This window comes from Gossypium hirsutum, chromosome D05 (assembly GCF_007990345.1).
Source record: "Gossypium hirsutum isolate 1008001.06 chromosome D05, Gossypium_hirsutum_v2.1, whole genome shotgun sequence".
NCBI lineage: Eukaryota > Viridiplantae > Streptophyta > Magnoliopsida > Malvales > Malvaceae > Gossypium > Gossypium hirsutum.
This window is the reverse complement of record NC_053441.1, coordinates 31,337,944-31,410,032: the sequence shown is the minus strand read 5'-3', so window position 1 is coordinate 31,410,032 and position 72,089 is coordinate 31,337,944. Positions and strand designations below refer to the sequence as shown.

General features: G+C 32.6%; 4 protein-coding genes, 1 long non-coding RNA gene and 1 other non-coding gene across 21 annotated transcripts; 2 read left to right on the top strand and 4 right to left on the bottom strand.

Annotated features, from left to right (window-relative positions):
* Nucleotides 1-10,311: 10,311 nt before the first annotated feature.
* LOC107904159 (SHUGOSHIN 2) lies at nucleotides 10,312-13,505 on the top strand. Of its 16 annotated transcripts, none has more exons than XM_041094702.1 (10): nucleotides 10,312-10,415; nucleotides 11,245-11,423; nucleotides 11,536-11,573; nucleotides 11,694-11,802; nucleotides 12,045-12,107; nucleotides 12,471-12,512; nucleotides 12,619-12,730; nucleotides 12,817-12,868; nucleotides 12,953-12,982; nucleotides 13,071-13,505. In XM_041094702.1, the coding sequence occupies exons 2-10, from the start codon at nucleotides 11,268-11,270 to the stop codon at nucleotides 13,114-13,116; spliced, it is 648 nt and encodes a 215-aa protein (XP_040950636.1). In that variant the 5' UTR covers nucleotides 10,312-10,415; nucleotides 11,245-11,267; the 3' UTR covers nucleotides 13,117-13,505. The 16 variants fall into 16 exon arrangements, with proteins under 16 accessions (XP_040950636.1, XP_016685919.1, XP_040950627.1 ...); XM_016830430.2 differs by adding an exon at nucleotides 11,914-11,937 and having other exon boundaries at nucleotides 12,953-13,505; XM_041094688.1 differs by lacking the exon at nucleotides 10,312-10,415 and adding exons at nucleotides 10,488-10,637; nucleotides 11,914-11,937 and having other exon boundaries at nucleotides 12,953-13,505.
* Nucleotides 13,506-14,528: 1,023 nt separating this feature from the next.
* LOC107904161 (uncharacterized) lies at nucleotides 14,529-17,673 on the top strand. The gene is made up of 3 exons (XR_005914216.1): nucleotides 14,529-15,492; nucleotides 15,754-15,943; nucleotides 16,177-17,673. It is a non-coding gene; the product is annotated as an uncharacterized lncRNA (long non-coding RNA).
* A 22,668-nt stretch (nucleotides 17,674-40,341) lies between these two features.
* On the bottom strand, nucleotides 40,342-42,851 carry LOC107902453 (uncharacterized). Its single transcript, XM_041094687.1, has one exon. The coding sequence runs from the start codon at nucleotides 42,698-42,700 to the stop codon at nucleotides 40,457-40,459; it is 2,244 nt and encodes a 747-aa protein (XP_040950621.1). The 5' UTR covers nucleotides 42,701-42,851; the 3' UTR covers nucleotides 40,342-40,456.
* A 4,986-nt stretch (nucleotides 42,852-47,837) lies between these two features.
* On the bottom strand, nucleotides 47,838-47,911 carry TRNAI-AAU (transfer RNA isoleucine (anticodon AAU)). The gene has a single exon. It is a non-coding gene; the product is annotated as a tRNA-Ile (tRNA).
* A 1,298-nt stretch (nucleotides 47,912-49,209) lies between these two features.
* Nucleotides 49,210-53,586, bottom strand: LOC107960604 (monocopper oxidase-like protein SKU5). Its single transcript, XM_041094686.1, has 10 exons — nucleotides 53,013-53,586; nucleotides 52,762-52,871; nucleotides 52,302-52,572; nucleotides 52,071-52,200; nucleotides 51,623-51,983; nucleotides 51,177-51,548; nucleotides 50,390-50,468; nucleotides 50,062-50,239; nucleotides 49,631-49,721; nucleotides 49,210-49,460 (listed from the first exon to the last, which is right to left on the bottom strand). Exons 1-10 carry the CDS (start codon nucleotides 53,157-53,159, stop codon nucleotides 49,409-49,411), a joined length of 1,791 nt encoding a protein of 596 aa, XP_040950620.1. The 5' UTR covers nucleotides 53,160-53,586; the 3' UTR covers nucleotides 49,210-49,408.
* A 1,636-nt stretch (nucleotides 53,587-55,222) lies between these two features.
* Nucleotides 55,223-59,387, bottom strand: LOC107902454 (monocopper oxidase-like protein SKU5). Its single transcript, XM_016828633.2, has 8 exons — nucleotides 59,040-59,387; nucleotides 58,822-58,931; nucleotides 57,660-57,930; nucleotides 57,414-57,543; nucleotides 56,491-56,842; nucleotides 56,022-56,390; nucleotides 55,693-55,949; nucleotides 55,223-55,539 (listed from the first exon to the last, which is right to left on the bottom strand). The coding sequence occupies exons 1-8, from the start codon at nucleotides 59,184-59,186 to the stop codon at nucleotides 55,484-55,486; spliced, it is 1,692 nt and encodes a 563-aa protein (XP_016684122.1). The 5' UTR covers nucleotides 59,187-59,387; the 3' UTR covers nucleotides 55,223-55,483.
* Nucleotides 59,388-72,089: the final 12,702 nt, after the last annotated feature.

Below are 72,089 nucleotides of genomic sequence, written 5' to 3'. Positions count from 1 at the left end.
ATAAATGTATTTTTTTTATTTCATACAGTTTTCTTAATATTTAAATAAATATTTTATTATACTCTTATTTATCAATCCGATCCTATTATCCTAATGATTAAAACAAAAACCCCATTGAGAACCATGCAAAAATATTCTAAAACCAAATAGCAAACCAAGGTTGTTTTGAAGAAAAAAAGAAAAGTAGGGGACCCACCATCTGATAAAGTGCATTCAAGTGGACAGAAAATAGTCAAAAGGCTAGATAATGAGAGGCGGTCCAATTACAAAAAATCTACGGATATGTTTGTTTTATTTTTGGGTTATTTGATTGGATAAATTCCATACATTTGATTAGGATAAGGCATAATTTGGATTCATGTGTTAATAATTAAAATTTATAGAATGAAAATGGAAACACAAAAACATGATGATAAGAGAATGGTGGGCGGTGCACCGCAACAAGGCAGTTGATTCTTGACTCACTCCATTTCTTTACATGTCACTTTCATCTTCTTCTTCTTCTTCTTCTTTTTTGTAAATTTTCCATTAAAGAAGCGACAATGGAAAGTTGGAAACACCTGTTACGGAAAGAGTTGTAATCCGTGATGCAGTCGAAAGGGAAACCAACGAAGCTGAAGGAGAGTACATTTTGCGACCATGTCAGCTTCCCTAATCACAAACAAGCTAAAAAAATTGTAACCTAATAGTCTTAAAACTAAAATGATTTGGGTAAAAATATCAACTCGAAAGATAAATTTGGGCAAAAAATAAAGTTCATTTTGAAAACGGGTTGGGAAAAAAATTCTGTTATTTTCCCATTGTTTTGCTATTCATTTCTCACTATTTTATTGTCATTTTACTATTATGTTACTATTATTTTATTATTATTGTTTGAATATTATATAATTCTTATTTTATTGTTAATTTTGCTATTATTTTTTGAGACATCTGCTTGTTAAGTTACACTTATCTTAATGCTATTTAAGTATAAAGATTTTTTAATTTATTTTTAATTTGTTAGGAAGCATTTATTTTAATGTTTTTAGTATTTTTGATGTATTATATTTTTTTAAAAAAATTAATATAAAAATTTAATATGGGTTGGTTGGGCTTAAGTTTTTTCATTTTTATTTAAGCCAGGTTGGACAAAATTTTAGGCCCATTTTTCGGACTGAACTAAGCTCGGGCCTATCAAACAAGTCTAAAATTTTGTCAAGGCCGGGCCACGGACAGGTCTACTACATCAATATCTATTATCATCTATACTATTAACAAAATCGTTGATTCCCTTAATTCAGTTGATGTCATAAGTTATTTGGGTATCAATTCGGTTAGGAAATGATTAATATACTCTTTTATTAAATGACTAATATTATTATTTTGAGGGTAAACTACAAAAATGGTCACAAAACTATCATTATTTAATTACTAAACTTTTCGAAATCAAATATTTTGATTATTCAAAAGCAAATTCGGGCTTTTTTATTGGTCTAATAACTCATTTATCCCTCCAACATTTACACATTATATCAATTTGATCCTAAATATAAAATATTCAACAAATTTAGCTATCAATGCTTTCAAAATTTGTCATTTTAGTTCAAATTCTAAAAAAAAATGCATTACTTTATCTATAACTAAACAATCCATTTCCCATAATTTTATCTTCTATTTTGAAGTTGGGGATGGCAAGTTGAGCTCACTTTTTTCTATTTCAATTATTGAAATTTGTTGTTTGGTCATGTTTCTTATTACAAGTTAGTTGGTTGGCTATTGCAGCCTCTGCCAAAGATTTGTAATCAACTTTGCTTCATCAATTATAATGCTTTAAATGTTGTTACTATATGGTGTTTTTTTCATTCCCTTTTTCCTTTTTCCTTTTTCCTTTTTCCACGTGGTGGGTTGGTAAACATGGTGTATAAAAATAGTTTATGCCTAGACGATGTTATAAATTTTATATTGAAGATAAAATTATAAAATTTTGAAACCTCAACTAAAATTTTTTTGGTTAAAAAGGTTAAATTATTAATTTTTGTAAAGGGTCAAAAATAATTTATTTATTGTTTTAGAATTAGAACTAAATTGAAAATTATTGTAAATTTTGAGGGCTAAATTTATTGAATTTTTTAGAATTCGAACTAAAATGACAAATTTTGTAAACATTGAAGGCTAATTTTGTTGAATATTTTATATTTAGGATCAAATTGATATAATGTGTAAACATTAGAAGGCTAAATTTGTTATTAGACCAATAAAAAAGCCCAAATCAACTTTGAGTGACCAAAATATTTGATTTTGAAAAGTTCAATGACTAAATCATAAAAATTAATAGTTCAATGACCATTTTTATAGTTTACCCTTATTTTGATGGCCTTTTTGTCTTTTCATACTTTCATATAGTTTTTAATAAAAGAACTAAAGTTCATAAGCTTAGGGATTGAACTAGTGTTTAATGGATTTACGAACAAATCCTTTACCACTACACCGATAATAATTCTTAAGTAAACTTAAAAAAATTAACTTTTAACATAAAATATTTTCTCTCACCAAATTGCGTATATATACTTACTATTAATAAAGTCCCAAACTGAGTTGGTGTCACAAGTCAACCGAACACCAGCTCGGTTAGAAAAATTACGAAATTATCTTTCAATAATTAAAATAAGTTATATTATTTGAGGGCGCACGTTAGTCTTTTCTTATTTTACAAAAACTAATAAAAATATGAATATAGTGCAATTTGAACCGCACCAATTGAATTGGTAAAATCTTAAATTTATCACTCAACCAAAACTTTATTTTAGTATGTTTTATACATTTTTTTAATGTGCACAACTTATTATTTCCATCAGTTATATATCTATACTATTAATAAAGTCCTTAACTGAGTTGGTATCACGAGTCAAGTAAACATCAATTTAGTTAGGGAAATTACGGAACTATTCTTCTGTAATTAAAACAATTTATATTATTTGAGGGTATTTTACTCTTTTTATTTTAACAAAAAAAGTTATTCTATATTGTATGTTATTTTTAAACCATACGTTTCATTTTTATTGTATGCTATTTTTAACACACATCTCTGGTCTAAATTTGTGGTGTCAAACCATACGTTCATTGTTTATTATATATTATTTTTAACCACACATTTGTATTCTAAATCCGTGATTTCCACACGCATACACGTGCGATAAGATTTCTATAATAAATAATGTCACTAATTGTGTTGGTGTCACTAGTCAACTCAATATGTAATTTTTTTTAAAAATAAATTTTTAATAGTAAATTTTCTTTTCACTAGTTTGATAAGTTTTTGACGTGTTATAGTAAAATGACGATATCATGATAAATAATTAGAGTCTTTCAGAAGAATAGGAACATTTACTGCTAACAGAGTGCACTTAATATTCTTAATATGATGTATTTACCTATTTCAATTTTCTTTTACTCACAAGTTAAACTATTTTTTATTTTAATTTTGTATATATTGCATTTGTGTTGTTATTATTAGTTTCAAACCTTATGTTTCATTATTTATTGTATGTTATTTTTAAACACGCACATGTGTTTTAAATATATGGTTCCACACGCATAAGCATGTGAAAGAATTTCTAGTTATTATTTAAATATTTGATTGAGTTTGCTGTCACCCATTAATTGAGTCTCAACCCAATTGTTAAATTGCAATATAAACATAAAAAATTACTAAAAACATATGTACAATGAACCTGAACAAATGGTTGTCCAAATACATATTTATATTTGGACAACAATTTGTCCAAGTACATTTTTGGTTTGAAAAAAAATATTTTTAATTAATTATATATTTTTAAATATTTTTAAACTTATATTTTCCATGTGACAACTTCTCCATTAGATTGGTTAGCACTGGCATATCAACAACACCAGTTAATTATGTCAGCGCAAAGTTACCAATGTATTTGGTAAAATACAAGTTTAAATATTGACTAGGTAAAAAAAAATTAAGCACTAATGAAGTACAAATAAATAGGTTTAAGTGGCAAAAGTTAATTAACCCATTAGTTAGTAAAATATACATTTGATTTAATAGTATGCTTTAATAGGCTAAAAATTCAAATTTATTACTTAAAAGAATTCAAAATTTTGCTGGTTTTCTACCAATTTCATAAATCCCAAATTTTTTTTTTAAAATATCTATCAAATAGATTAATGTTATTGAAAACAGGATGAGAAGAAAGCAGCATAAAAGTATTGGGCTCAAATAAGAGGAGTAAATGCCCTAGATTTTGATTATTGGGCTCAAATGGATAACTATTGGGCTTATGGAAAGTGAATATGGTTTTTATTGATATGGACTGATATTAAAAGTAAAAAACCCATAGATTATAGATTAATAAATAAAATCGGTTAAACCAAAAGTTGATGGTCTGACCAGTTCGGTCACCTAATTGTTAGATCCCGTCATCTCAGATCCCTCAACATTGGCCACTTTATTGCATCATCTTCATCTTTTAGGGTAAACAACTCGGTTACCCGAGTTTCTCTTAAGTTTTTCATTTTGAGTATTGTATAACAAAAAAATTTTATTTTAAACACTCCCGTTAAAAATCAATTCTGTTTTAGGCACTAACGTTAAAAATCATTTTTATTTTGGTCACCTGTTGTTAATCTAATGTTATTGTACATTTATTTTAGTCACTTAACTTTAATATATTTTCATTTTAGTCACTCATTTCTTTTTTTTTTAAATTACTTTTAAATTTTGCAAAAAAATCTATATTTTTACATACAATTGAGTTATTTAACTACAAAGATGAAACCTAAGTTTTTCTTTGTAACTCAGTTTTCAGTAAAAATCTGGATAATTCACTGAAAAACACAGGTTTTTCCCTCGTCATTAAAAAAAATTAATTAAAAGAGGAGATATCAAATTAAAAAGATAAAATGATTTTTCCATGTAAAAACTCATTTTCCCTATAAAACCCAAGCAATTCCCTATAAAAAATCAATTTTTTTCCTTTTATTCGAAAAAATAAAATTAATTATAAAAAAAAGGAATAAATTAAATGAAATGAAAAACGATAAAATTATTTTTTTCCCTATAAAAAGCTAAGTAATTCTCTATAAAACTCTAGGATTTTTTTCCTTTTACTAGGAAAAAATAAAATTAATTCTAAAAAAGGTAAAATTATTTTTTTTTCATGTAAAAACACAAGTTTTTCCATCTAAAATCCCAAGTTTTTTTCGATTTTACTAAAAAAAACTAAAATTAATTCTAAAAAACTAAAAAGATAAAATAAGTGACCAAAATGAAAGCTTACAAAAGTTGGATGACTAAAGTGAGTGTACAATACCAATGAATTAACGGTAACTGACCAAAATGAAAACAATTTTTAATTGTAGTGTCTAAAATGAATATGGTTTTTAAAGGTAGTGATGAAAATTTTTATGTTTTCCTGCCCAAGATGAAAATTTATAAAAGTTAGGTGAGTAATTGTGTAGTTTATCTTATTTTTAAGGTTCATATATATTACATCATTTTTAGGCTAAACTACACTAGTACTCACCGAACTATTAGTATATTTTTATTTTTGTCATCCAATTATGAAAAGTTACAAAGTAGTCATCCAACTATTTAATTTTGTCTTTTTTTGTCACTAGCTGGTTAATGGTGATAACTTTTAAAGTTGGCATAATAGTAACTTTAATTCTCAACATTTATACATTGTGTTAATTTAGTATTGATTCTAAAAAATCTAACCCTAAAAAAATACACTATATGCAATTTGATCTTTTTTGCAATTTTATTTTTCTCTGTAACCCTTTCACTAAAATTAGATAAAAATAAATAAATTTATTAGCTAAATTTAATTGAAAATATGCAAAAAAAAATGAAAAAAATCTAAAAATCCATGATAATAATTTTCATATTTTCTCGTTCTTTTAAAAATAACCCTCAATGTCACGACTAAAAGCAAAACTCTAAAAAAAAAGAAACCAACTTACACAATGTGTAAATGTCGAGGGCTAATTTTTTAAAAAAATTAAGACTAAACTGACATCATTTATAAATATTGAGGGGTTAAGTTATTATTATATCAATTTTAAAAGCTATCATCATTAGCCAGTTGGTGACCAAAAAAATAATTGAACAATTGAGTGACTATTTTGTAAGTTTTCATAATTGGGTGACAAAAAAATTACTAATAGTTGAATGACTACTAGTGTTGTTTACCTTAATTTTTAGGGTACAAATACACAGCTGAAAGTGGGTTTTTGAAGATTTCCAAAAGTTCCCTCATTGTGATGAAATGGCAAAGAAAGACTGCCAAGTTATATGTTTTGTAAGGTTCTACTGTTATTGGTGATATAGCCATCTCATCCTCTTCCTTGTCAGATGATGATATTACTAAACTTTGGCATATGCGCCTAGGGCATATGAGTGAGAATGACATGACAGAATTAAGCAAAAGATGACTTCTTGATGGGCAAGGAATCTGCAAACTGAAGTTCTGTGAGCATTGCGTTTTTGGGAAGCAAAAGAAAGTTTAATTCACCAGAGGAATCCATAACACGAAAGGAACGTTGGAGTATATTCATTCTGATCTGTGGGGGCTATCTAGAGTGCCTTCGAGAGGTGGTGCTAATCATATGCTAACTTTTATTGATGATTTTTCCAGAAAAGTGTGGGCGTTCTTCCTGAAGTAGAAAAACTATATGTTTTCCGCATTTAATTCTTGAAAAACCATGATTGAAAAACAGACGGGAAAGTAAATAAAATACCTCCGCACAAACAATGGCTTAGAGTTCTGTTCTGATGAATTTAATAAACTATGCACGTCAAAAAGGATCGTGAGACACTTGACAGTTCGTCATACTCCACAGCAAAACATCGTTGCAGAACAAATGAACAGAACGATCATGGAGAAGGTTCGATGTATGTTGTTAAATGCCAACTTACCAAAGTCATTTTGGGCCGAAGCAGCCTCTACTGCATGTTTTTTTATCAACCGATCTCTATCCATTGCCATTGAGAAAAAGACTCCACAAGAGTATGGTCTGGTAATCCTGCTGACTATCCTGATTTAAAGATTTTTGGTTGTCCTATGTATCCTCATGTTCATAATGGAAAATTGGAACCGAGATCCATTAAATTATTTTTCTTGGTTATAAAGCTGGTGTAAAAGGGTATAAGTTATGGTGTCTTGACAATAGAAAAGTTGTGATGAGCAGAGATGTTGTTTTTGATGAAACTACTATGCTACCTAACTTATCTCTTAAAGACTCTTCTAATAAAGAAAATCAAAAGCAGGTGGAGCATCAGATTAATACAAAATCTACAACAGAGTCAACTACTGAAGCTAGTACAAAAATTCAAAATAGAGTTGCTTCTTCACCACAATACTTTATCGCTAAAAACAAAACTAGAAGAGAAATTAAACCTCCAAAGAAGTATAGGCTGATCTAGTTGCTCATGCTTTAAATGTGGCTGAAGATATAGATGCAAAAAGAGCCATCTAATTATTCTGAGTCGGTTAGTTGTGAAGACTCAGAAAAGTGGATGTTTGCTATGCAAGAGGAGATCCACAAAAATAAAACATGGGATCTTGTGAAACTTCCTAAAGTTAAAAAGGTTGTTTGTTGTAAATGGGTGTTTAAGAAGAAAGAAGGGACTTCAAGAGTTGAAGAACCCAGATATAAAGCAAGGCTTGTTGCAAAGGGTTACAGTCAAATTCCAGAAGTGGACTTCACAAATGTGTTTACTCCAGTTGTGAAGCACAGTTTGATTCAAGCTTTGCTTGATACTGTGGCTATGTATGATTTGGAGCTTGAGCAGTTATATGTAAAAACTGTATTTTTGCATGGAAAACTTGAGGAGGATATTTACATGCAACAACAAAAGGGTTTTACAGTCTCAGAAAAAGAGGACTATGTTTGCTTGCTGAAAAAGTCCCTTTACGGTTACAGTGGTACAAGAGGTTTGATTCTTTTATGACTTCTCATGATTTTAAAAGAAGTAGCTTTGACAGTTGTGTTTACTTTAAGAAAAACAGTAATGGTTCTTTTGTGTATCTACTCATTTATGTTGATGACATGTTGATAGCAACAAAAGATAAAAGAGAGATAAGAAAGGTCAAAGCCCAACTAAGTGAAGAATTTGAGATGAAAGATTTGAGACCAGCAAAGAAGATACTTGGTATAGAGATTCTCAGAGATAGAAAAGTAAGTAAATTGTACCAAGTCAGAAGGGGTACATTGAGAAAGGTCTTTTGCAGATTCAATATACAGAATGCTAAGCCTTTTAGTACTCCTTTAGCAGCCCATTTTAGACTTTCATCGGCTTTGTCTCCATAATTAGATAATGAGATTGAGTACATGTCACATGTTCTATACTCTAGTGCAATGGGATCTCTTATGTATGCCATGGTTTGCTCACGTCTAGATTGATCATATGCAGTTAGTGCAGTTAGCAGATACATGACGAATCCTGGTAAAGAACATTGGAAGGCAGTTCAGTGGGTTTTAAGATACTTACGAGGTCCTACCGATGTTTGCTTACAGTTTGGAAGAACTAGAGATAGAGTCATTGGGTATGTTGATGCTGATTTTGCTAGAGACCTCAATAAAAGAAGATCTCTCACAGGTTATGTCTTTACAATCTGAGGTTGTGTAATCAGTTGGAAAGCCACTTTGCAAACTACTGTCGCTTTGTCTACCACTGAAGCTGAGTACATGGCGATTACTGAGGCTTGTAAAGAAGCTATTTGGTTGAAGGGACTCTTTAGTGAACTCAATAAAGACCTTCAAATCAATACAGTGTTTTGTAACAGTGAGAGTGCCATCTTCCTTACAAAAAATCAAATGTTTCATAAGAGAACAAAACACATTGATATTCGGTATCATTATGTTCGTGATATTATTGCTCGTAGTGATTTTGTTGTGAGCAAAATTAGTACTCATGAAAATCCTACAGATATGATGACTAAGTCACTTCCTATAACCAAGTTTGAACATTGCTTAGACTTGGTTGGTGTTCATTGTTGAAGATAAACCCTTAAGGGGTTTTATGGAAGAGGTGAAGAACTTGTTCGTTGAGAGTTCGCGATGAAGAACTTGTTCATTAAGAATTCGTGTCAAGGTAGAGATTGTTAGAATTAAGTGACCCGAATCTTTATTTAAATAAAATACTGTGGTAAAATACAATAAAAGTAAAATCCCTATAAAATTATACTTCTTTTATTTTATTTTAGAATAAGATTTTTTAAACCTTATTAAACTCCATCTATTTGATATTGATTAGAATAAGGTGTTTTACTCGTATTAGAATATGATTTTACAAGCCTATAAATAGACATAGTCTACTCCTCTTGTAATTAATTTGAATTCGACATAGTGAATTTTCTTCTCCTCTGCCTGTGGTTTTTCCCGAAAGGGTTTCCACGTAAAATCTGTGTGTTCTTTATTTTTATTTTATTTTCTTTACGATATATTGTCATTACCAAAGTTATATTTCTATAGAACTACATGCAACGACTCCTCGATCCTTTTGACCTTGCAGAGACGTGCGATGAGCAAATCGAACGTGTGCTTGCGCATGAGGCCTTTGTTTAAACAATATAAGGTTTGGATCAAAGGGTCGAAGATCAAGAGAAATGATTCTGTATTAGTGATGAAGCTGAAGGTTTTGATGGTGTTGAAGCACCCGTCTTTCACATGCTTATTGAGGAGGCAGCCTATTGTTGTCATATATCCGTTTTCGTTGACTCTGTGAACTTGTTTGTGGTAGTCAGTTAATGTGGGCTCGTCAGGTCGAATGAGTTAGGATAGAGAAGAAAAGCCTGAAGAAGAAGAAAATGATAGATCAGGGATTAGGGTATTGGTTGTTAAGTTTTTGGAGAACCGACATGTTATTACTTATGAAGGTTGGAGAAATAGAGATTTGGTATTGGGGTTTTTAACTTTACAAAAATTATAAAAATTAAAATTGATCATTTTGTAAATTTTTACGGCTAAATTTATTGAAATTTTTAGAATTTGAACTAAAATTTATATTTTGTAAACATTGAGGGCTAAATTAGTTGAATTTTTCTATTTAGGATTAAATTGATAGAATGTATAAATGTTAAAGGGCTAAATTTGTTATTAGACAAAAGGTCATATCAACACTTCCGTCAAATTTCAAACTTGATTAAAAATTTGATTTCGAATAGTTTAGTGACTAAATTGAAAAAAATTAGAAGTTCAGTGACCAAAATAAAACACGAGCAATACTTAAGTGACCATTTCTGTACTTTACCCAAAAACAGGTTTCTTTTTACAAATGTCCAATCTAAATTTTAATTTACAAGTTTATCCTTTATATTTGATTTCCAACTTTCCCTCCCATATTCGAAAGAGAAAGTACGGAATTTGTTTACGTTTTCTCGACGCAGAAACCAGCGTCGTTTCAGGTAATTCGATTTCTTGAATTTTCCCCTCAATTTTGTTGGATTATTTTTAAAAGTAAAAATAAATTTATTCAACATTTGTTTCAAGCATTATTGCTTTCTCCCCCGATTGCTGATTTCATCGATTCTTTCTTTCAAATTTTCTAATTTAAATCTTGGAAGATTTGGATTGGGAATCGTATGTTTTCGTGAATAAGATCGAGGAAAGAACCCTAATTCTAGAATGTAATTTATCTGCATATAATAAAACTGATTACTGATTAAAAAAAAATTACATTTTAGCTTTAGGTTTTGTAAGTTGGTAGTGAGATTAGGATCTCTTTAATCAGTTTATTTGGCTGCTTGAGAAATGATGGAAAAGTGAAATGCAATTTGCTATTAATGAAGCTGTTTACTTTGATTTCTTTGAGTTGGTTTAGAGGCTAAGAATTTTGTTTTCTGTGAATCTCATTTTAGCATTAGGTCTAGGAAAATTGGTTGTGAGATTTGAATCTCTTAATTAGTTTATTTAGATGCTTGAGAAATGCTGGAAAGGTGAAATTTAACTTGCTAGTAATGCACTTGTTTAGTTTGATATTCTCTGAGTTGGTTTAGATATTAGGATTTTTTTATTTTTCATTTGCAAATGAAGCATTTGGTCTTACTCACAGTCTGTGTGTGAATGTTGGATATGGGTATTTGTGACATGACAAAGTTCGATTTTTCAAAGTTTTTTGGAGGACACCTGGAAGGTTATCTACATCTATGTTTGAAATGGATACCTCAATAAAAATGAAAAGTTGGAGTAACACAAGACTGGGTTTTTTAATTGTCTATCATGTTTGAATTTTAGGTAATGAACTGAAAGGGAAGTCAATGGAAAACGGATCCTTTATCAGTAATGCACCAAGGAAGGGGCTCAGTGACATAACCAACTTGCAGCATCAGCCTAAAGTGTTGACCCAAGATGCAAAGCTGCTGCTGCAACCTGCTTCACTCGGGAGTAAAGATTACATCAACAAGCTCCAACAGGTATACTTTAAAACTGCAATTAACTCACTTTTCTTTCCATGGGTTTTCTCACTTGGATTCTTTATTTGTTCCTTTAGCTTACTGAGGGCTTTTATCTGAATATTTCTTCCAGGAAAATATGATGCTGATGAAAGTTCTTGCAGACCGAATGTATCCTCTTTGATCAATTTTATTTGGTTTCTTCCATTTCCTCTCTAACCATTGCTTGATGATATTTGTGTCTGGTATGACTATTTTTCCTTATTGGGTTTTCTATATTTTGGCCAACAGTAAAGTCATTGAATTGAGTGGAATCGAGTTACAGAAACTGAGAATCAATTTCGAGAAGTTTCAGCAGCAAAACTTGCAACTTGCGCAAGCAAACAACCAGCTGTTATTGGTATGTTATTATTTCTTCTAATTGTCTGTTCTCGGTTTAGTAAATCAAGGAGGCTTTTTTTTATATATTATGACTCTCTAATGAATTTGATGTCTTACTTTGGTTTTGTTGGAACTTAATTCAGGGAAAGATAGGGTATATTTGCTAGACCTCAAAGTTTCTTGAACTTGATCTTTCTCAGTCCTTTTTGTTATGTTGTATATTTTTAGGAGTTGACCAATGATTTTTTTTTCCTTTTTCAGTTAAAAGCCCTTAAACATGAGCTGGGATGTAAAAATGCTATGCTTAAAGCAATAAAATCAGAGGTATTTTTTTTAGTAGTCTACTTTGAGTGTAGGTTGTAAAATGGGACACATGTACTCTTAAACTACTCATGTTTGGCTAAAAAAAAGAAGTATCCTAATGCTTCAATTGAGTAGTTTTGCAAGTCCAATTGAATTATTTTATTTTTATAATAAGTAGGAAAAAAATCAGTTTGAAGTTAGCTTGAGCCTAGGTACAAATAATTGAGTCTAAAGTCGATTGAATTTTAGCCGAGTTTCAAGTTGAACTCTAGCTTGTTACTGTTTCAGCTTGGTTCGGCTGATTTATGGCCGTAATGAGTGTATTACAGTCAGGGTTATGATTAGATTTTGTTGATTATCCAAATTCCTTGTTTTTGTCATCAGAAGAAAGCTAACATTGTTGCTTGCCCTACATCTGGAAATGAGGTATTTACAAATCTGGATTGACATTTCATATCAACAAAATCATTTCCAGAATCTGGCTTGATTTTTCTTATCAACATCCCATGTTATTTACAAACTCTTTTTCCAGGGTTTGAAGGAAGGAACAAACAAGTATGGCGAGGCAGGTGAATCCCTTAACAAAGAAGATGGAGACTATAAACCTTGTAATACGAACAGGAGGAGGCAATCAAAGACTCTACGTAAGCTACTTGTCTGGAACATTATTTGAAAGTAGTTAATGTTGTTCATTGCACAATCTTTGCTTATTGTTTACATGCTGCTTCAGTCCCTTCTAATATTAAACCAGTCGAAGCCAAGGAGGGGGTTGACAACAAAAGGTTTCATTAAAATTTCTGTTGCTTTCTGCTTTTCATGACATTGTGATCTTTAGGTTTTTATGATCTCTTGTATGTTTTTCCCAGAAGGGTTTGTTTAAGAAGGCAATCTGCAAGGTTTAAAGCTGAAGAACCAGAAACTACTAAAGATGTTTTCAAGGTAGCTGACAAAAATTCTCTTATTTCCTCTCCTTGTGATGATAAGGTGCATCAGAGTGGACCAATTTCTTCTGATTCATCGGTCAGAATAGAGCATGAGGAAGGATGTATGGCACCCAGAAATGAAGCTGAAGAACCTAGACGAGCATCTACAGGAAGGCCTTTGCGCCGAGCAGCTGAGAAGGTTCAATCCTACAAGGAAATGAAACTTAATGTGAAGATGCGCAGAGAATTGTGAGTTCATTCTCTTTGCTTCTGACACTGCACTTTTATACCAAGGTTGAGATGCATCTAATTTCTATATACCACAATGCTGTTGTTGCTGTATAATATGTTCATATAAAACTGCACTTAACATTTCAATGCATCATCTATGGATGACAATGGAAATGCCTGAAATTGACTTCTAGGTTGTTTAACCGGGTTGTACTTGAATAAACTGAAGGAGTTTTGATATACATTTGCCAGGTTGAATGTGTTATCCATTTTTCTTTTAAATAAGCATTTTGGGATAGTAAGATTATATTTAAATTGTGTGGGAGTGTTGAAAGAGAATTAGCCTACTAAAATTAATTTTGTGATTCATGGGTTGAGACGTTATGAGTCGTGATTGATGAGAGCCAAGCATGGTTATAAAATTACATATCTTTTGGAATAACTTTTCTATCATATCTAATATATATACCATAATAATTTGAGGTTACAATAAAGACAAATAATTCTTATGTGACACATCTAAAAATTTACCATTTGGCACTCACGTGTTTTTATTCACTAAAATTTTAAAAAATATTAATTCAATAAAGACAAATATTGAATTTTTAAGATTCTATGATATTTTTCACGTGAAACGTAGGATTAAAAACAAGTTTTGCATTAAATATAAAAATGATTCAATAGGACTTATAAAATCAAGGTACAAAAAAAAAGGAATGAATTTTAGCGTTGAAAAATAAAACCAAAATTTGTTTTGGGTAAATCTTCATATATTCGAATATGGGTTTAGGGTATAGGAAAAAGAAATACATATCTGAATCCAAAAAAGAGAGCATTTTTAATTTGAAAGTAAAAGAATTTTTATCTATATATGTGAGTGAAATTGTAAAACAGGAACATTAGTTTCCTCGGAAACCATCAATGCAAGAAGTAGGGTGAATCTGTCACCATAACATCTCATGTATTTGGATATGGGTCCAACTGGTGTATCAACAAGCTGACCAGAATGGCTCATACATCCCTCAAACTATATATGATGGCCGGTGCAAGAGTACTCTACAGATATGATATTTGATACATCCCACGTACTAATATACGATCGTAGATATATAGGAATCAGAAGTGTCCATGAGCAAATTCTTTTTGGACCAAAATTAAATGGTATGTTTTTACAATAATAAAAAATAATTTTATTATTTTAATAATTTATATTTTATAATTTTTAAAAGGTTAAAATCCCAACGCAAATCGCCGGAATCGTTAAAGAGAGAAAAATTTTCGCGCCTTAAGAGTATTAGTTAGATGAGGAGGAAAATTTTAATTTGAGAGTTTAGTTTAAGAGATTTAGGTATAATAGTGTGGGTGGTTTTGCGTGGGTACGTCTGTATTCCTCTTTAACGAATACTTGGACGGTGGTGGGTTTTTACTTTGTGCTAGCTGTTATTGAAGGAAATATTTGAGATTCTTTGGCGGTGATAGGTGTCGTGTTTTGGCCGTTCTTGAGACCTGCAACATTTAGGCGGTGCTTTTTGTTTTTCTTGCATGGTTTCTTTATGCTTCTTTTAGTTACGTTGATGCATGTTTTTACGTCTCTTGGCCTTTATTGTTAAGGCGGTTGTAAATCTGTCTTCTAGTCAATTTTTTGGCTGAGTTTTCTTCTTTTGTTTTTTTATTTCGCCTTTTCTTATTTTAACAGTTTCAACCGACCTTTCTTCCCTTTTGCTTTTAATCTTTCGTGGTAGTTTTTGGCCTTACTTTTCTGTTTTTCGCTAATCGGTTTGTTTCAGCTTTTACGTTTTCTTCTCTTTGGTTGTTTGGCCACCTTTGTTTGCGAGAGCTTTGGTGCAGATGAGTTTTGTACGATCTTGATTGCTTCTCTTCGGGTGCCCTGTTGGGTTGAGCAGCTGTGATTGGTGACGGGTCTCAAAGGTGGGGTGATCTTTGTAACGTTGTTTCTGAAGAGGGGCTGATCCATCGATTGAGAAGTGGTGGCGTCTCTTGGCCAATCCGGGTGCGCTCTTCAGGACTGCCTTCGACGAGTTCTTGCATTTCTTTGATCGGTGCTTCGACGTCCCTTGGCTTCAGGACTGTTTTAGGGAATGCCTTAAGTTCTTGACGTGGCTTTTCTTCCTTTTCTCTGTACTTTCCTTTGGCTTCAATCTATCTTCGTTTGCTGGTGCTCCTGGATTTTCGTTGCTTCGGCCTGGTTTGTGGGGGTCTTGGCTCGGGTCCTTCTCGTGGAGATTATTTCTGTATTGTTTATCTCCCTGTTGATGTTGCTTTTCTTATTTCAGTTTTATGATATCGTTGTAAAGGACTGTAAATCTGGACTATTTAATTTTGATTGTTTTTGTGCTTGTTTCCTTATTGTTTCGATTGCTTGATATTGTGTGAACTAGTTATATTCGTAGGTTTCTTCGTCGGTGTAATTCTCGTTTAGTTTTAGAATCTTTTTGCATTAGAGTTTTGCTGTGTTCTTTTTTTGTGATTTGTCTCTTGCGCCGTGAACCTAGGACGATTTTCGGTCGTGAGTGGAGTGGGGAGTACTGATCCGTTTTGGTGCTATTGAAGCTGTACCTCCACGAAGGTGTGGGCTCTTAGTTTTGGAAGCTACGGGGCGTGGTGTTAAAGTTCTCCCTGCTCGAGCCATCTCCTTGTTTCGATAATTCTGTATCGTCGTCCTCCTCCCTATCCGGGTCTCTTGTAAGTTTTGTTTTTTTTTTGTTTGCTCTTTAGGTTATAAACGGACTATACAGGGACGGTTTAAACTTTGTGTTTATTTCTTTCTGCTTGTTTTAATTTTGATCTGCTGATTCTTGCATGTTTTGTTGAGTTTTTCTTTTAGTGATCCTTTTTACTACATCATTATTATTTTGCGCACTCTTATACTGGTTCAAGGTTGTTGTTTTATTGGGATTTGTTTCATTCGGCTGCAGTGGTGAGTGGTTGTCTTTGGGGCTGGTTTTATCTCGTTTTGTGCCTTGGAAGGTGAGACGTGCTTCTATCTTGTGTTGTAAAGATTGGTGTTGGTTTGGTGTGTGCTGTTGGTTTGGGGTGCTATGGCATACGAGTTAAATGACATGCTTGCGAACCTAAAATTCTCCGAAACTGAACAAGAAAGGGTGATTTGCCAAAGCTCGATAAAATCCGATATGCAAGGATATGAAGCTTTGGCCCTTGGAAAATTTATGTTGGGAGGAAAAAATTAATAGAGAGGCGATGTATCGGGTGCTAAAATGCTAAAATCACTATGACATACTAAGGAACCAGTTAACTTCGTGGCAATGGCAGATGGCCTGTTCTTGGTAAAATTTGGACTGAGGGAGGATGGGAAAGGATTTTAATATGGCCCATTGGAGTTTTGACCAATGTCTGTTCTCCATGGTTCCCTTTGTGAAAGGACAAGACATAAGTCGCTATTGTTTCCTTTTTGTGCCTTGATATTTCTTTGGAGAAAATGGAGTTCCAGGTGGCCATTGATATTGGGAGTGCTATTGGAGAGGTTTTGGCTATTGATCGGAGAGATAGGGAAGGCTGCTGGGTTGAGTACATTAGGGTAAGGGTCAAATTGGACATCTCCAAACCTTTGAGACGTGTGGTTTACATGGTTGGGGCAGATGGAGAGGAGATTTTGTGTGCCATCAATTATTAGAGACTCCCAACTTTCTGTTATTTGTGCGGCTGTATAGGACATCACACTCATAAGTGTGGTATGTATGAGAGGATCAAAGGGGTTGAAAATCCAGAATTTCAATATGGGAATTGGTTAATGGCTTAGATGGGGCAACTGAATCAGAGTACAGACATGTGGCGAAATGGGATTGAAACTATTAGGGTTGGTGGACGGAAAAAAAGGGATAACGGAAGGTCTGAGAGTACAGTTGATGAAGGCAATTTTGTAATGAAGTAGAAGGGGAAGGAAAAAATCAAAACAGGGGATGAGGCCTCGGATTCATGCTTTCCATTAGGAAAACATTCAAATCGACCCTGTAGAGGCACATTTTTATCCGGCCCAAAAATAACCCAAATAAAAATAAAAATAAATAAACATAAATAAACCCATTAATTAAATAGTCTCAATACAAGCCCTAATAGCAAAATCCTAAAGCCCAAATTACCTAAGCCTCCAAGCCCAAAACCTAAAAAATATATATTAGAAACCCTAGAACGTCTCCAGCCGCCGCTCCCCTTGCCACGTTAGCAGGCGTGCCACCTAAAGTCTGACAGTATCGCCTCATACTTACCGCCATCACCTGCAGAAGACAGAGAAATAGAAGTAGAGAAGCAGAAAAAAAACAAAAAGGAAAAAGATAAAATATATATGTTGTATTTCGTCTATAAAAAGTCAAAGAAACGTTTGTATTTTTTTTCTCTTCTTTTTTATGAAGAAATTCAATAGAATACAAAGAAAAAATTAAAAAGGTGGTTCTTTTAATCTGTTATTTTGATTTTTTCTTTAGCTTTTGGTAAAAAGTATAAAAATCAAAACAAGTATAAGAAAAAACTTACCTCATGGCTTCGTCTTCCACCACCATCGATGGCGGCTCTCTGTCGGTTCGGAGAATTCGAAGGGTCTCCGAACCATTTAGGTTTCGTCAACGACCTTGATGGGAATCGAATAAATTGAATACAAAGAAAAAAATAAAGTTCAAAAAAAGTTAAGATCCATTTTTTTCTTTTTCTTTTATGCTTTTATTTAAAAAAAACATAAAAAAGGGAAATAAAATAAAAATTATTCTTTTACCTGTCAATCGCCACTGTGGGAAGCCCTTGTCTGACTTGAAAGGTCTCCGAACCCCCTAGTGTCATGGGGCTAGACCTTTCGTCTCGCAATCCGTGCGACCTTAGGCAATCCGTTCGTCCAAACTCGCCCAAGTCAGCTTTAACTTAAATGAGGATTCTTTTAGAACTCCTCCAAGGCACCAATTGAAGAGCGAAAGCGATTTATGCCAAAAGAAGAACAACAAAGAACAACAAAAAGAGTGCTCGCAAAGTGTTTGAGTAAATGCTCTCAATTCTCTTATTCACAAAGAATAATGAAACAATTCAGGAGTAAGTACAACTGAGGGGGAGGCTCTCTATTTATAGTTGAGCTCCCCCAAAATCGACGGTCAAGATACAATTACATCGACGGATGAGATTTAACCATATCCCTTAATTTTAGGGATTTACAAGATAAGCCTTATCAAATCTAATCTAATCTTTACAAGATATGATTCCCTCTATCTTCTAAGATTAGTTACCATATTAGCCTAAGTTTCCATCTCTTCATTATCGAGCCAACCAGGCTTCAATCTGACAGGCTTGTCCAATAGCTCTTTGAATCGGGCCAGTTCTCGTAGGCCAAATGATCCCCATCTAAGCAATAGACCTCCATTGGATGCATTTGGTGAGATGGTCACGGGCTTTGCACTTTGGCCCGTGACACTAGGGGTTCATTGATGGCCTTATCGGAGATAGGGGAGACGAAGGGTTTCTCGACTGTTAGTCAAACTACGATTGGGTTTTAGGGGATTTGAATCCCATATTTGAAATCTAAAGCAAAAAAATATTTGGAAGGGATTTTTTGGGGAATTTTTCGGCCATTGGAGGCGGCGGTTGCCGGCGACGATGACAGGTGGTTGCGGTGGATGTGCGACGACCTTGTGGTCGAAGGAGAACGGGGCTTGAGAGAAAAAAAGAAGAGGGAACAAAGTGTTTTTTTAAAAGGCTGTTAAAATGAATTTTTTTAAAGATTTTTTAAACTTAAATAGGCCCCCCAAAACGATGATGCCCAAAACGACATCATTTTAAGCACGACTCGAAGATCTGACTCGAATGGTCCCAGGGTCCGAGTGTTTTCGAAGAAGGGATCTAATTGCTGCCCAAGTCCTGCGTTTAGACACTATTTAATATAGTCCTAATTTTGATTTTCTGTTCTTTTTAATTTCTCCAATTAACTTTAATTTGTTTCCACTTTAGTCTTCAGACTGTTGACCCCTTCTCGGAATGACACGTGTGCTGGGCTGGGAAAAATACCATCCTGGGTCCCTGAACGTTTCTATTTTATTTTATTTTAATCATTTATTTGTTTTATTTGTTTTTTTGATTTCTTGGAATTCGGACTTCAAAATTTTTCTGGGTTTTAGTTTAGTCCTTATTTTTAGATTCATCCATTTACTTTATGTTATTTAAATTTCAGCATGTTTAAATTTTTATTTTTTCCCTTTAAATTATTGGTTTTATAGTTTTACACTCAAATTTCCCGATTATTTCCTTTTAGTCTTTTATTTACCTCTTTGTTTTTATCTAATTTGCAATTTAAATTTTGTTTAAATTTTGATTTGGTCCTTTAGTTCTTTTATTCAGCATGCTTATTTCTTTTTTAATTCCTTGCACTTCTAATCTTTGATATTTATATTTCTGCCCCTTCAAATTGTATAATTTATTATTTAGTCCTTAATTATTATCAATAATTATTATTATTAGCACCAATTAACATTTTTTTAACATTATTATTAGTTACGATATATTTCATTATTTATGTTCTTATGATATCATATAAAACATTCAAACATACTCGTGTATCTTATATAATGTTTTGTGTCGAATAAGGCCATAGTATGTCATATTAGAAGCTTCATTTTCATACATTATATATTTAGCAATTTGAACCAAGGCGGTATTCTTTATTTTGAGGATTCGAGAAATTGTGCCCCTAGCTTATGGGGTATGATTTTTTCCTTGAACCGAAATAATCGAACGTCCTTCTTTTTTTTAAAAATAGAATAAATTTTAAAAATATATAAGATTCGGGCAATAATTAAACGGAGAGCGTTCTTATTTTCGAAAATTCGAGATTTTGTGCCCCAACTTACAGGATATAATTTTTCGACTTGATCGACCCAAAATGAGAAAACCTCCTCATTAAAAATTAAATTTAGATAGGGATTTTATGAATACCATCAAATAACATCACGCGAAAGGGATCACATTTTAAATTCTCTTCGAATTTTAAATTTTTGACGTCAAGACATTAAGTAATTAACTAGGTACCAATTTTGGGCATTATAAGGGTCCTAATCCTTCCTCATTCGTAACCGACTCTCGAACACATTTCCTGAATTTTATAGATCGAAAATCATCATTTTAGTAAATTTAACATTTTATTAAAATGACAAAGATTTGAGGTGGTTCAATCACACCTAATTAAAAAGGACTGGTGGAGACTCCATTTTCGTTTTTTTTAAATAAAAAGTCGATTTCAGAAAAAAAAAGTTTCAACAACTTAGCAACTCCACTGGGGACAAATAAGAGAGTCGAGCCGTGAGTTGATTACTTTTTGGTCTTTTTGTTGAAAATTGATAATTCGATTTAAATTGACGACCCCTTCCTTACATTTCATCTTTCATGTTTTATTTTGGTGGTAAATAATGTCTTCGTTATCTCGGGAAATCTATTGATTTAATACGTCTGTTTTATTGGTTTGAGTTTCTCTTTGTATGTTTTCACCTATTGCATGGCATAATCGTTACATTTTACCCTTTTTAAGTAGAAGTGAGAAACTATTCCTTCGTGAGGTCTTCACCTCCGTATAGGATAGTAGATCGCTTTCGGGATACATCCGTACCTATGCCTTCGTCAGGTTTTCACCTCCGTACAAACATAAGGAAATGTATTCCCCTGAACTGAACTTGGTCTATATGAGCCTATAATGAGTGAGGATCGAGGAATTTGCTGGTCCAGGTACCTTTACTTTAGAACCAAACTACATGTAATAAACCTACGACAGTTTGTGAGTTGAGACATCTCCTTGCTGTTAATGATCATGATATCGTCTTTTTGAGTGAAACCAAGCTTCGAGTTAACGAGTTTGAGCGTATTCGTGTTCGATGTAGTATGGATGGCTTTTTTGTTATGGATTTGGGTGGTCGCAAAGGTGGGCTTGCTTTATTATAGAGGGATAGGGTGGACGTATCTATACAAAACTTCTCTAAGCACCATGTAGATTCTGTGGTTAAATTTGAGGGGAATGAACATATTTATTTTACGGGCTTCTCTGGTTACGCTAACCCAAATTAAAGGCATTTGTCTTAGGACACTCTTCGGAGGGTGGTGACTCTTGTTAGTGGGGATTAAATTATGGGAGGAGATTTTAATGAGGTGATGGATGACGCGAAGAAATGTGGGGGGCAACGTAGGCTCAAAGTGGCTATGGATAACTTCAAGAAGGTTTTGGATGATCTTGACCTAGTTGATATTAAGCTTGAAAATGGGTGGTTTACGTGACCTAACAACCGTGATGGGGACAGAGTGGTTAAGGAACATCTTGACAGATTCGTGGTTTCAGCCAATTGGTTGGGTCGGGTTCCATTTTTAGCTTCAAGTGTTGATAACACTCTAGAATAAGGTATTTTTATGTATTAATTATATATTTATTCTGAGTATGATCTTGCTAATTTGAGCTATTTATGATCTTTTATCTCATAGGGACTAAATTCGAGGCAAAAGAAAAATTAAGGGCCAAAAGTATGAATTTAGAGATAAAATGGGCCAATGTGCGACACAAGGAAAAGTGGGTGCCAAAAGTACAAGCATAGAGGACACAAGGGTTGAAATACAAAAAAAAGAGATTTTATTCTATCAGACTCTATTTTAATTATGTTAGGATAATTAATATTAGGATAATTATTAAGGATTATCTAATTTTAGAATTTTATTTTATTTATCTTCAATTAAATGTATTTATCTTTTGGGAGTTTAAGTAGGATTAGACTATCTCCCTTAGCACTATGAATAGGGGGTGAAGTAACTCAAAAGAGATCAATCTTTTTTTCTAAACACTCTCTCTCCAAAAGTCTAGGCTTTTGTTCTTCTCATATTTCCTTTCAATAAAATCTCCATTTTTATTATATTTATTTTCTTTTTCACCACAACCATGAGCCACTAAATCCATCTAGCCGAAGGTTTTTGATATTCCCCAAAAAGGGTTCTTGAGGCTTAGAGTCCGTACTTAGCCTCCTCACTGAATATTCATCATTTCTCCGCACTACGAGGCTGACGCTTCCGTCCAAGTCCCTTAAGAAGTAAGCTTTTTAATGTATGCAAAGGCGACCGCTTTGTATGTTTTGGGAAGGTTGCACAGTCAGTTCGTTAGCTTACTGCGTCAGAGGTTGGTGAGCCTAAGAGACAAAATGGTGTGGGATTCGCCATTGAGAAGAGTTGATCTAGCATAAGACGATCCCACAGAAGTGATTGTTGGCTAGAGTCAGGTTCCACTAAATCGTAAGTCTAAATCCTTGGAGCTGGTGGTCGTAGGCGTCCTCTTCCACTATAACTGGCTTATTCGGTTTGGGAAGGATCATATAAAAGCCGAGGATTGAACCCAAGACGGAACGAGACAACTGGAGGCTGGAATCTCCAATAAGAATTTTTTTTCTTTCAACTCTATTTTTAATTTCTCAAATTTTTGATTCAATATTCTTAATTCTGTTTTTTATTTTATTTTTCGTTTCCAGATCCAAACCTTTAATTCTACTATTTTTTTATTTTTTTCAGGAACGCAGGTTTTCTTGGGCAAGATTCTGCCTGGGATTTCATAGAACAAGACATTGTGTAAATCCAGTCCCCGAGGATTTGACCTTACTTCCCTTTTACTATTCTTTTTCATTATTTATTAGGGATAGGATATTTTTGGTGCTTTTAACGACCGCATCAAGTGTGCTTCCCCAGACTTGTTTGGATCATGATGTTATCTTATTAGATACCTTAGGGAGGATACGAAAGAACTGAGGTTTTCTTTTAGGTTTGAGGCTGCTGGGCTAAGAAGAGTGAGGCCAAGAATATGATTAAAAAGGTTTGGGACCAATATTAGGGAAATGTATTGATAGGGATTGATCGCATTCACCTTTATTTGGGTAAATAGCAGTTCTGGTGTTTCAAAAGGAGTCAAAACCACATGAGAGAGTTAATTGATCGGATTGATAAATTGATGGATGGGCCGAGGTTGAACTCAAATGTTGATAGTTTGAGAGCTTATTAGATGGAGTTGGGTCGATTGTACAATGAGGATGAGCGGTATTGGACTTAAAGATCTCTGATTTAGTGGCTTAAGGAGAGGGGCCGAAACTCTCGTTTCTTTCATGTTTGGGTATCTAAAAGAAATAAAAAGATTAGGATTAAGGGATTAAATAATTCAGAGGGTAATTGGGTTTTCGATGTTTATGGTATTCGTTAGGTGGCGAAAGATTACTTTCTTTCCCTTTTAAGATTGAGACTTGTGGCAATCCTAAGAGGGTGTTAGGTTTGATCTCGACTTGTATTACCCCCAACATAAATATGGTGTTGGATAGTCGTGCTATCGATAAGGAGCTTATCGATGTTTTTCATCAAATGGATCTTCGCAAGGTCTTTGGTATTAATGGATTATCGGGCATCTTCTACAAGGAAAATTGGGGGGTGGTTGGTAAGAATGTTCTTCAGTTTTGTCATTTGGTTTTAGATGGTTGTAAATATATCAAGGATATTAATGAAACTATTATTGTTCTCATCCCTAAAATTAACGAGTCCAAGGGTATGACACATTTTTACCTCATCAGTCTCTCGGCTTGCATCAGTAAAAACCAGAGTGCTTCTGTGTCGGGGCGTACGATTCATGATTACTTCATCATCACTCATGAGCTTTTGCATTACCTCCAAATTTCTAAGAATGGGCTGAATAAATGATTTGTTATTAAGCTTAACATGAGTAAAGCTTATGATCGCTTGGAATGGGACTTTCTAAATAGGGTGATGATTCGTATGGGATTTTTTGTCTTGGGTCACTTTAAGTATGCAGTGTGCCTGTACGATGAACTATGTTGTTAAATGTAATGTTTCCCTTACTGATGTGATTATTCCTGAGAGAGGGCTTTATCAGGGAGATTCGCTTTTGCCCTATCTTGTTTTGTTCTGCATGTAAGCGCTCTTTAGGTTCTTCTTGGGGGCTCAGATGGAGGAGAAGATTCGGGAAATTAGGGCTAGCCAAAATGGGCCCAAGATAAATCATATTTTCTTTGCGGATGATGCTCTTTTTTTTGTTCACAATAAAAAGGAGGAGGTTGAGACCTCTAAAGATGTCATTCACTACTTCGAGATGATTTCGGGGCAAAAGGTTAATCCATCCAAGTCAATTATCTATTTTAGTCCTAATACTCCGAGAGATCAAACGACACAACTAAGTAGTATCTTCGGTATGCAGGTTCTCAAGTCTATGGATAACTACTTGGGCTTACTGTTGATAGTCGGAAAAAAATAAGACTGGCATTTCAACACATTATTGATTGGTTTTCTATTAGGATAAAAGGTTAGTCTAATAGTCTTTTATCCTATGGTGGTAAGGATATTTTCATTAATCAGTCTTGCAATCCTTACCTATTTATGCGCTTTTGGTTTTTCTTGTTCTTAGGGGCATTCTAGATGTGATGATGTCAAGGATGAGGAGCTTTTGGTGGGAAAAAAAATAAAGATTGTGGCTGGGATATGATGGTGTGAGACTCTCTATTCACTCCTCGGCTTTAGGGATTTGAGGCTCTTCAATATTTCACTTATCGGGAAACAAATATGGTGGCTAATCAATAATAATTATACTTTATGTTATCGTGTTCTAAGCTCTAAGTATTTTCCGAATGGGGATGTGCTCTACCCTAAGGCGATTGATAAGCCCTCTTTCTCTTGAGCAAGTATTTTACATGCAGTTAATGCTCTTGAGACCGGGTTTGGATGGCAAATATATAATGGCATGACTATTAGGTTTGGATTCGACAGATGGGGTTTTGAGGGTATTGATAGCAATTCGTTGAGGATTCCTTTCAGGGGCATTCGAAACTGTTTTATGAGTGAGTTGTGGAGATCTAACTCCTGTGTGGGGGATAGAGATTAGGTGGATGAGTTTTATGGTAATGAGTTGTGTGATTATATTTGTGCCTTACCAATAGTTCAACATGGCCCTCCGGATCAGATTATTTGGTTTCACAACAAGTCCAGATGTTATTCATCATAATTTGGCTACTCTGGGCTTATTCTTAAAAAGACGGGTTATAGGTCGCATCGCTTATTTTGGATGACTATCTAGAAACTCCACGTGCTTCCCAAAATTTGTAACTTTGCGTAGATGGTTGGTTACAACCTACTTTTGACTAATGTTAAAATGGCCTCAGTTTTCTGTGCGGTTCTTTCTTTTGGCGAGCTTGACAGACGCTTACTTCATTCTCCTTTTGAAAGTGGTATTGATTGGCTCGAAGATGCCATTGGCTTATTGAATCTTAAGGCGTTTTAGAATCTCATCACGATTTTATAAAATATTTGGAATAACCTCAATAATGCTCTATTTCGTGGAAATGAGGATGATACTCAAGTTGTTTAGGAGCAGGCAAGAACTCTGGGGATGATTTTAGGGTCAATAGTCTATCACATGCCCCGATAAACCCCAGACCCCTTAAGTCCCATAGGTGGATCAAGCCTCTGAATGAGGTTATTAAGATTAATGTTGATGCGGTGATTTTTGACTCAGTTGTTGGCATTGGGATTATTGTGAGGTACCATGATGGTTTTGTGTTAAGGGGTTGTGCAATCTTTTTGGATCATAAAATGGATATTGAATGGGCTGAGGCGGAAGCCTTAAGGGAAGGGATTATGTGAGCTCGCAACAACAACATCATAAGGGCTGTGCTTGAGATCGATTGTGCGAGTTTAGTTAATCGATTTAAGTTTCAACAGGAGGGCATTTCAATCTTTGGTTTTCATTTAAAGGAAATCTTTGGATTATTAGAGTCTTTCATCGATGTCAAGATTGAATGGGTCACTCGTTCAAGAAATAGAGTGGCTGGTAGCCTTTGTAAACTTGCTATTAACAAACGATGTACCTTTCCTTTTACCATAGAGTATCTAAGCGATATTCATAGGCTTGTAATAACTGATGCTTGTTAATTTAAGGTAGAGGCCTTCGGGCCCATTTTGATAAAAAAATTTCTTAAACTAATGTCGGGTTCAGGGACCTTGTGGAATTCCTCAAGTCCAGGATGAAAACCGAAAATGAATTTTCCCTCCAAAGTCTCAATCGACCTTTTCTAGCCTGCCCAACATAGGGAGTTTGTAAAATAGGCGCTACTAGGCTTTTCATCGCCTACCCAATATAGGGAGCTATTAACATAGGCACCACTATCACCTCCCAGAGGAACTTGATAAAAGAGATTTCTTCATCCCCTTCCAACTATTAGTTTTCAGGCTATAAATCAGAACCAGTCCTTGCCCATCACGTCGTACCCAAGTCCCCTAACTTCATCAATAACATTTTCGTGCCTAAGTTGAATAGGCTTATTGAACCCAAGTCCATCAATGTCGTTTACATAATGGCATGTTCAGGTGAATGGATTCCACGACGTATAGCCTCTCACATTTAGGAGAAGTAAACCATTGTAGAAACCAAGCATTATGTTGTCACAAGTGGTGATAGTTTGAAACAAGAGATGGATTTCCTCCAAGTTGCCTAGTGAGTCAAGGTTGAGGGAATGGGTGACATCCTAAAAAATCTCTGGGTTAAAATAGCCAATCATCTCATCTATTGGATACATAGAAATGAAAGTGTGGAGAAGGGACTTGAGCTTGTTGTTGCTGGTTTGAAGCAGTGTTAGAGATGGAGTTTTGCGAAAGCAGGATCATCTATGAGGGAACCCAACCACTTTGACACATATTTTAAGTGGGCAAGAGTCTTGTCCGGAAGCCAATAACATGTACCCGGTATTAAACCAATAGCCATTCTTGGGTTCCATAAAAGAACACAAGCCTTAAGATTCTATGGCATTGGTAGGAAACCTACATACAAACCCAAGACTCCTGTGTCAAGAATGTCAACTAGTGGCCAACGACTGGTATCAATTGGTGTCTAATGGCCGGAGGACAGTGTACACTAACAAAGGAAGTCAGGAGCTGAATAAATTATTTGGATTATGTTCACATATCCTTATTACAAAGCAAACTAATGCTTATAACTACAACTACCTGCTAACTAACTAACAGATAACTAACTGACAAATCTTCAACACTCCCCCTCAAGTTGGAGAAAGATATACATATCTTTCATTCCCAACTTGGACATCAAATATTCATGCTGACATATCCCTAAACTCTTTGTCAATATATTAGATTGCTGGTCCTTAGTAGATACATGTGTTTGTTCAAAGCCCTTTTGAATCTTTTCACGCACGAAATGACAATCGATTTTTATGTATTTTTTCCTCTCATGATAGACTGGGTTGTCTGCTATCTGTAGTGCTGTTTGACTATCACATTACATTTCTGCTAGTGTGTGATGTTCAACTCTTAATTCTCCGATCAGTCCTTTTAACTAGACCAATTCAAACATTATTAAAGCCACACATCTATTTTCTGCCTTTGCTGAAGATCTTGACACTATATTTTTTTCTTAGATTTCCAGCACACCAATGAATCTCCCAGCTTAATGCAATATCCTGAAACTAGCCTTCGCGTCATAAAACAAGTCGCCTAGTCAGAATCACAAAATGCAATCAATTATAGCTTACTGTTTGTTGCAAGTAAAATTCCTTGCCCTAGACATTTCCTAAAATTCCTTGCCCTAGACATTTCCTTGTATACCTCACAATACGCAATGCTGCTTCATAATGAGCCCTTTTAAGTGCTTGCATGAATTGACTAAAGTGCTGAATATCATATGTAATATCTGGACGTGTGTATGTTAAATAGAGTAACCTCTCAATTAACCTCTGATATACACCAGCATCTTCTAAGGCTTCACTTGTTAGTGACTTGCTTACTCTCTCATCATACCCTATTGAGGTAAGTTTTTGGTTTTGTTCGAGTGGAGTGGATGCACAACGCACTCCTCCCAAACCTGAATCAACTATGAGTTCCAAGACATACTTTTATTGGTTCAGCACTATCCATTCTTTGGATCTAGCCACCTCAATGCCAAGAAAGTACTTGAGATGACTAAGGTCATTCATTCAAAAATTCTGATGAAGAATACCCTTGACCTCAAGTATAAGATCATTATCATTCCCTGTGATCAAGATATCGTCAAGATAACATTATTACAAATTTACTGCCTTTTCTTTTTGTAAACATGAAATAATCATGCAAGCTCTACACATAACCATTGAAAAGAAGCGTCTCAGTCAACTTCACATTCAATTGACAAGAAGCTTGCTTTAATCCATACAAAGACTTGAGCAACCTACAATCTCGAGGCTCCTGTGTCAAGAATCCGACCTTGACTCAAAGGAACAAATTTTGTACCTATCATGTGAACAGCAGCCTGCACTGTCGATTCATTTCCAAGCAAATCAAGGATTTGTTGATATTGCTTAGGTGTAAAGCGAGGTACGTGACTAGGAGTAGAGGGGGCAATACTATTATTGTTGGACGATGACACATTCAATGCGAAATTAGGCACACTTGTTGTAACAACATTATTGGCAGATGATCCTTTTTTTTAGTATACTTGTAATCAACTAGATAACCCACAAGCTTGTAACATGTCTCCTTCTTATGACCCTTAATATGAAAATAATCATATACACCATTGAAGCGTTTCCTTAGTTGAGAAACGGATGAAACAGATGAATTCGTGTATAATGTTATTGGTTCAGAAGCCAACGATCCACTTGAACTCTGTCGCTGTTCCTCCTCTTGAACCAGCATGGAGTATGCTTGGTTACTCAGAAGGTATGGTTGCATCAATAAAAGCTGACTGCGAACCATAGAATAAGAGTCATTCAACCCCATAAGAAGTTGAAACAACCGTTGTTGATTTACATGCTCAGTGTTTTTCTAAAAATCTTCACAATTACATAATGCAAATGGCACAATTACATCCAATTCATCCCAAAGCAATCGCAAGCGAGTATGGTAAACGAAAATGGAAGAAGTACCTTGAAAAAGTGAAACAATTTCTCTGTGTAAGAAGTATACATGAAAGCCATCAATATTATCAAAGTGTTCCTTCAAATCTTGCCAAACCAATGAAGCACTGGAAGCAAACATGATGCTTATAGAGAACTCTTGACTAACAATGTTCAAGATCCAAGAGAGAATAATGACATTGCATCGATCCCATTGAGCCAAAAGTTCTGGTGGCAAAGCATCACGAGAACAAGAGCCATCAATAAATCGTATTTTGTTTTTGGCAAGGAGGGCAATTCGCATTGACCAACTCCACAAGTTGTAGTTTTCAATCTCAGTCAACTGATGAGACATAAGCAACTTTCTAGGTGTATATGATGGATGAAGGTAGAGCAGATGACTAAAGTCAATTTGGATTTGGTTGTCTTGTGGATGAACCATGATTGTATGGAAAAACAAATCAATAAATGCTCAGATCTAGAAAGGAAACATATTTGGAACAAAGCAAAAGAAAGAACATTAACAAGTTGAACCACTATAACTGTAACACCATAACCATTTCCATCGCCATATTAGGGTTACCGAGTATCATTGCATGTTTCAGAATATTCAGTAACAATAACATCAAGTTCACTAGAATAATTAACAATATTTTTTTTTCTTTGTACCTAAGTTGGTACCATAAATTCATGCATCAAGTAGTTATAAATACATCAAGGACATAAGCATATCTAAGTTATACAACATAAGCAATTATGGATCATTACACACCCAAAATACTTTCCATTCAATTTCACCTACCATATCTAATTCATACTAACTTACCATTTCATGTTCATCCATTTACTTTAACTTGAGACTAACATGCATACCACATTAGTTACTCATACCACAACATCACAGTACATTACATACTTATTACATAATACTTATGAACTGTTGCAATCATGACCAATTGTTCCTATTACATGCCATATAAACCAAGATGTATTCAAAAGCTACCAAATGATCCCCGGATAGTGTGATTTCTTCGTGTTGATCCGATCTCCCGATCCAAAAAACGTATCTACAAGAAATAAGACAGTTGATACGAGTAAGCTTTTATAAAGCTTAGTAAGTATATCGATTTAATAGTAAAGCTTATCAAATCAACATAAATAATAATTCAAATAAAGATTAGTGAACAGAGTTCTTGTCAATCACAAATTTCAATAGACGAATAGTGATATGAACATTATTTCATAAAAACGCCGCAAAAAAATTTTCATTTTTAACAAAATGACTCCGTTTTGCTATTCATAAAATTTTTTATTTTTATTTTTTATAAATTGATTTATTTTTTGCAGCATTTTTAGAAAAAAAACACCACTATTTCATTTTGAACAAAATGACACCGTTTTGTTATGCTAAAAATTTTTTATTTTATTTTTTTATAAATTGATTTTTTTGCGGCGTTTTTCATAAAAACGCCGCTATTGCTTACCTTTAGCGGCGTTTTTATCGCAAAAAATTTTTCATTTTGAACAAAATGACGCCGTTTTGCTATTATAAAAATTTTTTATTTTGTTTTTTATAAATTGATTTATTTTTTGCGGCGTTTTTTTATAAAAATGCCGCTATTTCATTTTGAACAAAATGACGCCGTTTTGCTATTCATAAAATTTTTTATTTTGTTTTTTATAAATTGATTTATTTTTTGCGGCGTTTTTTATAAAAACGCCGCTATTTCATTTTGAACAAAATGATACCGTTTTGCTTTGCTAAAAATATTTTATTTTATTTTTTATAAATTGATTTTTTTATAAAATAAAAAAATAAGTACTCTCAAAATAAATATTGTATATTTTAATAAGAAAACAAATGATAAAATGGTTGTAATTAATTATTAAGTTAGAATTATCTAAATTAAATAATTACCTATATATCCATATCATTTTTATTTTTGTATTTTTCTTATAATTTGGTCCTCTCCAAAATAAATAATTATACATAAATATCCATATCAATCTATTACTTTTTTTAACTTATTTATTAATTCTATTTAAACTAATATATAAATATATCAAATGGTTTAGATTAAATTTTTTAAATATAAAAGCATTAATTAATTGTATAAAATTTTGTCATTTAACAAATCTCAAGTAAACCTTAACCTTAAACCCTCTAAATTAACCATTCAATACATATAAAGTCTATCTATTATATATCTCTTAAATAATTTAAACTATACTCATAATTTCAATATATTTGATTTATTATTATCTATTTTACAATTATATAAGAACATATTTAAAATATAAAGTAAAAAAATAATTAATCTAAACTCAAAACCTTAACTCGATCCCTGAATCCCTAAACCTTAAATCCATAACTCTTAACCCCTAACATCTAACCCCTAAACCTCTAACCCCTAAACCTTAAATCCCAACCCTTAAACCATAATCCCTAATTCATAATCCCTAAATCCATACTCCCTAACCCTTAAAATATGAACTCCTAAACTGGCCTTAAATCTTAAATTAATCATATACCCTAAACTAAAAACCCTAAACAAATTTATTATTATCTCTTTTACAATTGTATAAGAACATATTTGAAATATAAATTAAAAAATAATTAATCTAAACCCAAAACCCTAACTCGACCCCTGAATCCCTAGCACGTCTAACCCTTAAATCCCTAACCCTCTAACACCTAAACCTTAAATCCCAACCCTTAATCCATAATCCCTAAACCCATACTTCCCTAAACCTTAAAATATGAACTCCTAAACTGGCCTTAAATCTTAAATAAATCATATACCCTAAACCAAAAACCCTAAACAAATTTATTTTATCTCTTTTACAATTATTTTAAATAATAGTATTTTAATTTTTCCATGTGTTTTATTTCAAATTATTTCTACGTGCCATTATTTTTTTCTGAAGATTTTAAATATTCAATTAGAAATAAATTGAATTTTATTTAATATGAATAAACCAATTAAGATAAAATATTTTTAGCGACGCTTTTCCAAAAACGCCGCCAAAGCCCCCAGCATTTTTGGCCGCTAAATCCCCGAAAGCTCAGAAAACGGCGTCGTTGGGCTTAGAATTTTTTGCGGCGCTTTCTTAAAAACGCCGCTAAAGCCCTAAGCATTAGCGGCGCTTTCTTAAAAACGCCGCTAAACCCTCGAAAGCTCACAAAACGTCGTCGTTGGGCTTATGTTTTTTTGCGGCGCTTTCTTAAAAACGCCGCTAAATCCTCGAAAGCTTACAAAACGGCATCGTTGGGCTTATGTTTTTTTGTGGCGCTTTCTCAGAAACGCCACTAAATCCCTGAAAGCTCGGGAAACGACGCCATTGGGCTTAGGTTTTTTGCGGCGCTTTCTCAAAAACGCCGCTAATGCTTATTTTCAGCGGCGTTTTTCGTAAAGCACCGCTAATGATCGATCTTTAGCGGCGTTTTTTATCCAAACGCCGCTAAAAGCCTATTTTGGTGTAGTGCCATGCTTGAATTTTTGAATTGGTTGTGTATTTTGTGATATGCCATTGAAGAGAGCTTGTCGTTTTTGTTGTTAGATGATGAAAAATAAATATATGTTGTTAGATTTTCATGTTTTAATTAGTAATTTTTAATAAAAATGTGTATTAAGGACTAAGTTAAGAAAAGTGTAAATTAAGGGACTAAAATGTGAAATATATGACATGCATGGACTTACATGAGCTTAGTGAATATTCGGCTAAGCTATTGTGCAATGAAAGTTTGTCTATTTTGTATTTTGTGAAATAGGGACTAAATTGTAAAAAAGTGTGAAATGTCAGGGGCAAATTGGTAATTTTCCCATTTGTGTGTTTTTGGACTAAACTAAATGATTTATTGAATAAAAGAGTTAATTTTTAATATGTTTAGATCGAGAAATGAAGAAAACAGAATTGGATCGGGGGAAGTCGAAAGTAGTCGAGTAGTCGACTGTGTCCATCGATATCCGAGGTAAGTCTGTAAGCATATAAATGTTGTTAAATTTGATTATATACATAGGTTATATAATAAATGTAATATTATGAATTTTATTTGATGTTGGCCGAATATGATTAAGCTAGAAAGATATATTTTTGAGTTTGATTTGAATAGGTTTAGTATTCGGAAACCTGTACGAGCCCTAGGAAGAGATAGGCTTTTCAATATGTGTTTACGTGTAAGACCACGTCTGGGACGTTGGCATCGACTTATGTTTATGTGTAAGACCACGCCTGGGACATTGACATCTACTTATGTTTACGTGTAAGACCACATTTGGGATGTTGGCATCGACTTGTGTTTACGTGTAAGACCCTGTCTGGGACAGTGGCATCGATTTGTAAATACATGTAAGACCATGTCTGGGATGTTGGCATTGTACGAGCTTTTCGACTATTTGCATATCCTTTTCAATTCCGAACGACTCAACGAGCAATGTTAATTTAAGAACAAATGTGAAAACAAATTTAAAAGTTCAGGTATGTATTTATACCATGTTAAGAAATTAAGGTAAGTTTTATATTGAATTGATGATTCAAGATTATTTAGTAAATGTATAATGTGTAATACGTTTGAAATTATAAGTGATTTTGGTCTATTGTCATAATTGTAAGATATATATATGATGAATATACTTGTATTCTAGTAGTAAATATTCGACTTACATATGCTAAATGTATAAATATATTTATTTGGTTTAGTTAGCTTGGTAAATTGGTTGTATTAATGATAGTGAGAAAAACATGTATATATATATATGCTTTTGACTTACTAAGCTTTAAATAGCTTACTGTGTGCTTGTATTTGTTTACCTTTGTTTTATAGATTTTGAAGTCATTACGAGCTCGGGGATTCGTCAGTAAAGCCTATCACACTATCGACTAATTACGGTATCTTATAAGCTGAAATTTATTTTGGACCTATGGCATGTATAGACTAGATTTGAAGTTTGGTTAATTCAAATATGTATATATTAAAGCCATGCGAAAATGGCTTAATTAGATTGTTGTGCTCGGTTTTGGGTGAATTATGGTTTAGGCATATTTTGATTATGATTAAGCATTTTATGAATGGTATTATATAGATGTGAATGTTATGTGTGATTTGTTTGGATATCAAATTTCAAATGGTATGTTTAACTCATGGGAATTGATTTTAAATGATAGTATAGGTGTATATGTTTGATTAATTAATGTAATTGCCGATATTTATAATTTGATATTTATTTTATAGCATATAATAATATGGGTATGGATTAAGATATATATATATAACTGGTAATGAAATGCTTAGTTTTGTAAGGTAATGTAATGAAATATATATTTTGGAAATGGTTTAAACATGAGCATTTATGCGCATGCATTTAAATAGAAAGTTCAATTATATGTATTTAAACAGGTAAATGATATGTCTTATATGCTTTGGTATTAGATGATCAATTTGGTCAGATTGATATAAGATTTAATTTAGGTATATTCTGCACTAGACGAATTGGTATTAGTTTGGCCACTTCAATTCAATTATTTAGCAAAGGAAATTTGCTATGCCTGGGTTTGCATTCGGTTTCAAATAGGACAAATTAGTTTGATCATATGATTTTATTATAAGCCATGTATATTCGGTTATGGGTTAAATTCATGTTAGTTATTATATTTATTAGTGTAAGGACATAATTTGTTATTCAAGTTGTATTTATATTTGATTAATTTATGTAATATTTGAATAAGATTTTGAGATTTACTAAATAGGTACAAATAGATTATTTGGTTCATGTTTAATTCAAAAAGTGTGGTTGACTATGAAATTTGATTGAGTGTTATATTATCTTAATGAATATATATAATATTTCTTGGAAATGGTAAGATTATATATTTGAATAAATATAGTGAAATATTAATTTTATTCAAATTGATAAAATGTACACCTTTACTATGTTTGAATGGATAGTCTATGTATTCCACTTGATTATTAAGCATGCAAATTTGGTTTACTTGAATTTTATATTTGATTTTGCTAAGCTAAATATATATATAAATAAATAAATAAGTGCATGATTCATTTTATTTTGGTTTTACCATTTATTAATTAAAATTAGAATTAAGTTTTTGGTTCGGTAATGCCTCGTAACCCAATCCAGCGACGGTCACTGATTAAGGGTGTTACAGTTTTCCCACAATATTTACTGACAATTTATTTGCAAATTACTAATGGTTTATCCATAATGAGGTCTGTAGGGATGGGTAAGTTTTGGGGAACTCTTACCGTGCTGTGTAGCGGAATAGGTAGGATCTTTTTTGATAAAATGAAATTGCATTGCCATTAATGAGCATATTCAAGCAAACTAAAAATTTTGAAATGCTATACTGATGTGTTGATCTGAAAAATTGATTGCACTGATTTTCTTGTGTTTAGACTCACACTGAGCTCTTTAAGCTCACCCCTATATTCTCAGGTAACCTACAAGGTTAGGACAGACTCGACATTCAGAAGGCTTGTCTCAGATTATTTGTAAAAGTATGTTTTATATAAACTGTGGTATGGGATTTTTAATTTGGGGTTTATTTGACTTGCATGACATTTAAATTGAATTTAGGCTATTAAACATGGATTTTGATTAATTATGCATGAAATTATGGTTTTTCATTAAAACTATGTTGAATATTACTTTTACGCTGCGATATTATGTAAATGAGTTTTTGAAAAGTAGACAAATTGGAAATCAATTAAGTTTTCAAAGATAGCCATCATTACAAGGAAAATGTTAAAATCAATTGGTTTCCGAAACACGTAGTGTTAGTGAAAAAGAGAAAATACGCTAAGTTTTTCTTCAAAGGTAAACAAATGCTTTAAAGAGGACTGTTTTAAAACTCCGATAATTTTCTTGACCATTTCGGTTGCTAATGTAGCCTTCAGAATCTAGCTGTAACGTCTAGATCGGGTTAGGGAGGTTACACTAGCCGATTCAGTCTGATTCAAACAACCTTGACTATTGAATTAGAAGGAAGAAGATGAAAAAAGAAAAAGAAAAGTTGAAGAGAAATTAAAGAAATAAAAAAGGAAATGAGAGCATTCCATTAAATTTAATGGAGTGACCAATTTGGTCAATTTTTTTAACAATGATGATCAAATTAACAATTTTCTTTTAGTGATCAAAATAAGAACAACCTAATTTTAAAGTGACTAACAAGGTAATTTACCATTGCTTTGATCATAATTTTAATAAGATACATATATTATGTAAAATTTAACATGCTAAAAATGGTTACATAGTGTTATTTCCATATGAATTTTCTATCATGTTTTAATTAATTTTTCATATTATGATGAAGATACATATTAATAGTGTGTCCAACATTATGGAGGCTAATTGACCATATCAAAATAGGGTTTGTATTTGATAAAAACAATTAAAAAATTATATTAAGACAAATGATCAATAAAATTACTTAATAATTTAAAAAATGTTAAAAATTAAAAAATGTTAATTCCATATTTTAAAGTATTATTTTAATTTTTATATAATATTCTCAACAAAATGCAGGCATTTGCCTAATCAGTTAATATAAATAATAAAAAGATTTCAATGTTTTTTCAAAATTTCCTTTTAATTAATTAATTATTTTATTTTTTAAATAAATTAATTAGAGTCAACTTGAGTTAGAGAATATGTTAAATCCGTATAATAAATTAATATTCAAAAATAACACATTAAAGTATTTTTCATATTAATTTTTATATATTTGTTGGTATACTGGTATTTGGATGCATCTCAATTCTTTGGCATTCATCGGAAAAATTGGTTACAAAAATTAACAAAACCTAAATTTACATCTAATCTAATTTCTAAAAATCACAACTTTGGCAAAAATTATTATATCATATATATAATAAAATAATAAAATATATTCATGCACATACATAATCCCGAAACATACATATAATCAAAGAATGTCACATCTTATAAAAAATAATCAAACATGAAGAAGAGAGAGAATTCAATATTGGTTTATACTATAAACATAATACGACCAGACTCTGATACCAATTGTTGGAAAAATTCAATTAAGATAACGATTTTTAATTACAACAAAAGTTTAAAAAAATTGAAAAACTGAATTGGTTTGTGATATTTATAACAATAAACCTTTTACTGAAAAGTATTTGTGGTTTGTGCGAGACGAATCTATATTATTCTCGACTTACAATAAAATGACATTCTTCACTATTCTCGTGCCTCAAATTGTGCTGAGTATGGGCTTAAGCAACACGAGCCAAACATAGAACAAGAAACGATTTAATTATTTTCAGTAGAAAAATAATTCTCTCAATAAAAACTTATAGAAATTATAATTCTCGGAAAATAGAATTTATTCTAAAAATAAATTCCCACTACTTTCTTACAAAATAACAATATATAAAACTTGTATCTAAATGGCTTTAACACTGACATCTATTTAGAAGGAGAGATAGAGCGTCTTAATTGAACAAATGTTACACAAATAATATTTATTTAATAGAAAATGCTCTCCTAATCTAACTAGAAGAGTGATAGGCGGCACACCTTAATAAATATTATTAGGGTTACTTCCCCTCACTTATCATATGAGGGGGATTGAGCCTCTCATGTATTAGGTTCAATTATATGTGTTTCTTGAACTTTTGACCCAAGACTTTATAATTTAATCTAACTCAATATTTCTTTTCTATTTCCCAAAATAAATATTATTTAATTAATTAATTTAGTTAATTAAATTAACTGAATTTATTTTTTAATTAAATAATTTTTTCAATCCAATTCTAATTTTGTTAAAATCATAACAATTTTCCTATAAAAAAATCTATAAAGGAATATATTTAATTTACATATTCAACAAATTCATATTGACTAATTAATTTAATTTTATTTTCAAACATCAATTATTTAATTATAATTAATTAAATAATAATTTAAAAATCTTAAATTAATTCTCAAATCATATTTTTATACTTAGTGAAAAAATATCTTCTTTTATGAATACAACCCATTTCTCTAACTTCATCATGAATTTCTCACGAAGGCTCATCCTTACATTGCTTAATGGATATAAGGTACACAAAGGATTGCTTCAATATCTTGTTTGCTAAGAACCTGCTCATAAACAAGTCTGCCAGTTGTTCGAAGCTCGTGATGGAATGTTGCAACTGTTGCAAACACCACGCTTGATCTAGGTATTTTAATGTTATGGAAAAATGCCCTGCACTTAAACTTCATTTGAAGCCCAAATGTATTTATATGGTTTATATAATGGGGCAAATGGTCTGGAGGATCCCCTCAACCATCATACATCATTTTGGGGAACTTAAAAGTAGGGAGACATGATGCCGTAAATTTTTTTTAATTAAAGGTTCACTTTTATACTTTTTCACTAGTCCTAGAGATTCACCTTTCTAAAAATCCTGTAAATGCTTTTCTATCCTTTCACCATTTTTTCTTCTAAAGTATTCTTACCAGAGTAGTTATAACTATCATCATAATCTTCATCATAACTATCATCCATATCAACATCATCTACCACATTTTCATTACATTGGTTTGCATGTTGATGATCGCAATTGGAATGGGCAGGTTCATCCCCTCCACGCCTTGGGTTTTGATCTCAATTCCTCATGTCTGCTCTTAACTCATCGATAAGCTTTACGTTTCTTTCATTTCTTTCATCTACTTGCCTTTGTCTATTGATTTGCTCTTGGATAAACTTTTGATGTTCTTCGTATCCTTTTTGCTGAGAGTTAATTTGCTCCTCCAAAGCTCTTATCCTCTCTTGTATGTTCAGATATTGTTGACCATCGAACTAATGATGCTGAGATTCTTGGTCGGTTGGTGATGCTCTGGTGTGATGTTGATTATTAGGATTGTAATACCATGGGGGGTACTGATAGAATTGTTGGTATGGGTTTTGTTGATACGTATTTTATTGGTTTTGGTTTTAGGGATTGGCTTGATCTTGTAGGTTGGTATGCTGATTTTCATGGAAGAGGTTTGGATATTGGGTTGTTCTAGCTTGATCTGTGTTTCTCCAATGTTACGACCTATGGGGTCTATAATCTGGTCATGGGTGGGATCAAACTCGATGCTGGGAGGATCAATGACACCTAGATTCGTCATGCTCGTACACGTTCGCCGCACCAATTGTTAACTAGTAAGATGAACAAGGGAGGAAGATGATGGTTGAATGAAGGAGGGTGTGGTGAAAGCTAGGGAAAGATTTAAGTTTTGGGGAGAGTTAGGAAAATCAGGAAGGAGTATGTCCGTTAGTCCTTGTGAGTTGTTTACATGACTCTTTTATAGTGGGAAACAAATTTGGATACTTGTCTTAAGGTCATCGACATTGAAGTCTAATCTTATGTTCTTGGTAGTGATGGTGATGCTACATCCTACGTTTTAGGGTAACTGGCAATCAGTTACCTTAAACCTCCAAGTGGTCTTCATATAGCCTTAGTGAATGTTTCTCTCCAAAGTTCGCTCTCCAAAATTCGCCAAGTTGAGGTTCGTGAACTAATTTGTTTGCAGTGGCATTGATTTTATTAAGAAACTCATATTTAACTCTCTACGAGTAAACTGTGAGGTTCGTAATATATGTTGAGAGGCTGATGAAATTTGCTACATGCGGCATAACTGTTACCAACAAGATTTGGTTTCACCCAAAGACAGTTCCCTTGCAAGTAAAGGTTTCATAGATTTTGAGAGAGCAAGATCTTAAGGGAGTTGTCCTATTAACGGTTGAGACATGTTAAAAGGTCCAGCCTTTAGAAAGTATGAGACGTTGAAGAAGATAGCTTCTTTTTTTTTTTTAATAAAATTTTCTTTGTGAAGGAGACCAAGGGAACTAAAAGCAGAGTGAAGAATGTAGAAAAGATACCATTTTTTAGTGATAAATTTGAGAAGAAAGACTCGAAGGATGGTGCAAATTAAAAAAAAATTAGTTTCTCGATTTTTTATTTTTATAGTTTTAACTTTTTTTTTTTTAGAATTAAGATCTACAATATTGGATGCTCACCCAAAGTTAACAAAAATAGATAATAAAAAAACAGTAGAGTAATTGAGTGATATTTTCTATCTTTTCATGTTGAGTGACAAAAAAAAAATCTTACTAAAGATCTAAATAATTAATAAATATTTTCTAACCGGGGAATAATCTAGTGTATATATAACTTAGCAAAAATCATGAAACTGCACTAGTATTAGCAACACTATTCAAACTAAAAACTATCACACAATTTTCAGTTTGTACAACACAATAAATGCCACTAATGGCAGAGTTCTATGCTCTACGATAATTCTTACGGTTGATCAACATTGTGATGTGCAAACAAACTTACAAAATTTAAAGAAAAAAATGGAGATATACAATTCCAATGGACAATATAGCTGCATATATCACACTCAAGAGCTAAATCTTCACAAAACTCGCCACATATAGCACATTCCAGGTAATGATACTTCTTTCTAACAAATGTGAGGGGGTGTGAGTGACCCTCGTACCTGTATGTCTTCCCAGCCTTGATGAATGGATATTTCCCGAGAACACATCCCCGATGAACAGAAGTATCACAAATCGAGCAACAATAAAACCATTTATTCGGATCTCTTCGTTCTTCACAAATATCACAATAGTGCTGCTCTGGGTAATCACTTTCATCACGATAAGTAAGTTTCAGGAAGTGTTTATCACACTTGTGCCGCACCACGTTCGGAAGTGTAATGCATTCGAAATGCACAGCATACTTGCAACTCTTACATCTGTATCCATCATAAACCCCTAAGCCACAAGCATTGCATTTCCCTTTGTATTTGGAATCCCAGAAAAGAGGATGTTCATGGCTCAGGTAATCGAGAGTATCAGGAATCATAGCACATTTAAGACAAAATGAGAACTCACATTCATCGCAGTTGTAGACGAAACCACAGCATTGTTGAAGACAAATATCACATTGAAAAATACAATTGGTTTCAAGGTCTAGCAAGTGTATGTCAAACCAATGATGCTTCTTCATAGGTATGTCGGCACAAGATTTATGGAGAAAGAAGTTGCATTGCAAACACGAGTAAAATGAACCCAAGATCGAGAGTGTACATCCATCACAATGTTTATCAATATCGTCCTCGGTCATGTCTCCTAGAACTAAGCAATGTTCATGACTGACATGTTCTATCTTCGTAGCATCTCCGTGTTCGTTCACCTCAATGACACAAGTGATTGCGGATTCTATAGGTTTCTCAACCAACTCGTCTGGATTTTCAGAATCAACAATGTAGTACAAATTGGTATCCTCAGTAGCACAATTCACATGAACAAAGTAATTGCAATCATCCTTCAAACAACAATAACACCCATACTCCATTTTCACATCATGATGACAAATCATACACTCTTGCTTTTCAATCTTTGCTTCTTGCTTCAAATACTTGTGGAAAACAAAGTGATTGTGCCGTGAGATTTTGATGACGCGCGGCAAAGAAGTGCACTTCTTATGAACTTGGAGGTGACATATAGAACATATATAGGAAAGATTGTTCCCCTCTGAACCACATGCATCACAAATGAACGATCCTTGCCTCCAAAACAAGTTGAATGGGTGTTCATGGCGAGTTCTATTTTCAATTATAGGGTGAGGCCAAACACATTGGATATGAATGTCCAAATTGCAAGGAGGACAACAATAAAAGTGTCCAGAATGTTTAGCTTGACAAAGCTTACAAAATACTGACTTATTATGAGACTCAAGTTTCAAAGGGTGTAAACGATGACATGGATGATTAATTTCAGTGGGTAATTGAGCACATTTCTTATGAATATAAAATCTGCAATCAATGCAAACATATATAGAATCTAGCAAAGGTTCCTCACATGTGGAGCAAACAAGTTTTTTGAGTTCATCTTTATGGTCTTCAATGAAAAGCAATGGATGGAGGTGGAGGTTATATTTGAATTCAAGGAACTTTTGAGCATGGGACAATAAAGCACATTTGAAATCAAGGGTAAAATCACAAGAAGGGCATCGGTAGATGAAATTCTTACCCGATTCCTGGCATAAAACACAAGAAGAACCACCCGAACCTGCTTGAAGAACAAGAAAAGGGTGTTCCCAATGAAGAGGGTGATGGGAAAATTCTAGAGGCGCCCTTGCACATCTTCCATGGAGATGAAACTGATCGCATTCCTCACAACTAAAGGTGGAACGATCAGAAGACCGCAGGGGATACGACTCATCACGTTTCTCGGAACTAGAGGAGGGAGGATTAAAAGACGGCAGAGGGGGAGGAGGTGGAGGAAAAAAATAATCCCACGCATCACCACCGGGGGAAGGAGCAAATGATGGCAGTGGTGGAGGCGGAGGCGGAGGCGGTGGCGGCGGTGGCGGCGGTGGCGGCGGTGGCGGCGGAGGCTTAGAGGTTTGGGTAGGGAACAATGGATCCCCACAAGCCGAGCAACAAGTTTCTTTGCTTAAACTGCTCAGGTGGTTGAGGAGGAGGGGATGACCACAGAAGTATAGTTGTTGCAGATGGTCTTCCATAATCTCCATCTCAATGTATCAGTAATGGGTTTGACATTTAAGTAAAAGTGGTAAGATCGCTGGAGTGGAGACATAAAAGATAACCAAAAATAACGAGTACTTTATGCTAACTCGTTCATGGCGGCTCTAGGGTTTTCTTTTTTCCCCTAATTTAACCACTCATAATTGTTGTAATTAATCCCTCTTGTTAAAAATTTTATTAATCTCTTAATGGAGTCAATATGGTACATCTGAGTGATTATATTTTTTAAATTTTTTATTAAAGTTAAAGAAGCTCTCTATAATTAATTCAAAACAGTTTTTATTTTTATTTTTATTTTTATTAAGTTTAAATTTAGATGTTAAAAGTTTAAATCCCAACCTTTGTAATTTTTTTAAATAAAAGTATCTTTATAATAATATAACTTATTTGAAATATGTAATATTATTTTAATAATTTTTTAAGCGTCTCATACACTTGCCGATTGAGTTTTAATTCAATTAGTATTGACATTATTATCAGTACAGGAGAACGTAGGTTCGAGTGTGTTAAAACACATTATCCTCCTATTTAAGGGTTTGAGAGGGGCTACGAGTAGCTTTATGTATTATATCATAAAACAAAGACATGAAATCATGATCCTATACTAATGAAAAAAAAGTAAATCAACCAAAAAAAACCCAAAATAACTAAATTATTCTCAATAGGTCAAGTTTTACTACAATTACTTGAAATGCGGTTGGATAACATCCTTTTTCGATTGGGTATGGCTTCAACTATTCCTCAAGCTTGTCAATTAGTTAACTATTGACATATTTTCATTAATGGGCATACAGTAGATATACAAAGTTATCACTGCAAATCCCGAGATATTATTTCAGCATCAGATGATCAAAAATCTAGAACTCTGATTTAAAATTATCTTGATTCATCCACTAATAAGGAATTATCAAAATATTTAACCTTTAACACATTATAATATAAAGAATTAATCAATCAAATAATAGATAGGAAATAAGTTGATTTGAAAATAAATGAATTGCTTATAATAGAATATTATTCTCATCAGACTTAAACTTAACTAAAATAACAAAAAGAAGCGCTCTACCCCTTTTCAGAAGGCATTTTTTTAATGAAAATTAACAAAAATGAAAATGAAGCTGGAAATGAGAAACAATGAAAAAAAATATGTACATATATATATATGTGTCAGGTTCATGACCTAATGGTCAAATTGGATCAGGTGGTAGGCCACTGCAGTCAAGAGTCAAACTATTAAATGGGTGTAGCCAATATCAATGACTTGACAAAAATAGTAGTGCAGACAATATCAATGGCTGTACCCAAAAAAAATTCAAATTATTTAGTGCCGCTAATGATAACGACTGTACCTATTTTTTTATTATTTCAAAAATTAAAAAATATATATTTTTATTGGTGTATGAAATACACATACGGGTGTAGTCAAAGTAACGGTTGCACCTACCAAGAATATTTTTTTAATTCAAGTCCCAATGATTGACTACCGATTTGAGGTTGGATTTTAAGGTCATTTTTGTAAAACAAAGCCTACCTTGGCTATTGACACCAGCAACATGATCCTTCTGCCTCTAACCATGAGCCGTGGATGACCTCATTCCAAGAAAATTGAAGCACTATCAGTCTAACATACTTATCCATAACATGATTAATCATCCATTGCAGCACAGCTTTGTAATCTTCATTCTGTCCTCCATCTACATTCAAAATGGATTGTATAGCTGCAAGTAGCACATTGAAGAGAAAGATCTTGACAAGGCTTATGAAATTTAGCACACTCAAGATATAGTAGTAGCTTATTTGAACAAAAGTGAGAGTGACCGTAACATGTCTAATTGCTCCCAATTTTGATCACGCAGAAGAAAAAGGTGATTTAGGTCTTTAAAAGTCTTGTAATTGTTCAAACTTTTGGATCTTCAGAGATGAAAGTTCAAACAGTGTTCTTTTTTTTTCTTTTACTTCACTAGTTCACATATAAAAATAAACATTTATTTTAGCTGTTTCTTCGAGCATTCAAGTTTCAACACACGTTAGCCAAGATATTTATTTATAATATTTGGCTAATGTATGGTGATTGCATTGGGAGAAAGGGAAAGGCACGTGAAGCGTGAACACAAGACCATTAACATGGATCTCCGAGCACTAAAATACTTAGGGTTTAATTCTGCTCTTAATCTCATTTAGTTTATATATTTTAATTTGATAAATTTTAGTTCCTAAATCAAATAGTAGTTAAAGCTATTCAGTTAAAATAAATTACTAATTATGCGTTGTGTACAGTTGTAAATTTAATCCATATTTTCTTATTGAATTGATATTAATAAACACTAGTATTTCATATATTTTGAACCCTTATTACTTTACTTTTTAGTGTTCCATTAGTGGAATATCATGTTCCAGTTTCAATTGTGCATTTAGTGATATTTAAGCATGCTTTGTTTTTTTTTTTCTAGTTTTATTTTACGCTAACTAGTTACAAGTGATTGTTTCTAAGTGTTTCCGTAACTTAAACTAGGTACATTCGAGCTTGGACGGCAATATCGCAAGTCACCGAGGATGGAAGAAGCATTTAAAAAAAAAACTTAAACAAAGACGAGTGGGTAGTGGTCTCACAACCCAGCGTCGTGACACCGGCCCAATGCAGCAAGCCGTGCTTGACCCAGCAAGTTGCACCCCAACGCTCCAAGCTTCCATGCCGCAACGCCTCTATTTGTGTCTTGTGAGTTCGATTGCTGTTTTAAACCCATGATGCAAGGCTATTTTTGTCCTTTTGAATATTTAAGTTTAAATCAAGTTTGTAATCCTAGTTTGAAGTCAAATAAACTCTACAACTCTATAAAGAGGATCTTTGAGGAGAGACAATATCATATCCGCTCTCAATTTTATTTTGATTTTGCATTTATTTTCTTTATGACTTGCTAAATTATTCTTTTTGAGTTGAAGTAATATTTAAAGTTTGATTCAACAAGTTTGTAAGATTGAATTGTTTCTAATTTTTTTTTGCTCTTTAGTATTTGTATGTCTTCTGGTTTAATTACACTTGTTCAAGTTTATTAAATATTTGGTCAGTATTTGATAGCTTAGAATGATTGCTTTGTCAATTAGATAATTAATCGATCGATTGATTTCTAATATTTTTGACGATTGCATGATTTTTTGTATAGCGTAGGCATGCGGTCTAACTTAAATAAACCTTGATTGTGCATTTGTTGGTTAGAATTGGATCTCTTTCGTTCTTAAAGCTATTGATAAATTAAAGTCCTAAGAGATCATTAAAAGGTTGTTTGCCAATAAGAAAAGCAATTAATGATAATCGTCTTGATTACTGAGAAGGTAAGAATATATTAAGTTACTAGGCCACCGTGAGTAATTATAACCGATTTATTAAAGAATATTGAAATTCATCTTTAGATCAATAATCGTACCCTTAAATCAAATATATTGACTAGAATTTCATTTCATTGATATTTTCCAAAATTTTAGTTCTTGTTTTCTTTGCTTTTTTCTAATTTCTTAATTTTACTTTTTAAAGTTTTCTTTAAACAAAATGTCTCATTCTCTTTTATTTTTATTTAAATTTTATTTTAAAAATATTATTTTAGGAATTTAATTAAGATTAGATTTATCTCGAAGTTATTTGATTAGGATTAAAGCAACCCTTTTATTTTTTTTCCTCTCAATGGTTGGGTATAGAAGAGAAAGAAAAACACGCACAGCAGACTTGAATTCGGTTTTGTTTTGAGTGCAAATGAATTTTACTTTGTATTCCTTTTAAATCCTTGCTCGAGGTGGGGCTTCTACCCCACCAATTTTTATTTCTTTACTTTTTAATCCATAATTGTTGTCTTATTTTCGTATAATTGTTTTCGTATTTTACCAAAAAACAAATTAGCATAGTTCGATTGAGTATGTAATAGGATGACGTTAGTTTACACAACATACACTATTGAGGTTGTTGACTTGAATCAAGTTCTTCTCGTTCATAATGTTAACAAAGAATTAAACTACGAGTCCTGGTCTTAAGGTTGTTAATTTAAGGTTGTTAATTTAGCAAGAGTTACTTGTTGGGTTGTTCTCGCAATTGATCTATCACGACAAAAGAATTGGAGGTTTGAAGCTATTCTTCGATTCAGAATTGAAAACAAAGTTATTTCTAAAGTTAGAGTTCTCAACATATCGGTTAATTTAATTTTTTTCTAAAAATTTCTTATTCTATTTTATTTTTATGTTTATTTCAATTTTATTACGCTTTGATTGTGAAAAACTTAAAATTAGTTAGATTGATCTCTATTAATTATTATTATTTATCAATTTATAGAGTAAATATTTGAATATTAAAATATACTTCAAGTCTCTACTCTTTGTATATGTGAAATTTAGTCTTTGTACTTTTAATTTTAGACATTTAGTCCCTTTATTTTTCTAATTTTAAATTTTAAATTTTAAATCAAATTGTTAACACAACACCATTAATTTCTTTTGTTAAATTTATTAGTGTGACATTGTGAGATTAAACAAAAACTCACTTAGCCACGTAACAACAACAACAACAACAAAAAAACATTGCAATTGACTTGAATTTAACAAATAATTTTAAAAGTGTTAACAACTCTTAAAAGCTACGTCAACTTTTTTTATCAAACTAAAGTATTTCGGCTAATCAACTACATTGTAAAAAATTGAGGTACCAAATTATATCAAAAAGTTGAAGTATAAAGATTGAATCTTAAATTCAAGTGTAGCAAAGGGATCAAAATTGAAATCTGATTGTAGCATAGAGACTAAAATTGAAATTTGAGCTTGCAAAAAATGAAGAGAGTTTATACACGTGTCAACCATCCTTTTATATATAGTTATATAATATAGATATGGATTTACCATTGGTTTAAAATCTAAAAAATAAATAAGCTTTGTTTGTTTAGGTGGACAGGTGTCAAAAAGATGAAGGGTTTGAATACTTTTTATATTGTATATAGATATGAATTTCCGTGCGATTTACCGTCAGTGAACGTGGCCCTAAAAAGAGGAAAATTAATTAACGACACCGTTTAGTTAAAAGACGCAAAGGGCTGTGAATGAGAAAACGACACCGTTGAAAAGAAAACGAAAAACAAACCAAAACAAGATTGGCCCATGCAGGTCTCGAACCTGCGACCTTCGCGTTATTAGCACGACGCTCTAACCAACTGAGCTAATAGGCCACAACATACGTAAGAAATTTTGTTTTTGATAAAATAAAAAAAGAACAGCTCATCTCACCAATCGAATAGATATATAGCTTGAGTTACAGAAGTTTAGTAGTAGGGTGTTTTTATTGGAAATGTTCGTAAAAATAATTTAACAATAAAGTCGGCATTAATTAGTAATTAAATTTCAAGTATATTATCAAGTTTATAAAAATGATTGTCTGAATCTTCTTTATTGGTATTAGACAATTGATGCAAAAGTAAGGCGAATCTAAGGGTTGACAAGGCTGGCCTCTACAATGAAAATTTGTTATTTAGACTCTTAATTTTTTAAAAAAAAAATTTAAATTAATAAAGGTAAAGTTATACTTTGGCTCCTCTAAAATTATAAAAATTTAATTTAATTCTTTAAAAATTATAAAAATATAAACTATAAAAAATTAAAATTTCATTTAATCCTCCCTAAAAAATTGTGCTTGCTTCGCCTCTTAAAGCAAGTTGGGAAATAAATAGAATTACAGAGGAGAAATGGACAATTTATATAAGTTATCAAAATAGACCTATGTATGTTAATAAGAATGGGGTACGCGGTTACCTATATGTTTAATTATTTCTGTGGTTGTAGGATCTATGTTAATCGTGGATTAGTAGGATCTATGTTAATCGTGGATATGGATATCTAACCATCACCTATATGTTTAATTATTTCTAAGTTTTTTTCGCGTGATTGAAGGATTATTTGAGTTATATTTAAACATGTAAAGGTTGAATTACTTGTTAAATAGTCCAGTATTATAGGTAGGCTGAGTTAGAAATTTTTTTAGGAGGTCAGAATTAAATTATATATTTTTATGATAATAAAATTGTAATTTTATTATTTTAATAATTTATATCTTTATAATTTTTAAAAGAGTAAATCAATTTTTTTTATTTTTTGGGACCAAAATACAATTTTATAATTATTAATTTAAAATTTTATATATTATAAAGAGGTTTAAATAGAAAAATTTTTATTTTAGGGGCGACCGGGACCCTGCTAGGCCCTTGGCTTCGCCCCTGCTATAGGCCTAAGATTTTGATAGGTTTTTGGTGATTTGGATCACTTTCACCTGACCTTAATAATAAATTTATATATATTTAATTTAATTATATTTTTATTTTTTTAATAATCAATATTAGCTACTTAATTCAATTCAATTTAATTTCAATTTGAGTAAAAGTTTTTAAAAGATTTTATTCTACTCATGAATATCTTTAATTATACTTCCATATTAACATTTGAATATGCATTTAATATAAATATTTCAAGAAAATAAATAATAAGAGAAATATAGATAAAAAAAACCCAAAGTATTTACATCATACAATTCATAGGCTACTCTATATTATTAGATCTCCAACATAACTTCAATCAATAATAAAAACCCTAATAGAGTCCCCTGCAATTTTTGATTTCTCTTTCATGACTGAATTGAATTCATGGTTTTAAATCCGAAAAAATCTAGCCACTTATTACCTTATGATGCATACAAGTGTGACGATGTAGATCAGAATAGTGTGAAACCTATAAACATTCAAAGAATGATTTTAAGCCTTTGTTGATATATTTATCCGACATATATTCAGATAAGGGTAAGAGATTATAATCCATAGAGATTAAACACATATCCTAAGCTAACACTGAACATTGAATTCAAGTAACATAGATTATTGTCAATTAAAATTTACACTCACCATGTTATTTGTTTAGATGATGAACCAATGTTTGTCGGAGCCAAAGGAGCTAGAGGCGGAGGTGAAGGTGGAGATGGAGGGTTAAAAATTCCTATCAAAGATAAAAAATAGAAAAAAATACTCGATTCAAATGTGAGTATCGAACATTTGTATGTCTAGTAGGACCAACACAAGTTTCTTTAGTTTTCTTTTAAAGCTCTTTTTTATGTTTAGAGGATCTTTCAACAATAACTCCCTACACATATATGAATATTTATCCAATATGTCACAATTGATCCAATCTATTAGGTCGTAGCATGAGTACATAATCTAGAATTGTCCCCAAACATTGAGGGATTATATACCAATAGCCTAACAGGCCAAGTCATGATACGATATGAGCGTCAAACACGAATAATTTAAAAATAAACTAGACAATAAATGCTACTAACCACAAAGGAGCATGTTCTCCGGGGGCTTTTTTTCCTTATCAGGGTTAGGATCAGGATCATAAACTCTCAAATAGAGTTCTTGACCTAAATACCAATTTTTCAAGTGTTGTGATCTCAAATTCCACATTCCAGGATTGTCTAAATATGCATAAACTGCAGTCCATCTTCCAGGATACACCTAACCATGTTGTTTGAAATATTAATTACATTTGATCATGATAGCATATGTTAGATTTGTAATAGCAATAAACATGAAGCTAAAGAAAAAGTATGTTGTCATAATTTAACATCTTAATATATACGTAACAAGTTGTGAGAAACAAATCACCTGAATTGTGGATCTAGCAACCGGATCGTAGGTATTGTAAGAAGATCGAGAGTTCGGTGTCCATTGTTCATCTCCAAACCTAAAAAAGGTTTAAAATGATAATGATTAGTTTCCCTCATGGCAATGGCGGAACGTAGTGGAGACCCAAGGGTCATGTCCTCCCCTAAAATGGTAAAATTTTAATTTAGGCATTTTATAATTTATAAAATTATAAATTATTAATGATAAAATTGTACTTTGGCTCCTCTAAAAATAATAAAAATTTGGTTTAACCCTTTACAATTTATAAAAATATATAATTTAATTTCGTCTCAAAAAAAATTTTCAAGCTCCGCCACTGCCTCATAATATCTAGATAACAAAGGAGTCCACCATCTCAAGATAAAAGAAAGAGGTTACAACTATTAAAATTTGAACTCGACCTATTAATACTTGAACTAATCGAAGGTGGAATAGTAGTATTGGTTTGGTTTCAATCTGATTTCAATTTGGGTATTACTTAAACACATTCAGTTCAGATTGATTTTGGTTCCGTACTTAAAAAACGAAATTACTTAAACCAGATTAATTTTATTTTTATTTTCATTAAATTAATAATTAATTTTTTATAATAGTAATGAAAATACTTTAAAATACAAAAACAGTAAATATTATATTTTTAAAAAAATTATTAGAAACTAATGAATGAATTTAGTTCGGGTCTATTTGATTATCTTTAATACGAATTCATTTTTTTTTTCAAAAATCATAATTTTCTCTTGTAGTTCTAACCGAAGTCTTCACTTACCCAACTACGAAAAAAGAGTAACCATCTAAATGCCAAGTATGAATGATATCTAAGTCACTCTTCAACACCAGCTCAATCCACCCATGATGGATCCCTGATGCTACGAAAACTCCATTCACCGCTTCAACATTTGAAGAATTTGTGGGGAATTTGTCCAGCACATAAACACCATTCCCGCCATTGGCGAAGGCATCAGCCAACTTTAATGGAGTTTCCGGTGTAACATAAGATACATTGTTGATGGTGTAACGAAATTCGCCGTTGATCTCTACAACCGAGCTTTGAAGAACAAAGGATTGCGATAATGTCACGTTTGAAACGTTGAAGCTTCCTTGTGGGTTAGGCCTAGCAGCTCCCGCCGTCAAATTCCACCTCCACAAAATAACACAATAATATGTTTAGTTGCCCAAAATCGAACAGGTTCAGTTTTCAGTTTCTCGATTTACCTGATGGATTTAGCTTGGTTAACGGAGAATTGGATATCGAAGGGATCGGGGCCCGGTGGAAGAGCACCTCTAGGAGGAATAACAGAGTTCCCATAGCGCAACACTGCAACACCGATAAGAGTGCTGGTCCCAGTGGCATTGATCTGTTTAGGAGCCGCCACAATGTAATAATCTTGTTCTTCTTGATCTGCTGTGACGAGCACAGAGTAAGATTGTCCGACGTGCACGTCCAGAGAATCTAATGCCATCTGATTGACATACGATCCTTCTGTTTCAACCAATACCATCCGATGATTCTGAATCCTGAAGTTGACACTCCAAGCGGTTCCAACATTCGATATCCTGAACCAGTATGTCTTACCTGGACATCCCATATAGAAGAAATGATTAAACAAAGAGGAAACTATAGTATGGATATTAGATATACGTGTGATAAATGAATCCATACCTTTTGTTACGGTAAAGGATTCAAAGACTCTTGAATCATTATCGAAATAAGAGCCCTTTCCATTCATCAAGATTTTATCAGGAGAGCTATCATTGGCCCTTGAATTGTTTGAGATCAAGGACCTAATTTCCTGTATGATGCAGTGAAATCATATGCTATCCGATACAAATTTAAATTTTTTTTATATAAATTTGAAAAATCATAATCAGGGTGTAAGAAAATACTAATTACCTCGTAACTTTTTAGATACCAATCTCCGATGAGAAGATCAAATTCGGCCTCGGGTTTGGGGAAGGGTATTTTGATCACCGGACGATTGTTAACTCGAATCGGACCGAACCCACCACCGGCTTTCAAGAAGTTGATGGAGGGGAAATAGATGAAAGTCCCAATTTGGTCCTTCGCCTGAAACTCATAAGTCCAGTTCTTACCAGGTTGGATTGGACAGTTTGTTCCTGAAACTCCATCCTGCCATGAGTTTAGCCTTTGTTCTATCCCATTCCTGCACCACCAACAACATCGAAAACCCTAAGTTTTCCGGTACAAAAGAGTCCGCAGAATGGAAGGGATAGCCGCTGCTGGAATCCGAACCCCAAATCTAACACGTTGAATACTTGTGCAGGACACATACCAGTGTTTGACCCTCATGATCGAATTTGAATAAAATTGAGAAAAACTGGGTTTTTCTTACCATGTAAATAGTAGTGGTTCATCTATATTGTTGAACACATTGACATGAATTACATCATTGGTTGTGGCATTGATAAGAGGACCTGGAAACATTCCATTGATGGTAATAACCTATAAAGAACACATCTCAGATCATTAATACAAATCAAATCAACCCCCCCCCCAAAAAAAAAACAGTAAAATGACTGTTAAAAAAACATGTTTTTAATGATACTTTTTAACAGAAGACAAACATCATTAAAACTAGCTTACAGGTTGTTCTTCAGAAAATGGATGAACTGTTGTATTAATGGCCACATTCCACTCTAAGAAAATATCAGCACCATTAACAATGGTGATTAAGAGTTTGAAGATAAAAACTGATATGAATATTAGCCGAGGGAAGTAATTGCCTGCCATGACAACCGCCGGAAACGGTGGTTGTGGACGGCCACCGTTGTTATGTTGAACAATGAACAAGAAATGCTTATGTTTTAATATTGAATAACTTGGGTTAGGACAAAATACAAAAACTTGGTGGAACTTCCGGGGCAAATAGAAAGGACCAAATTATCAAAAAAAATATTGAGAAGAACGATAATTTGGATGTTATAAAGACATCAGTCCACTGACATGAAATAAGAAAAAATAATTAAATAATTGTATTAAATATTTTTTGCATTTATTCTAAAACGTTGATTTCTCAGACCAATGTACCAATTCCCTTGCTGGCCGAAAAAAAAAGAACACAGCTGGCTGTAGTTTGCTGACAATTGGACTCAAACCGATATTTTTAATGTCATTTTCCATTTAAGAAGTGAATATTGTTGAGTGTTTTTCTCCTTTTTTTTTTTCCTAAAATGTTGGTGTCTATATATTTATATTATATAAGTATTATTCATTGTTACGATATATTAATTAAGTTTTATGCACGGAGACACGTATCCTACTCTACACCTAATAAATATTTATACAATCTTAAACACGTGTAACTTCGCAGGAAAATAAACTCGATCTATGAGCTCAATAAAATCCAGTCTAAATTCATTTGAGTTTTTATCTTAACAAATATGCTCTTAATATGAAAATAAAATTAAGATTTGATATTTATATTATTAATATTTTATCCATATAAGCCATGTGTAATGATCTAATTCTTAAAATTAAATTCAAAATTAAAATAAAATCAAACTATAAGAGAAATATGATATTTCATGTCCTCACCAAATATTTCTATTAAATCCAACCACAACGACAATTTTGTGATTGCAAAATTTAAATTTTATACGTAACATTAAAATAATTTATTTTAAATATTATAATATTAACAACAATTATTAAAAAGTAAAAAAAATTACTTCTCTACTTCTTTTTCTTTGTTCACATTTTTCTTTTTTTATTATCAATAATCATAAATTTAGTAACTGTTTTCTCACTTTATTAATTATTTATATTTTTTCTTAGTTTCTCGTGCATTTTTTTGTAAATATTTTCATTTTTTATTTTTATTAATAATTATTTTAAAAAATATAAGCACTCTATTAATAATAAAATAAAATAGAAGGATATTCCAAGTATATATGTCAAGCTCGGGATCACGCAAAGTCTGTGTTAATCCTAAACATCATATTATTATTCATAATATTATCTTCGGTAAACTATTACAATATTTTATTTATCTCATATTATATTTTAGTCACTTATATTTAAAATATTATGTTTTAGTCACTTATGTTCTCGCGTTATAACATTTTAGTCATTAAGCCGTTAATTGCAGTAACGGTAAGTTGACGTGGCACATTAAATCATTATTTCAAACAAAAATTTTAGGTTAATTTATACAACTGGTCCCCATATTTTTTGTTTTGAGCAATTTAAAATTTTTTTATGTTCTTTTAGCTTTCCTTCTTTTTCCATTCTCTTTTGCTTCTTCCTCTGTTTTCCTCCCTTCTCCATTTATTTTAACATGGTTTTTCTATGTTTTCTATTTGTTAAAACTAGTCCCTATACTTTTATTTTTTAAAATAATTTAATATTTTTTCAAGTGAGGCAAGCTTGTAGATTAATTTTAACAACTGAAAAACATAGAAAAACTACGTTAAAAGAAATGGAGAAGGGAGGAAAACAGAGGAAGAAGCAGAAGAGAATGAAAAATAAAGAAAAAAAAGAAGATAAAAGAACATAAAAGGAAAACATCAAATTGCTCAAAATAAAAAAAATATAGGGACCAATTGTAGAATTTAACCTAAAATTTTATTTGAAATGATGATTTAACGTACCACGTCAACTTACCATTACACTGTTAACGGTAATTAACGGCTCAGCAACTAAAACATAACATTTCAAACATAAGTGACTAAAATGTAACCTAAGATAAACAAAAGTGACTATTTTGATAGTTTATCTTATTATTTTTATATTAATATTTGTAGTTTTATAACTAAATTCAAAAAAAAAATTAAATAATTTATATTGGATTAAGTGATGATGTCTCAATCAGAGTTAATATGAATTGAAATGATTAACTCAAGATATAATTCCTAATCAACAGGATTAATTAGATAGTACTTCATATAGATGAAATTAAAATGGATACTAACCCAAACACTAAGCAAAAATCAACATATATAAATCTAGATTATTAAACAGAATAATAAACAGTCGTTGGTTATAGAAATAAACATGGCTGCTGTCTGAAAAGGCAAATTGTTATCATTCTTTCAGGTTTCCCCATCACAATCCCGTCAATGGTTCAGGTGCCGATGCCGCGCCGGAGCAAGAGACTGAGATTCAAAAAGTCCTGAAAATTCCAAATAATTTAAACTTAGCAACAAAACAGAGGTAAGATGAGTTTACACGTTTTGATCCATTGTCATCCCTATAAGTAGTAATTACATTTGAAAAATGATAGGATCTATTTAACTACATGCAACAAAGGGATAGTGAAACTCACCGCAAAACAGGAGATTTTCGGGCGGAGGGCGCTCCTTGGCAGGGTTAGGATCCGGATCGTAGACTCTGATATAAAGCTGAAGACCCAAGTACCAATTCTTTAGAGTCTGAGACCTCAAATTCCACATCCCGGGGTTGTCCAAGAACGCATAAACTGCGGTCCATCCATGTGGATAAACTTGAGTCGTCGATCGAGCCACGGGATCAATGGTATTATACGTGTTTCGTACATCCGGTGTCCAATGTCCGTTTCCAAACCTGTAACACAGAGCTTTAGATATTCATTATCGAAATCCGCAAGTAAAAGAACGTTACCCAAGTGTAACGTACCCAACGACAAAGAAGCTGTAACCATCTAAATGCCAAGAATCCATGTCATCCATGTTGTTTTGAAACACAAGTTCAATCCACCCTCTATAATTGCCGGAAACAACGGATGTTCCATACGAAGTATCAACGTTGACCGATTGAACCGGAAATTCATCGAGTTCGTAAACACCCGTACCATTAGTTAAGTGATCGGCCAGCTTCAGCGACGTGTCCGGAGTGAAATAAGACACATTGTTGACAACAAGACGTGGTTGGCCATTGACTTCAGCTCTTGAGCTTTGGAGGATGAAAGTTTGAGACAGTGCTATGTTTGATACATTGAAGCTTCCTTGTGGGTTTGGCCTTGCTGCCCCTGTGGTTAAATTCCACCTGTTAAAATATAATTGTTTTGGATTAATATATAGATTGGCCTTTACAAGATGTACGTTTAAATTTTATTTCCAAAGGTATATCATCCGGATTCACTTACCTGATGGATTTAGCTTGATTCATCGAGAAACCCAAATCAAAAGCATCAGGTCCACTAGGATGAGCTCCGCCAGCTAGTGTGTTGGAATTGGAATAGTGAAGAATACCGACGCCGGCGATGCCGGTGGCGTAGAGTAATTTAGGGCTTGCAATGATGTAAAAATCCGCGTCGTTTTGATCGGCTGTGACGAGAACAGAGTAAGATTGGCCAACATGAACATCAAGGGAATTCAAGGTAACTTGATTGGTGTAAGATCCTTCTGCTTCGACCAACAACATTGTATGGCTTTGAATCCTGAAATTCAAGCTCAATGTGCCTCCAATATTTGATATCCTGAATCTATAAGTCTTCCCTGTAAAAAAAATTATATGTACTTTATAAACAAGAGGATGTGACAATTTGTAATGGTTTATCTAGAAGGTGAATATCGAGAGAGAATAGAACAGAATTGAGAGTTTAGTTAGAGGAATGAGAGTCTTCACAACATTTTTTTTTGTGTTAAAAAACTTTTATAGGATTCTCACCGATAATTACCATATGTCGCCCACATATTAGTTCCATATTCCGTACAAGTTAGCCGGTTTACTAATGACTTATCTTCATAGGTTGTCTTAGATAGGGGCTTATCATGTCTAGGGAATGAATGTCCTTACATTTAAATGATAGACATTCTATCTAGGTTAAGTATGTGGTCCTGATGATTTAAATTCGAGATATTAAAGCTCGCAAAGTGATTCTCTTTTAATTAAAGGTGTTGACCCATGAAATCGTAAGCACGCAATATGAACTATTCGTAAAATATTAAATTATTATTTCAATCTTTTATTATTAAAATAGTCAAGTTGCAGCAGATGCAATTTATAAGTAACTCAAGTTTTATGGAGACAGTAAATAAAGCTAATTTATTGGTTGGAAATTGTTACCTTTTTCAACTGTGAAGGTTTCATACCACAATGAATCTGAATCTATATAAGGGCCCATCCCATTCATTAGGATAGCATCAGGGGTGACATCATATGCACTCTCCTCTGTTTCCAACATTTTCCTGAAATGCTGTTACAATAACATACTCAAAACATAATTGTTAAAAAGGAAATGATGACTAGACTTGATAATTCATGTTGATTACTCCCAACATTTAAATATTAAAAATGAAAAACATAAATCACCTTGTAGTCACCAGAATACCAATCACCAATAAGAAGATCGAATTCAGCTTCGGGTTGGGGGAAAGGGACAGGGACGTTGTCCCTGTTGTTAACTCGGATCGGTCCATATCCACCCGAAGCTTTCAGGAAATTTATGGAAGGAAAGTAGAAGAAAGTGCCGATTTGATCCTTCATTTGGAACACATAAGTCCAGTTTTTGAGTGGTTTGATTGGACAATTTGTGCCTGAAACTCCATCTTGCCATGAATTTCGTCTTTGTTGTATTCCATTCCTGCACCATCATCGCCACTTTATTCAAGCCTTTTTTTTTTACCCCATTTAAGTCGAAAGAAAAAAAAACCCGAAGCTCGGTTAAATTATTTGATGAAGTCACTTTTTAACATTCTGTTGGTTTAAAACTCGAATCATATCATAGATAAAAATTCTCAAATTAGGTTGTTGCAATTAAGAATCTATTTGTTTACATGTAAATTGTTTTCTGTAAAATAATTTGTTTAGTGAAAAATGAATTACCAAAAGAAATCATTCCTCAAAAAAATAGTAAAATCAAGATTTTTTTAAGGAAAATGTCTTAACTTCCATAACACATTCTCTAAACTGATAAGACTCTGTTCACTGTCTTCATTATCGAATAAATAAAAAGGGGAAGCTTTCAGAGTAACAAAAGGGAAGCTCTCTTCATTGTCGAAGAAAACAGTCCCTTATATTCTAAAGTTATATTTTTTACGATTTAATCCCTTAAATCCAAATTTTACTATTCTACAATTTAATTCCTCAAACACATATTTTCTTATTTTACAATTCAATCCTAAACCTCGTTTTCTTCAATTTTGCAAAGCAGTTCATTTTCCCGAAAATATAATAAAATCTTAAATGTATGTTTATTTCATTGAAAACAGTTTTTATGAAATATTTTTTGTGAATTTGCTAAACAACATAAAATATATTTTACACAGATTCATTTTCTAAAAGTCATTTTTCAGTGAAACAAACAAAACCTAAATAGCATTTAATAGGTTTGGAATTTAAAATCATTTGTGTTCATAGTTTAGAGCATCAACCATTATTAAAAAAAACAAATGAATCTAAGTTTAACTTAACCTGTTTATACAATCATCTCTAAGAAATGCTACGTCATAAAAAGGAAAAAGAAATCACATACCATGTAAGGAGTAGAGGTTCGTCCATGTAGTTAAATACATTGACATGAACAACATCATCGGTTGTGGCATTAATCAAAGGCCCCGGAAACACCTCATTGATTATAACAACCTGTATTTATCATAAAATTGAATATATTTGTATGGGATGTATAATCGTATTTATTAATCACTTAAGTCTGGGTAACATAGGTTGAAGAGAGAGATGATATAAGCATGCCTGTTGGTCCTCCAAAAAAGGGATCAAACCATTGGTGACGGAAACATTCCAATCTAAATAGATATCAATGCCATTAACCCTAGTGACAAAGACTGTAAGCAATGCTGACCACAGAGGTATCCAGTTTAGATTACTAGAAAACGCCATTGAAGCGGCTCCGAACTGGAAATGGGGTTTTGTCTTCTTTCTTGTTTTGGCTCTTTGGCTTCCACGATGTGTTTTAACTAGGTCATCAGCAAAATCAAAGGTGAAGTCTCCAAAGAAAATTTGTTGCACAAGTAAAAGGAAAAAAAGAAATCATCAGCTCTAAGAGATGGGTTGGCAAAGGAAAGGTTTAAGCCGGGAATAGCGGATGAGAATCATTACATAATAATTATAGTTTCTTTATTCAATCTATATGTAAGCTATTTATAGTGTTGAGTGCAAATTTGACGGCTCTTAAACAACACCACCTGGGACTCAACATCTAATTTCGATTCATAGATTGAATCATTCCCGCAAAGGCAGTTGTATTTACTGCGCTTTGGCAACTTAGACCGACCTTTGTTTGAGGTTGGAAATGGATACCGGAAGTGAAGATAATCCCTTCACAATGTGTGAGGATGCAAATCATATCCATTTCTCACTAACAAAAAGCTAGGAAATACTGTCCATAATATTACATTCATCAATGATATTATATAATATTTGGATTCTCAATATTTTGATCATCCCATAATTTTATATTACTGTATTAAAAGATATTGTAATATAAATAATCTCATTATGGCTACCTTTTTAAGTTATTTAAAATTTAAGATAATACTACTTTTTTGTATTTATTATATTAATCAATATAATCCTTTTATCCTAAATAAAATTTAGGCTTAAGGATACTTGAATTTTCAAAATGCATTAAAAACTCTTTCAAAAAATAATTACGTTCCCTTTTTTTACACTCAATTGGGCACTTGAATTGCAAAAATCTACATAAAAAATAAAAATTAATAAAAGTTATAAAAATTATTAAATTTTAATTAAAAATAAAAATATTAAAAATTAGAAGAAGAAATATATATAAATCGTAAAAATCGTAATTTTTTTTAAAATCATAAAAAAGTTATAAAATAAATTATAAAAATTATCGTACCAAAAGAAGTATTTTATAATTTTTCTATAATTTTTATTGATTTTTATTTTTATCTTTTTTCGCCACATATCACGCTGTGTTACGATATGTGATGGCTTTAACTAAAAAAAGTGGGGGTCATTAACTTTAACGGTTTAAAATTAATGGTTAAAGGGTCTTTTTGGGGTTTTTTTACACAAATAGGGTGAAAAAAAATCTACTGAAATAGGGTGTCAGAAAAAGTATTTCCCAAAATGGGTTACTTTTTCATTGGAGCCTATTAGATAGGCGCCAATGAATAAAAAATAATAAACTTTTTTTAATAAAATATAATTAAATATTTTCCCGGGTCAGTATATAACCCGTATAATACATAGTATTAGCGCTTATCTCAGAGGAGTCAATGGTGGTGCCTATCTGGGAGGCGCCATTATTGGTGTCATACTGAGAGGCGCCAATGTTATGATTTTTCCCTATAAATACCCCCAACACAGACATAAATTTTACTAGAGAAACGGAAGAAATAAGAAGGAAGGAAGCAGAAGAAAAGAAGGAAGTAAAAGAAGAAAAAAATAAGGTATTTTGGTTTATTTCTTTTTAAATGGAATGTAGAGTCTTGTTAGTAATTTTATTATTTGAAAGTTATTTTGTCAGATTATTAATTTTGTTAGCTTCTGAATGAAAAATTTTGCATTAAAATTTTTATGTAATTTGTTTACATTTTGAAACTGTTTTAAGAAATTTGAAATTCTTTTTAACAGATCTAGTATTGAAAATGGAGAATCAGTTTTTTGTATGCATTTATTTCGATGGAGAAATTTTGACAACAACTGTGGGATGTATATTTAAATGTCGCAAACAAGTAGCAATGAGATTTGATAGAAATATCTCGTTTGATGATATGAAGGAAAAAATTAGTAAAAAAATTTATAGACGTTGTGGGAGAAGGATATCAAAAGTTTTCTACAAGTTTCCAGTTTCAACAGATCCAATAAAATTTACCGAAATGGAACTTGTAGACGATGAAGACGTGGAGACAATGGTCTCTCTTTATTGTGGGACTCAGAGTAACAAAAATGCACCGATTCAGTTATTTGTTGAGTTAGCCGGTGTGGAGGCAACTGAAGATCCCACTCCATTAAGTGAAAAAGATGGAGTTGAAGCGCCGTGTATGGTGGTTCCGGTATCGTATGTTGATAGTCAATCAACTATACATGAGATAAATATTGATCTTAATGCTGCAGCCGAGACAGATGTGGTTGGTGATGTTGTATACTATAGTAGTGATTCTGTTGATTACGAAGTGGATAGTGAGAGTGATCCCGATGCGGACGAGGTCCCGGATGATATTGACGACGAAGGCGTGAATGAGGATAGAAACGTTAATGCATCTTCAGTCAAAAACCAGATTCGTCGTATTGTGATACACAATAATCCTGGGGCACACATGTCTCGGATAGACCCCGATGCGGCACGGGCAGGTAAGTTTCTAGAGTACCCTGAAATACCACATGCTAATCGAATGGGCGTATATTCTGATCCAGAGGAGTTATGCGTAGGCTAGAGATTTGAAAGTAAGGAAGAATGCATGTTTGCCATTAAGCGGTATAGCATGAATATATCAGTAGATTATAAAGTCATCGAGTCTAAACCAACATTATATATTGGAGAGTGTTGGAGGTCGGTGCGAAATAGACGGTGCGATTGCAGGAGGTTTCAAACACTTTATTTTCCATGTGCACACGTCGTGGCAGCTTGTGCTAAAGTTGGGCTCAATGTAGAACAATTTATCGATGAAGTGTACACCATCGAACGAATGTTGCGTGTATGGGAAAACGAGTTCCCCGTGCTTCCTAATCTATCTACTTGGGAGGTACCTCTGACGACCTTCGAGCTAGTCCCAGACAAAAGGTTGCGTAGAAACTTGAAAGGTCGTCCGCAATCATCCAGAATCTATAACGAAATGGAAATTAGGGAAAAATCTTCCGAGAATTTGTGTGGCGTATGCAGATTAGACGGTCATAATCGGAGTAAACGCCCTCTCCGAAACTACTATGTTGGACAATCGTCTCAATCGGGTAGAAATTGATATGTACTTCATTACATAAAGATGGTTTGAATCACAAAATTGTCTACAATTTGTTGCTGTTATGGAGCAATTTGAAATTTTAAAATAAAGAAAAACATTATAATTTTATTTACATAAAAAATCATTACATAAATATGAGGTTGTTTATTACAAAAACCCTTAAAATTGATGGTTTGATAGTGTGGTTCTAAGGGTATATTTTTGTGGAGCTCGACGCTCACGTTGTGGACGATTACGGTTATCAACGTTCTCCTCAATAGTATGTTGGGGTGTGTGAAACATAGATGAATAATCATATGTCTCAAATGCCATCGATGAACTTGATCCGGGAGGAGAGGAGTACGACGGCGGATATTGGCCGGAAGGAGCAGAGTACTGAGGTGGATAAGAGGCCGCGAAATAGTCATCGCCCCCCAATTCTGGATGATAAGAACTATCCCTAGAATGTGGTTCTGTCTCTGGCACTGGCACTGGCTTTGGCTCTGGCTCTGGCGCATGATGTAAATTTGGAAGGGGTTGCGTAATTCGTGTCGTATGCGGAGGAACTACAATCGACTGCCCACCAAATAGAAATGGTTTCCCTGTCTCACAGTACCACTGTATGTACTTTAACGAGGGCTAGAAATCCGGAGCACAATCCATCTGAGGTACCCTCCCGAACCGGTTGTTCCATATCGTAATATATTCTTCGTGCACTTCTCCCTAATTATCTCCATACCTCCCCCTCTTGCTCATCCCATGGATCTCCCCCAATTGTACTGGCAGTGTCGAGATATACTGTATGCAACCGAACTGCCGAAGTACTCGATTGCCATGATACCACTCCACTACGTTAAAATTGATAATGGGTGCGCTAATGCACCATAGGTTTGAGTGGACGTGGGCAAATGATGGCATAACTGCCATAATTTTCGGAGCAGAATACGGCATCCAAATGAACTGCACAGTTAATAACGTTGTTATATTAACGCGGGTCGAGTAAGATAAAATAATAAAATTAAGTTTATATTCGAAAAACTTACCCCCTCTTCAGCATGATTCTCAATCATTAGAAGATATATCGGAACCGTCGGTGACCTCCCGATACCCGGATTAGTACTCCACCTACGAAAACAAATTGTTAGAATAATATAATATAAAAAAAGTCAACTAATTATTATAATGAGTAAAAATTCATCACCTATTAACGAGTGGAAATACATATGATTGATGACTAATGGATGCTAAGAACGGCATCCGGTAAAGTGCCCACGACTGCAGCAGTAGGAGGCATCCGCCTATGTCAACCGCAAAAGGATCTGTCGTCCGACAAAGTTCGTGATACAGCATGGCTAAAACTGCGGACCCCCAACTGTATGAACGAGTGTTATAAAAATTGGATAATAGGGGTAAGTACATCAAGTGGACCTTACTGCCATTTGCATCCGGCATGAGTACACCCCCTATAAGGTGCATAATGTAAGCTCGAACAACCTGCATCACCTCCCATTCTATAGCAGTACTTGACAAATGCTCAAAATTGGCCTTTAGCCATGAAAATCTCAAACTGGTAAATTTCCCCTGACTTGGCGAGCGTCCAAGTAATTCATTGCAAAGGGTAGCCGGCCTAGAGATTGAACTTATGCCTGTGACCGCATTCCCGTCTATGGGAAGCCCGAGCTGTACTGCAACATCCTCTAGAGTGACGGTACACTCTCCGCACGGCAAATGAAATGTGTGGGTCTCCGGACGCCATCGCTCGACTAAAGCAGAAATTAAGTCGTATCGCAGATCAAAAGTCCAAATCAATTCCGCTAATCCGAACCCGACTAACTCTAAGTATGGTATTAGGCGTTCATCTGGCTAAAACCCTACACTATTAACACAGCCCCTCAATACACGGTACGGTCCCTGACATTATTAAATTAGCAAAATAGTTAATACAATATAATTTAATTCAACAAATAACATGAATATCAAATAAAAATTTTATTACCATCTCATTAATAGTACTTGATATGTGATTATTATTAATTAGAGAACCCATTTCCTGCAAATCTGCAATCAAAAAAATGAATTCAGTTAATTTGTTTCAAAAAATCAATAATTACTGTTAAATAAATACAAAATCAAATAAAATTTAATTATATAAAAGTTACATTATATAAAAATTAAATGAGTTAACAACAACTATATGATTAAAAAAGTCGGTTATAATTAAACTTTTAATAAAATGATTTTTAATTTTTTATAAACTTTATATGTTAAACTCACCAAATACTAAACTAAACACAACTTATAGCTTAATCCTAAATTACTAATAAATTAAATTTTAAATAATTACACACACAATAATTTATATAATTTACTAACAAATTAATTATAAAATAATTACAATATTCATACAAAAAATTACAATATTATAATATATCCCGACATTACAATATTCATACAAAATTACAAAATTACAATATTCATACAAAAAAATTACAATATTCATACAAAAAATTAAAATATTCATACAAAATTACAATATTCATACAAAATACTAATCCAAAACTATAAATACAAATTTAATTATAAAATAATTATAATATTCATAAAAAATACAATATTCATACAAAAAAAATTAGAATATTCATACAAAATTCTAATCCAAACTATAAACACTAAATATAGATAATTTATAATTAATAATTAATAACAAAAAAATCACAATATCTTCTAAAAAATTCACAAACTATAAAATTTTTAAATTATAAACAAAATTATTTACTAAAATAATACATTACCTTTTTTTTCTTTCTTTCTTCTTCTTCTTCTCCTTCTCCTTCTCTTCTCCTTTCTCTCTCTTTTTTTTTTCTCTACCGTGCCCATTGCATGTTTTGGGACCTTACTTATAGGCAAAAAAAAAAAAAACAAAATTGAAGGGACAAGACATGCTGCTGGTGCAGCCGTGCAGCGGTGGGCAGAAGGCCACCATTGGCACCTCTCTATGAGGCACCTTCATTGGCGCCTACCTGATAGGCGCCACCCGACCCGACCCAACCCGTTCACCGTATTTTGACTTGTATTTTTTAAAAAATTATTAAAAAATATAAAAAAATATTTTATTTAAAAAAAATTTATTATTTTTTTATTTATTGGTGCCTATCTAATAGGCTCCAATGAAAAAAGTAACCCATTTTGGTAAATACTTTTTCTGACACCCTATTTCAGTAGATTTTTTTCACCCTATTTGTGTAGAAAAACCCGTCTTTTTGACATTTTATAATTTTTTTATGATTTTTATAAAATTCTATCATTTTTTATATATTTTATTAAATTTTTATATTTTTTATAACTTTTATGATTTTTATTTTTTAATGTCATGCTATGGTTGCGACACGGGATGGCTTTAACTGAAAAAAATTAGAGACAGTTAACTTTAACGGTCAACTATTAAAGTTAACGGTCAAATGATCTTTTTGATGCATTTTGACAATTCAAGTACCCAATTGAGTGTAAAAAATACGGGCTTAATTGTTTTTCTAAAAAAGTTTGAGGGCCTTTTTTATGCATTTTGAAAGTTCAAGTATCCAATTGAGTGCAAAAAAAAAACCAAAGGCTTAATGACTTTTCTTGAAAAAGGTTGAGAGCCTTTGTAATACATTCTGAAAGCTTAAGTACCCAATTGAATAAAAAAAAAGGCTTAATGGGTTTTTTTTTAAAGTTTGAGAGCTTTTTTGATGTATTTTAAAAGTTCAAGTATGTGAAAAAATAAATAAAATTTTAATTACTTTTATTTCCTAAAATCTATAATTAAAAACTAAAATATATGTTACTACTCGTCTATTCACTCTGTTTTATTTTATATAATTTTTCACCTGGATTCCATAGTTTCAGGTTGTGAAATTTAAATGCCTTAGTTTTCTTTAATATATACTTCGTAAGGTTTCTACTTTTATATTTGTGCCATAGTAATAAGGAAAACTGGTTGTATGAAACTGTGATTCCATATCATTTTCGTCCTTTTCCAATAGAAGAATGATAAATAAGATTTTTTTTTCTCTTAATTTTTAGCGTTTTTAGTTGAATTTAAAATTTTTTCAAGAGGAAAAAGTTAAAAATCAGGAAGAAAAATCTGATTTGTTATTCTCCTTTTCAAAAGGGATAGAAATAATATCCTTTCTCTAGTAATAAGTACTAATAAGAAAACTTCTAAAGAAAAATATCATGAGAATTTGACGATGTAATAAGCGTTTATGACTTGAATCCCACGTTCATAAATTCTTCATCATTGTATGCCAATCAATATCTTTAAAATAAACATTTAATAAACTATATAAATACATTATTATAATTGATAAAATCAAAAGTGAAATAAATGAAGTTACTATAATTTTATGAAAATTTTTAGACTGAAAAATGTTAAAATAATGGAACTTGTAAAAATAAAAATTCTATAATAAGGATAATATAGTAAAATTTGTTTTTAGATAATTTTACATTTCGTCAACAAACACCTAAATCTTCTATTCTAGCTAAATAAACCAAACAAAATAATTTTACATTTCACTTGCAATCTTATATTCTCATAATCTTATTATGAAACGTAATCTAAGATTCAACATATCAAATACCCCTGAAAGTAGAACTCTTCAAAAGGCAATGGGTTACTTGTTAAGTATAAAATCAAGTGGAAGCTGGAAATAAGTGTCACATTTATTGAAGATAAAAAGCTGGCTTTTATAGCCTTACAAATGACAAATATAGAATCACAACTAACACGAATATCACCTATAAACAAGGATCACCACTAGTTTAAACAAATGTAGAAAGTTGTTCCTAAAGAATAGGACTTATTGAAACAGAAAAACAACTTTGAAAACACTAAATAATTCAAATAATTCCTCCCCTAAATTTTTCTGTATATTTGCAGTCAGTTTACTTCTCCACAAATTCCAAGTTTTTCTCTAAACTTTTCGAATGTCTCTAGCTTCAATGCCTTAGTCATGATGTCTGTTGTCTTCTCTTTTGTTCCACAATGGATAAGCTCAATAACTTTATCATTAGACAATTCACGAAGGAAGTGGTACCTTACATGAATGTGTTTGCTCCTTCCATGCAATACGACATTCTTTGATAGTTTGATGGTGGAAGCATTGTCACAATATAACGTGATACTTTTTTTTGAAGATGATTGAAAACATCCAAGATTCTTCTCATCCAAACTGCTTGACAAGCACATGACGCTGCTACTACGAACTCTGCTTCGGTGGTAGATAAGGTCACTACTGGTTGTTTTTTTGAAGACCACGCAACGACACTTTCTCCAAACAGAAAAGCATATCTTGAAGTGCTCCTTCTATCATCTTGATCCTTAGCATAATCACTGTTTGTGTAGCCAACTAACTAGCCAGTTCTGCCTTTTTTGTACAAAATGCCCAGCTCCGAGGTTCATTTTATATATCAAAGGACCCTTTTTGCTGCATTAAGATAAAGTTCAGTAGGTTTTTCCATATATCGACTCACAAGTCCAACCACATACATTAGATCTGGTTTGGTCATAGTTAAATATTAAAGACTCCCCACAATTTGCTTATAACCAGTGACATCTATTTTGACTCCATCTTTATCTTTCATGAGTTTTTTTCTTGAAACAATAGGACTTCTAGCAGAGTTACACCTTAACATACCAAATCTCTCAAGAACTTTATTAGCGTACTTCCTTTAACTAATAAATATGCATTTATCATTCTATAACACTTCAACTCTAAGAAAGTATTTCATCTTTCCAAGATTAGCCATTCCAAATTCTTGTATCATGGAATTTTTCAAGGCTTTAATTATTTTCTCTTCTTTTCCCGTGAATATGAGATCATCATCATACAAACTAACAATCAAAATTTTTCCTTTCGAATTAGTTTGAATAAAAAGAGTAGGTTCAGATGGGCACCTTTCAAAACCATCCTTTGTAAAATAGGACTCAATGCGACTATACCATGCCCTTGGAGCTTGCTTAAGACTGTACAAAGCCTTCTTTAATTTGTAGACTTTATGCTCCTCCCCTTCTTTCTCAAGCCCACGTGATTTGTAACACCCCTAACCCGTATCCGTCACCGAAGTAGGGTTACAAGGCATTACTGAACAAACACAACCATTTTTAAAATCAAACTGATCACAAATATGAAAATTAAATTACTTTTGCATAGCTATTTATAATTTACAATCAAAATCTAATCAACATCGTACTCAAACCTATACATGCCATAAGATTGAGTTCAAATATTTAACAAAATACCAAAAGTAGTCGATAGTGTGATAGACTATACTGATGATCCCTGAGCTCGTAACGTGTCTCTAAAATCTATAAAAACAAATGGGCAAAAACAAACAAAGTAAGCTTTTATAGCTTAGTAAGTCTATAGCATATCTAAAATACATATAAAAGAATCATATAGTTCTTTAAGAAAATTTATTGAAATCACAATTATCAATTATAATTACTAATCAAACATTGCTATATTAAGTCATTTGTTTAAGTTTTAAAAGGATGTGTATTTATCTAATACACACAAACAGACAAATGTATATACATTTTATGCATATAATCTACAACCATGAATCGCCGAATGCATATATACATATATGCATGACAAATATTAGAACCAAATGTATATACAATTTAAACATATTAGCCGAGTGCATATATACATAAGCTTAACAAATATTATAACCAAATGTGTACATGTATTTACCACATACATTTATCCAAAGTCATATATGTACTTATCATGCACATACAATCGAATATATATATAACTTTATCAATCACATTTCATATCTCATTATACATGTATATATATATATCGATCATAAACTTTTAACCTAACTCATATTTATGCCTATAACCGAATACATTCGCATTCAACTTTTACTTATAAACAAATATTTACACATATATGTATTAGCAATTGCACATAAGATTACTCATCAGTTTCTTATACCAAATGCACCCATATAAATATATATATATCAACCACCTATGTCGAGTTTATGCACAACATCTTCAAACACATAAATCTGAACAATTCACACAATTTCAACAAATTCACCGGCACTTAGCCTGCTAGGCTTAAAACCTGATTCAATACACTGGCAATTAGCCTGCTAGACGTAAAGTCCGAAATATTTCACCGGCGTCAAGCCTGCTAGACGTAAAGTCTGAAACATTTCACCAGCATCAAGCCTGCTAGACGTAAAGTCTGAATTATCTCATTGACAATAATCATTTTAGGCCCCAAGCTCAAACACTCAATTCACCCAAATATTACTCATTTTCGAACTATATAGGTATATAAATTCCATGCTTAAATATTCAGCTCAAAACTCAAAATTTATATCATAGAAACACATGAATATACATATAAAACTCAACCACCAAATCCAATTTGACAATTCAATAAATCAACTGAACATATTTATGCATAACCTTATACTTCAAATCCTACTACAAATATAATACTATTTAACTAAAAATATTCTTGAATAATATACACTTTACATTCCAACATATTAAAATTATACACACATATATATACATGATCAAAACTAACATATGCAAATATCATCTAATAACAAATTTCAAAACTAAATCTTATACATGCATACATATACACTCAAACCGCATATACTTTTATAATGACACATCTTAATTCGATTCAAAAGTGTATATATACATGTATATTTACATGTTTAATAATAAAACTCTTATATCTATGTATATTTACGAATCTCTAAGTACACATATATACATATACATATCTTTGATTAAATCAATAATTTATACATGTATATACGTGTATGAATTTGAACCCTATATATATATAAAACTCTTATACTTCAACTAAATTCATTAACATTTATGTATATACTTATTTACCTTTGCACTTTAGCTAAATTCAATTACCTATATAAGTATAAACCTCTAGGTTCAAATATAAACGAAAATACATATAAGCCAATCATACTTTTAATTTATTCAACCGATATACTTTAAATTATAATTCATCAAAAATAAATACATATACATACTTATATATTATTTTTATGACATTAAATAGCTAATAGACTTACCTCGGAAGATGGAAAATCGAAGTCACTTTCATATTTAGCCATCAAAATTTTATTTTATGACATTAAATAGCTAAATTTCAACATGAAACCTCCAAATTATAAAGAAAAAAATAATTAAGCACTTTCATATTTAGCCATCAAATTTTTATTTTATGCGATTTAGCCATTTTCTCAAATTAAGCACACAACAATAAAATTAATTCATGAAACTTTCACACAAGTAAATTCACACATAATAAACACGTAAAATAATATTAAAATATTTTTTAAACTCGAATTTGTGGTCCCGAAACCATTGTTCCGATTAGGGTCAAAACTGAGTTGTTACATGATTGATCAACAAAAACTTCCTCCACCAACTCTCCATGAAGGAAAGCGCTTTTAACATCAAGTTGGTAGATATTCCAACCTTTTTGCGCAGCCATTGCAATCACCATACCGATTGTATCCCATTTTGCAACTGGTGCAAAAACTTAATTGTAATCAATTCCATATTTCTGGGCATATCCCTTCGCCACAATTAGGCTTTGTGTTTGTCAATCTCGCCAAGTTCATTTAGCTTGGTTTTGAACACCCATTTTACTTCAATCTTCTTTGCACTAGCCGGCAATTCCATCAATTCCCATGTTTCATTTTTTGCTTACAACAACTTCTTCATCTTCATCAGAAAGGCCTAGTCCTGCGCTACTCACATAATCTTTTTGCCACTCTGGTGCTCTTCTATTCACCCGTCTGATCCTTCCTTGATCTGTAGCTGGAATGTTCAGACTTGGTAGTTCTTCTCCAACTACTTCCTTTATGTTTGGTACAACAACAACATCTTCACTTACATCATCTTCAAGAGTAATATCTTCCCATTCTAACTCTTTATTTGCATCCTTTGAATTTTGACTCTAATCCCCACCTTTATCTTCTTCAAAAATAACATCATGACTTATCACAATTCCCTAGAAACTGGATCATACAATCGATAAGCCTTGGATTCATTGTTCACACCAAAGAAAAAACACTTGTAACTTTTGTCGTATAACTTTGTTCTTCTTTGTTCAGGTACGTGTACATGGGCAACACGCCCGTACACTCGAAAATGGTCCACAAAAGGTGTAACATTGCTCCATACCTCTTCTGGTGTTCGTCCATTCACGACTACTGTCAATCTCTTGTTCATGACATAGGTACACCATTGAACTGCTTTTGCCCAGAACTCTTTTGGGATATTTTTTCAGATAACATGCTTCGAATCGAGTACATAATGGTTCGATTCTTCCTCTCCGCTACTCTATTTTGTTACGGGGTGTAGGTTGCAGTCAATTGCCTACGAATATCATTCTCCATATAGAAATTATTAAATTCATGGGAGGTGAACTCTCCACCCTTGTCTGTACGTAAGCAAGCTATACACTCACAACTTTCGTTCTCAACACATGTTTTAAAGCTCTGAAATACCTCAAATGTCATTGATTTTTCATGCAAGAAATAGACCCAATTTTTGCGACTAAAATCATCAATAAAACTGAGTAAGTACCTCCTCCCACCTGTAGAAATCGGTGTAATTGATCCACAAATGTCAGTATGTATCAACTACAACTTTCTTGATGTTCTCCATGAACTCTTCTTTGGCATTTCCTCCCTATGTTGCTTTTCGACCAAATAATGAGTATATATTTTGTTTGGAATGTTGATTGTTGGTAAGCCACGAACTATCCTTTTGGACTACATCATACGTAAGCTTTTGTAGTTCAAGTGACCGAACCTG

Coding starts and splice junctions, on each gene's coding strand:
- LOC107902453 (XM_041094687.1), bottom strand. CDS start 42,700: ATGGAGATTATGGAAGACCATCTGCAACAACTATACTTCTGTGGTCAT.
- LOC107902454 (XM_016828633.2), bottom strand. CDS start 59,186: ATGGCGTTTTCTAGTAATCTAAACTGGATACCTCTGTGGTCAGCATTG. Junction 56,391..56,490: donor AATCAAGCTAAATCCATCAG/GTAAGTGAATCC, acceptor ATATTTTAACAG/GTGGAATTTAACCACAGGGG. Junction 55,950..56,021: donor TACAGCTTCTTTGTCGTTGG/GTACGTTACACT, acceptor TCTGTGTTACAG/GTTTGGAAACGGACATTGGA.
- LOC107904159 (XM_016830430.2), top strand. CDS start 11,268: ATGGAAAACGGATCCTTTATCAGTAATGCACCAAGGAAGGGGCTCAGT. Junction 11,803..11,913: donor CAAACAACCAGCTGTTATTG/GTATGTTATTAT, acceptor TTGGTTTTGTTG/GAACTTAATTCAGGGAAAGA. Junction 11,938..12,044: donor TTAATTCAGGGAAAGATAGG/GTATATTTGCTA, acceptor TTCCTTTTTCAG/TTAAAAGCCCTTAAACATGA.
- LOC107960604 (XM_041094686.1), bottom strand. CDS start 53,159: ATGGCAGGCAATTACTTCCCTCGGCTAATATTCATATCAGTTTTTATC. Junction 51,984..52,070: donor ATCCTTTACCGTAACAAAAG/GTATGGATTCAT, acceptor TGGGATGTCCAG/GTAAGACATACTGGTTCAGG. Junction 51,549..51,622: donor AACCAAGCTAAATCCATCAG/GTAAATCGAGAA, acceptor TATTTTGTGGAG/GTGGAATTTGACGGCGGGAG.